The 72,089-nt window shown below is 44.8% G+C and overlaps 1 protein-coding gene across 1 annotated transcript; it reads left to right on the forward strand.

Annotated features, from left to right (window-relative positions):
• The first annotated feature begins 18,645 nt into the window (after positions 1-18,645).
• LOC138372120 (N-acetylated-alpha-linked acidic dipeptidase 2-like) lies at positions 18,646-40,136 on the forward strand. Its single transcript, XM_069337432.1, has 9 exons — positions 18,646-18,708; positions 20,153-20,336; positions 21,907-21,997; positions 31,486-31,661; positions 31,811-31,933; positions 37,526-37,672; positions 38,871-38,938; positions 39,138-39,193; positions 39,950-40,136. Exons 1-9 carry the CDS (start codon positions 18,646-18,648, stop codon positions 40,134-40,136), a joined length of 1,095 nt encoding a protein of 364 aa, XP_069193533.1.
• The last annotated feature ends 31,953 nt before the right edge of the window (positions 40,137-72,089 follow it).

A 72,089-nucleotide genomic window follows, 5' to 3' on the forward strand; every position in this document is an offset into this window, starting at 1 on the left:
TTAACAGGGACTTGATGAAATTAACGTATAAATGACCCCTCACTTGCTCTGGTGCTCTTGGGAGGTGTTGATCTTTGGGGTGTTTAAATACTCCAAAATTGCCATCTCTTTTAAGGGTCTGAGCAAGTGGTGGAGCGGGTTAAGGCGTACCTGTTATGCCAGTTGCTGGAAGGCTTCTGTGCTGGCTAGGGTTCGAGTCTCCTGGTGGGAAAGTGTTCTAAAGTTGTATACTTAACTCTCGTGTTTAGGAGAGTTGTGCCTTAAGCAGAGACACTGTGTCTTCCTATATTAACAGGGACTTGATGAAATTAACGTATAAATGACCCCTCACTTGCTCTGGTGCTCTTGGGAGGTGTTGATCTTTGGGGTGTTTAAATACTCCGAAATTACCATCTCTTTTAAGGGTCTGAGTGGGTGGTGGAGCGGGTTAAGGCGTACCTGTTATGCCAGTTGCTGGAAGGCTTCTGTGCTGGCTAGGGTTCGAGTCTCCTGGTGGGAAAGTGTTCTAAAGTTGTATACTTAACTCTCGTGTTTAGGAGAGTTGTGCCTTAAGCAGAGACACTGTGTCTTCCCATATTAACAGGGACTTGATGAAATTAACGTATAAATGACCCCTCACTTGCTCTGGTGCTCTTGGGAGGTGTTGATCTTTGGGGTGTTTAAATACTCCGAAATTACCATCTCTTTTAAGGGTCTGAGCGGGTGGTGTAGCGGGTTAAGGTGTACCTGTTATGCCAGTTGCTGGAAGGCTTCTGTGCTGGCTAGGGTTCGAGTCTCCTGGTGGGAAAGTGTTCTAAAGTTGTATACTTAACTCTCGTGTTTAGGAGAGTTGTGCCTTAAGCAGAGACACTGTGTCTTCCCATATTAACAGGGACTTGATGAAATTAACGTATAAATGACCCCTCACTTGCTCTGGTGCTCTTGGGAGGTGTTGATCTTTGGGGTGTTTAAATACTCCGAAATTACCATCTCTTTTAAGGGTCTGAGCGGGTGGTGGAGCGGGTTAAGGCGTACCTGTTATGCCAGTTGCTGGAAGGCTTCTGTGCTGGCTAGGGTACGAGTCTCCTGGTGGGAAAGTGTTCTAAAGTTGTATACTTAACTCTCGTGTTTAGGAGAGTTGTGCCTTAAGCAGAGACACTGTGTCTTCCCATATTAACAGGGACTTGATGAAATTAACGTATAAATGACCCCTCACTTGCTCTGGTGCTCTTGGGAGGTGTTGATCTTTGGGGTGTTTAAATACTCCGAAATTACCATCTCCTTTAAGGGTCTGAGCGGGTGGTGGAGCGGGTTAAGGCGTACCTGTTATGCCAGTTGCTGGAAGGCTTCTGTGCTGGCTAGGGTTCGAGTCTCCTGGTGGGAAAGTGTTCTAAAGTTGTATACTTAACTCTCGTGTTTAGGAGAGTTTTGCCTTAAGCAGAGACACTGTGTCTTCCCATACTAACAGGGACTTGATGAAATTAACGTATAAATGACCTCTCACTTGCTCTGGTGCTCTTGGGAGGTGTTGATCTTTGGGGTGTTTAAATACTCCGAAATTACCATCTCCTTTAAGGGTCTGAGCGGGTGGTGGAGCGGGTTAAGGCGTACCTGTTATGCCAGTTGCTGGAAGGCTTCTGTGCTGGCTAGGGTTCGAGTCTCCTGGTGGGAAAGTGTTCTAAAGTTGTATACTTAACTCTCGTGTTTAGGAGAGTTGTGCCTTAAGCAGAGACACTGTGTCTTCCCATATTAACAGGGACTTGATGAAATTAACGTATAAATGACCCCTCACTTGCTCTGGTGCTCTTGGGAGGTGTTGATCTTTGGGGTGTTTAAATACTCCGAAATTACCATCTCTTTTAAGGGTCTGAGTGGGTGGTGGAGCGGGTTAAGGCGTACCTGTTATGCCAGTTGCTGGAAGGCTTCTGTGCTGGCTAGGGTTCGAGTCTCCTGGTGGGAAAGTGTTCTAAAGTTGTATACTTAACTCTCGTGTTTAGGAGAGTTGTGCCTTAAGCAGAGACACTGTGTCTTCCCATATTAACAGGGACTTGATGAAATTAACGTATAAATGACCCCTCACTTGCTCTGGTGCTCTTGGGAGGTGTTGATCTTTGGGGTGTTTAAATACTCCGAAATTACCATCTCTTTTAAGGGTCTGAGCGGGTTAAGGCGTACCTGTTATGCCAGTTGCTGGAAGGCTAGCTGTGCTGGCTAGGGTACGAGTCTCCTGGTGGGAAAGTGTTCTAAAGTTGTATACTTAACTCTCGTGTTTAGGAGAGTTGTGCCTTAAGCAGAGACACTGTGTCTTCCCATATTAACAGGGACTTGATGAAATTAACGTATAAATGACCCCTCACTTGCTCTGGTGCTCTTGGGAGGTGTTGATCTTTGGGGTGTTTAAATACTCCGAAATTACCATCTCTTTTAAGGGTCTGAGCGGGTGGTGGAGCGGGTTAAGGCGTACCTGTTATGCCAGTTGCTGGAAGGCTTCTGTGCTGGCTAGGGTTCGAGTCTCCTGGTGGGAAAGTGTTCTACAGTTGTATACTTAACTCTCGTGTTTAGGAGAGTTGTGCCTTAAGCAGAGACACTGTGTCTTCCCATATTAACAGGGACTTGATGAAATTAACGTATAAATGACCCCTCACTTGCTCTGGTGCTCTTGGGAGGTGTTGATCTTTGGGGTGTTTAAATACTCCGAAATTACCATCTCTTTTAAGGGTCTGAGCGGGTGGTGGAGCGGGTTAAGGCGTACCTGTTATGCCAGTTGCTGGAAGGCTTCTGTGCTGGCTAGGGTACGAGTCTCCTGGTGGGAAAGTATTCTAAAGTTGTATACTTAACTCTCGTGTTTAGGAGAGTTGTGCCTTAAGCAGAGACACTGTGTCTTCCCATATTAACAGGGACTTGATGAAATTAACGTATAAATGACCCCTCACTTGCTCTGGTGCTCTTGGGAGGTGTTGATCTTTGGGGTGTTTAAATACTCCGAAATTACCATCTCTTTTAAGGGTCTGAGCGGGTGGTGGAGCGGGTTAAGGCGTACCTGTTATGCCAGTTGCTGGAAGGCTTCTGTGCTGGCTAGGGTTCCAGTCTCCTGGTGGGAAAGTGTTCTAAAGTTGTATACTTAACTCTCGTGTTTAGGAGAGTTGTGCCTTAAGCAGAGACACTGTGTCTTCCCATATTAACAGGGACTTGATGAAATTAACGTATAAATGACCCCTCACTTGCTCTGGTGCTCTTGGGAGGTGTTGATCTTTGGGGTGTTTAAATACTCCGAAATTACCATCTCTTTTAATGGTCTGAGCGGGTGGTGGAGCGGGTTAAGGCGTACCTGTTATGCCAGTTGCTGGAAGGCTTCTGTGCTGGCTAGGGTTCGAGTCTCCTGGTGGGAAAGTGTTCTAAAGTTGTATACTTAACTCTCGTGTTTAGGAGAGTTGTGCCTTAAGCAGAGACACTGTGTCTTCCCATATTAACAGGGACTTGATGAAATTAACGTATAAATGACCCCTCACTTGCTCTGGTGCTCTTGGGAGGTGTTGATCTTTGGGGTGTTTAAATACTCCGAAATTACCATCTCTTTTAAGGGTCTGAGCGGGTGGTGGAGCGGGTTAAGGCGTACCTGTTATGCCAGTTGCTGGAAGGCTTCTGTGATGGCTAGGGTTCGAGTCTCCTGGTGGGAAAGTGTTCTAAAGTTGTATACTTAACTCTCGTGTTTAGGAGAGTTGTGCCTTAAGCAGAGACACTGTGTCTTCCCATATTAACAGGGACTTGATGAAATTCACATATAAATGACCCCTCACTTGCTCTGGTTCTCTTGGGAGGTGTTGATCTTTGGGGTGTTTAAATACTCCGAAATTACCATCTCTTTTAAGGGTCTGAGCGGGTTAAGGCGTACCTGTTATGCCTGTTGCTGGAAGGCTTCTGTGCTGGCTAGGGTTCGAGTCTCCTGGTGGGAAAGTGTTCTACAGTTGTATACTTAACTCTCGTGTTTAGGAGAGTTGTGCCTTAAGCAGAGACACTGTGTCTTCCCATATTAACAGGGACTTGATGAAATTTACGTATAAATGACCCCTCACTTGCTCTGGTGCTCTTGGGAGGTGTTGATCTTTGGGGTGTTTAAATACTCCGAAATTACCATCTCTTTTAAGGGTCTGAGCGGGTGGTGGAGCGGGTTAAGGCGTACCTGTTATGCCAGTTGCTGGAAGGCTTCTGTGCTGGCTAGGGTTCGAGTCTCCTGGTGGGAAAGTGTTCTAAAGTTGTATACTTAAATCTCGTGTTTAGGAGAGTTGTGCCTTAAGCAGAGACACTGTGTCTTCTCATATTAACAGGGACTTGATGAAATTAATGTATAAATGACCCCTCACTTGCTCTGGTGCTCTTGGGAGGTGTTGATCTTTGGGGTGTTTAAATACTCCGAAATTACCATCTCTTTTAAGGGTCTGAGCGGGTGGTGGAGCGGGTTAAGGCGTACCTGTTATGCCAGTTGCTGGAAGGCTTCTGTGCTGGCTAGGGTTCGAGTCTCCTGGTGGGAAAGTGTTCTAAAGTTGTATACTTAACTCTCGTGTTTAGGAGAGTTGTGCCTTAAGCAGAGACACTGTGTCATCCCATATTAACAGGGACTTGATGAAATTAACGTATAAATGACCCCTCACTTGCTCTGGTGCTCTTGGGAGGTGTTGATCTTTGGGGTGTTTAAATACTCCGAAATTACCATCTCTTTTAAGGGTCTGAGCGGGTTAAGGCGTACCTGTTATGCCAGTTGCTGGAAGGCTTCTGTGCTGGCTAGGGTTCGAGTCTCCTGGTGGGAAAGTGTTCTAAAGTTGTATACTTAACTCTCGTGTTTAGGAGAGTTGTGCCTTAAGCAGAGACACTGTGTCTTCCCATATTAACAGGGACTTGATGAAATTAACATATAAATGACCCCTCACTTGCTCTGGTGCTCTTGGGACGTGTTGATCTTTGGGGTGTTTAAATACTCCGAAATTACCATCTCTTTTAAGGGTCTGAGCGGGTGGTGGAGCGGGTTAAGGCGTACCTGTTATGCCAGTTGCTGGAAGGCTTCTGTGCTGGCTAGGGTTCGAGTCTCCTGGTGGGAAAGTGTTCTAAAGTTGTATACTTAACTCTCGTGTTTAGGAGAGTTGTGCCTTAAGCAGAGACACTGTGTCTTCCCATATTAACAGGGACTTGATGAAATTAACATATAAATGACCCCTCACTTGCTCTGGTGCTCTTGGGAGGTGTTGATCTTTGGGGTGTTTAAATACTCCGAAATTACCATCTCTTTTAAGGGTCTGAGCGGGTTAAGGCGTACCTGTTATGCCAGTTGCTGGAAGGCTTCTGTGCTGGCTAGGGTTCGAGTCTCCTGGTGGGAAAGTGTTCTACAGTTGTATACTTAACTCTCGTGTTTAGGAGAGTTGTGCCTTAAGCAGAGACACTGTGTCTTCCCATATTAACAGGGACTTGATGAAATTAACGTATAAATGACCCCTCACTTGCTCTGGTGCTCTTGGGAGGTGTTGATCTTTGGGGTGTTTAAATACTCCGAAATTACCATCTCTTTTAAGGGTCTGAGCGGGTGGTGGAGCGGGTTAAGGCGTACCTGTTATGCCAGTTGCTGGAAGGCTTCTGTGCTGACTAGGGTTCGTGTCTCCTGGTGGGAAAGTGTTCTAAAGTTGTATACTTAACTCTCGTGTTTAGGAGAGTTGTGCCTTAAGCAGAGACACTGTGTCTTCCCATATTAACAGGGACTTGATGAAATTAACGTATAAATGACCCCTCACTTGCTCTGGTGCTCTTGGGAGGTGTTGATCTTTGGGATGTTTAAATACTCCGAAATTACCATCTCTTTTAAGGGTCTGAGCGGGTGGTGGAGCGGGTTAAGGCGTACCTGTTATGCCAGTTGCTGGAAGGCTTCTGTGCTGGCTAGGGTTCGAGTCTCCTGGTGGGAAAGTGTTCTAAAGTTGTATACTTAACTCTCGTGTTTAGGAGAGTTGTGCCTTAAGCAGAGACACTGTGTCTTCCCATATTAACAGGGACTTGATGAAATTAACGTATAAATGACCCCTCACTTGCTCTGGTGCTCTTGGGAGGTTTTGATCTTTGGGGTGTTTAAATACTCCGAAATTACCATCTCTTTTAAGGGTCTGAGTGGGTGGTGGAGCGGGTTAAGGCGTACCTGTTATGCCAGTTGCTGGAAGGCTTCTGTGCTGGCTAGGGTTCGAGTCTCCTGGTGGGAAAGTGTTCTAAAGTTGTATACTTAACTCTCGTGTTTAGGAGAGTTGTGCCTTAAGCAGAGACACTGTGTCTTCCCATATTAACAGGGACTTGATGAAATTAACGTATAAATGACCCCTCACTTGCTCTGGTGCTCTTGGGAGGTGTTGATCTTTGGGGTGTTTAAATACTCCGAAATTACCATCTCTTTTAAGGGTCTGAGCGGGTGGTGGAGCGGGTTAAGGTGTACCTGTTATGCCAGTTGCTGGAAGGCTTCTGTGCTGGCTAGGGTTCGAGTCTCCTGGTGGGAAAGTGTTCTAAAGTTGTATACTTAACTCTCGTGTTTAGGAGAGTTGTGCCTTAAGCAGAGACACTGTGTCTTCCCATATTAACAGGGACTTGATGAAATTAACGTATAAATGACCCCTCACTTGCTCTGGTGCTCTTGGGAGGTGTTGATCTTTGGGGTGTTTAAATACTCCGAAATTACCATCTCTTTTAAGGGTCTGAGCGGGTTAAGGCGTACCTGTTATGCCAGTTGCTGGAAGGCTTCTGTGCTGGCTAGGGTTCGAGTCTCCTGGTGGGAAAGTGTTCTACAGTTGTATACTTAACTCTCGTGTTTAGGAGAGTTGTGCCTTAAGCAGAGACACTGTGTCTTCCCATATTAACAGGGACTTGATGAAATTTACGTATAAATGACCCCTCACTTGCTCTGGTGCTCTTGGGAGGTGTTGATCTTTGGGGTGTTTAAATACTCCGAAATTACCATCTCTTTTAAGGGTCTGAGCGGGTGGTGGAGCGGGTTAAGGCGTACCTGTTATGCCAGTTGCTGGAAGGCTTCTGTGCTGGCTAGGGTTCGAGTCTCCTGGTGGGAAAGTGTTCTAAAGTTGTATACTTAACTCTCGTGTTTAGGAGAGTTGTGCCTTAAGCAGAGACACTGTGTCATCCCGTATTAACAGGGACTTGATGAAATTAACGTATAAATGACCCCTCACTTGCTCTGGTGCTCTTGGGAGGTGTTGATCTTTGGGGTGTTTAAATACTCCGAAATTACCATCTCTTTTAAGGGTCTGAGCGGGTTAAGGCGTACCTGTTATGCCAGTTGCTGGAAGGCTTCTGTGCTGGCTAGGGTTCGAGTCTCCTGGTGGGAAAGTGTTCTAAAGTTGTATACTTAACTCTCGTGTTTAGGAGAGTTGTGCCTTAAGCAGAGACACTGTGTCTTCCCATATTAACAGGGACTTGATGAAATTAACATATAAATGACCCCTCACTTGCTCTGGTGCTCTTGGGACGTGTTGATCTTTGGGGTGTTTAAATACTCCGAAATTACCATCTCTTTTAAGGGTCTGAGCGGGTTAAGGCGTACCTGTTATGCCAGTTGCTGGAAGGCTTCTGTGCTGGCTAGGGTTCGAGTCTCCTGGTGGGAAAGTGTTCTACAGTTGTATACTTAACTCTCGTGTTTAGTAGAGTTGTGCCTTAAGCAGAGACACTGTGTCTTCCCATATTAACAGGGACTTGATGAAATTAACGTTTAAATGACCCCTCACTTGCTCTGGTGCTCTTGGGAGGTGTTGATCTTTGGGGTGTTTAAATACTCCGAAATTACCATCTCTTTTAATGGTCTGAGCGGGTGGTGGAGCGGGTTAAGGCGTACCTGTTATGCCAGTTGCTGGAAGGCTTCTGTGCTGGCTAGGGTTCGAGTCTCCTGGTGGGAAAGTGTTCTAAAGTTGTATACTTAACTCTCGTGTTTAGGAGAGTTTTGCCTTAAGCAGAGACACTGTGTCTTCCCATATTAACAGGGACTTGATGAAATTAACGTATAAATGACCCCTCACTTGCTCTGGTGCTCTTGGGAGGTGTTGATCTTTGAGGTGTTTAAATACTCCGAAATTACCATCTCTTTTAAGGGTCTGAGCGGGTTAAGGCGTACCTGTTATGCCAGTTGCTGGAAGGCTTCTGTGCTGGCTAGGGTTCGAGTCTCCTGGTGGGAAAGTGTTCTACAGTTGTATACTTAACTCTCGTGTTTAGGAGAGTTGTGCCTTAAGCAGAGACACTGTGTCTTCCCATATTAACAGGGACTTGATGAAATTAACGTATAAATGACCCCTCACTTGCTCTGTTGCTCTTGGGAGGTGTTGATCTTTGGGGTGTTTAAATACTCCGAAATTACCATCTCTTTTAAGGGTCTGAGCGGGTGGTGGAGCGGGTTAAGGCGTACCTGTTATGCCAGTTGCTGGAAGGCTTCTGTGCTGGCTAGGGTTCGAGTCTCCTGGTGGGAAAGTGTTCTAAAGTTGTATACTTAACTCTCGTGTTTAGGAGAGTTGTGCCTTAAGCAGAGACACTGTGTCTTCCCATATTAACAGGGACTTGATGAAATTAACATATAAATGACCCCTCACTTGCTCTGGTGCTCTTGGGAGGTGTTGATCTTTGGGGTGTTTAAATACTCCGAAATTACCATCTCTTTTAAGGGTCTGAGCGGGTTAAGGCGTACCTGTTATGCCAGTTGCTGGAAGGCTTCTGTGCTGGCTAGGGTTCGAGTCTCCTGGTGGGAAAGTGTTCTACAGTTGTATACTTAACTCTCGTGTTTAGGAGAGTTGTGCCTTAAGCAGAGACACTGTGTCTTCCCATATTAACAGGGACTTGATGAAATTAACGTATAAATGACCCCTCACTTGCTCTGGTGCTCTTGGGAGGTGTTGATCTTTGGGGTGTTTAAATACTCCGAAATTACCATCTCTTTTAAGGGTCTGAGCGGGTGGTGGAGCGGGTTAAGGCGTACCTGTTATGCCAGTTGCTGGAAGGCTTCTGTGCTGACTAGGGTTCGAGTCTCCTGGTGGGAAAGTGTTCTAAAGTTGTATACTTAACTCTCGTGTTTAGGAGAGTTGTGCCTTAAGCAGAGACACTGTGTCTTCCCATATTAACAGGGACTTGATGAAATTAACGTATAAATGACCCCTCACTTGCTCTGGTGCTCTTGGGAGGTGTTGATCTTTGGGATGTTTAAATACTCCGAAATTACCATCTCTTTTAAGGGTCTGAGCGGGTGGTGGAGCGGGTTAAGGCGTACCTGTTATGCCAGTTGCTGGAAGGCTTCTGTGCTGGCTAGGGTTCGAGTCTCCTGGTGGGAAAGTGTTCTAAAGTTGTATACTTAACTCTCGTGTTTAGGAGAGTTGTGCCTTAAGCAGAGACACTGTGTCTTCCCATATTAACAGGGACTTGATGAAATTAACGTATAAATGACCCCTCACTTGCTCTGGTGCTCTTGGGAGGTTTTGATCTTTGGGGTGTTTAAATACTCCGAAATTACCATCTCTTTTAAGGGTCTGAGTGGGTGGTGGAGCGGGTTAAGGCGTACCTGTTATGCCAGTTGCTGGAAGGCTTCTGTGCTGGCTAGGGTTCGAGTCTCCTGGTGGGAAAGTGTTCTAAAGTTGTATACTTAACTCTCGTGTTTAGGAGAGTTGTGCCTTAAGCAGAGACACTGTGTCTTCCCATATTAACAGGGACTTGATGAAATTAACGTATAAATGACCCCTCACTTGCTCTGGTGCTCTTGGGAGGTGTTGATCTTTGGGGTGTTTAAATACTCCGAAATTACCATCTCTTTTAAGGGTCTGAGCGGGTGGTGGAGCGGGTTAAGGTGTACCTGTTATGCCAGTTGCTGGAAGGCTTCTGTGCTGGCTAGGGTTCGAGTCTCCTGGTGGGAAAGTGTTCTAAAGTTGTATACTTAACTCTCGTGTTTAGGAGAGTTGTGCCTTAAGCAGAGACACTGTGTCTTCCCATATTAACAGGGACTTGATGAAATTAACGTATAAATGACCCCTCACTTGCTCTGGTGCTCTTGGGAGGTGTTGATCTTTGGGGTGTTTAAATACTCCGAAATTACCATCTCTTTTAAGGGTCTGAGCGGGTGGTGGAGCGGGTTAAGGCGTACCTGTTATGCCAGTTGCTGGAAGGCTTCTGTGCTGGCTAGGGTACGAGTCTCCTGGTGGGAAAGTGTTCTAAAGTTGTATACTTAACTCTCGTGTTTAGGAGAGTTGTGCCTTAAGCAGAGACACTGTGTCTTCCCATATTAACAGGGACTTGATGAAATTAACGTATAAATGACCCCTCACTTGCTCTGGTGCTCTTGGGAGGTGTTGATCTTTGGGGTGTTTAAATACTCCGAAATTACCATCTCTTTTAAGGGTCTGAGCGGGTGGTGGAGCGGGTTAAGGCGTACCTGTTATGCCAGTTGCTGGAAGGCTTCTGTGCTGGCTAGGGTTCGAGTCTCCTGGTGGGAAAGTGTTCTAAAGTTGTATACTTAACTCTCGTGTTTAGGAGAGTTGTGCCTTAAGCAGAGACACTGTGTCTTCCCATATTAACAGGGACTTGATGAAATTAACGTATAAATGACCCCTCACTTGCTCTGGTGCTCTTGGGAGGTGTTGATCTTTGGGGTGTTTAAATACTCCGAAATTACCATCTCTTTTAACGGTCTGAGCGGGTGGTGGAGCGGGTTAAGGCGTACCTGTTATGCCAGTTGCTGGAAGGCTTCTGTGCTGGCTAGGGTTCGAGTCTCCTGGTGGGAAAGTGTTCTAAAGTTGTATACTTAACTCTCGTGTTTAGGAGAGTTGTGCCTTAAGCAGAGACACTGTGTCTTCCCATATTAACAGGGACTTGATGAAATTAACGTATAAATGACCCCTCACTTGCTCTGGTGCTCTTGGGAGGTGTTGATCTTTGGGGTGTTTAAATACTCCGAAATTACCATCTCTTTTAACGGTCTGAGCGGGTGGTGGAGCGGGTTAAGGCGTACCTGTTATGCCAGTTGCTGGAAGGCTTCTGTGCTTGCTAGGGTTCGAGTCTCCTGGTGGGAAAGTGTTCTAAAGTTGTATACTTAACTCTCGTGTTTAGGAGAGTTGTGCCTTAAGCAGAGACACTGTGTCTTCCCATATTAACAGGGACTTGATGAAATTAACGTATAACATGAGATAACATCTAGGTCAGAAAGATCTGTAGAAGAAGCGAAAGTAGTAGATAAAATTGTTGGCCTCGTGGAAGGTCTTACTACCATAGAGAATGTGTGCGACTACAGGAGAATAGGCAGATATGTAAAAGGGAAAGATCGATCTTTGAGGATCACCCTAAACGGTGCCAAACAGATGGAAGAAGTATTAAGGAATGCTAGAAAGTTACAAAGTGATGAGGATGGGAAAGTGTGGTCGTTAAGATGAGATCTTTCAAAAGAAGACAGAGAGAAGCTGAAACTAAACCTCGCCGAGGCAAAACGTTTAAATGAGAGCAGAAATGAAGAAGAAATCAATTCTTTTTTCTACAAAGTGATAGGGGTAGGCAGACCAGTAAAGTGGTACATAAAGGCAAACCAACAAAATCAATAGAGAGAGGGGGAGTGAAGAATAAGGAGAGGGGGAACAAGTTCCTGAAGATTGCATACACCAACATAGATGGAGTGAGATCGAAGATACTGGAGTTAAGTGATGTAATGCAGCTGCAGACACCAGACATTGTTGCACTCACGGAGACAAAACTTGAAGATGTTATTTTAAATGAGGTCATATTCCCAAGGGGCTACTCAATTTGGAGACAGGACAGAAAAATTAGGAAACGCGGTGGCGCTGCTGTGCTGGTAAAAGAACACCTAAAGGTGAAGGAAATAATGACTGCCAATCCACAAGAAGTTGACATAATAGCACTAGAGATCTGCCATGAAGATGATAAGCTAATGATCATAGGTACATATAGTCCACCGCCAAGCAGCACATGGTCAAAGGAGGAGCTAGATAGTAAACAAGAAGGTCTTATAACAATAATGAGAGAGATTATAGCGAGAGCGGATAATGATAGATCACGACTGTTGATAATGGTGACTTCAACTTGGAGTCCATAGACTGGGAAGCATGTGAAGCTAAAACAGAAGATTTTTGGACCTGTAGATTTGGAGACCTCATCCTGGAAACATTCTTGTATCAACATGTTAAGCAAGCTACGAGGATGAGGGAAGGGGACGTTCCATCCATGCTAGATTTGATATTTACCAGGAAGGAGGAAGAAATATTTGACATTCAGTACCTTCCTCCCTTGGGTAAAAGTGACCATGTCTTTTTGGGAAAAAAGTATGCAATGCATTATAATCTGGAAGAAAATAAGGAGGTTGAAGCAGTTGAAAAATCTGACTTCTGGAGAGGACATTACGGTGACCTTAAAAATTTTTTTAGTGAGTATAATTGGATAGACTTGTTGCTAGGCAAGGAAGCGAATGTGATGTATGTCAAGTTTTGTGAAATATATGATAAAGGCACAAAATTTTTTATACTGTGACGATAATCTCTTTCAAGAGAGATTGAGCCTGCTCTTCCCTACATACTTCACGTCATTCAAGTACAAGATACTATATTGAAGATACGTCCACCAGTATCGCCAAACGTTTTGCCCAGGAAGCAAAGTGTACCTTGCACCACCAGACACACCGGCTCCCGCCCACCGTCAACGAGCAAACTACCCATTCTCCGCCTGCCTGCTCCTGATTGGCTGGTGTGTCGCCGCACCTGCACTCACGCCCACTACCTGAGTCGAAGTCTGGTCCAGCACACGCCGTACTCCTCAGAATATCTCTGTGCTCTTTGGAGTTGACATCTCTCTCTAGTAGACAAAGCTCTGGCTGTCGTGTACTAAGGGAGGTGGCAGCTTAAGCCAGTATTCTCAGCACCTGATTTATATTATTATCATTATATTGCACTTAATTTTATTTTAGAGTAAATTTTACAGCCATTAATAATACATGTTGTTTTGTTTGTTGACTTGTTTTGAATTTTACGTAAGCCAAGGGATTGTCTTTGTTCATATCTTGTTTTCTAGAGTAATTAAAATTTCATTGTTTATACTTTGTGTTTTGTGTGTCTTCCCATTACCTTACCACAGACAAACGGGCAAGCAGGGTTCTTTTTTTTCTGTAAATGTGACAAGGCATTGCCCCCTGCCATTGAAACTGCCGAACATCAACACTCCAACACTTTACCGTCACAATACCAAGACAGAGATGCAGAACTAGGAAACAGGATTGGTTCAATAGAAATTGCGAGAGGGCCAGAGACCAAAAGACACAAAAATGGAATCAATACAGGAAGAGGCCAAATCCCCAAACATACCAACGATACAAAGATGCGAGAAACAACTACACAGCAGTGAGGAGAGAGGCAGAAAGAAATTTTGAAAAAGGGATTGCAGACAAATGTAAAACAGAACCAGGTCAATTCTATAAATTCATGAACAACAAATTGCAGGTAAAGGATAATATTCAGAGGTTGAAAATGGGAAATACATTCACGAAAAATGAAAATTAAATGTGTGAAACATTAAACGAAAAGTTCCAAAGTGTGTTTGTACAAAATGAAATCTTCAGGGAACCAGACACAATAAGAATTCCAGAGAACAACAAAGAGCACATAGAAGTGTCTAGAGACAAAGTGGAAAAGATGCTCAAGGAGCTAAGTAAGAACAAAGCAGTTGGTCCAGATGGAGTTTCACCATGGGTTCTGAGAGAATGTGCGCCTGAGCTCAGCATTCCACTTCAATTAATTTTTCAGGCATCCATGTTTACAGGAGTTGTAGCTGATGTGTGAAAAAAGGCTAACAAAGTTCCAATCTACAAAAGTGGAAGCAGGGAAGACCCCCTTAATTATAGACCGGTATCATTGACAAGTGTAATAGTCAAAATATTGGAAAAAATAATTAAAACTAATTGGGGAGAACACCTGGAGAGAAATGATATAATAACAGACAGACAGTATGGTTTTCGATCTGGAGGATCCTGTGTATCGACTTTACTCACTTTCTATGATCGAGCCACAGAGATATTACAGGAAAGAGATGGTTGGGTTGACTGCATTTATCTGGACCTAAAAAAGGCTTTCGACAGAGTTCCACATAAGAGGTTGTTCTGGAAACTGGAAAATATTGGAGGGGGTGACAGGTAAGCTTCTAACATGGATGAAAAATTTTCTGACTTATAGAAAAATAAGGGCAGTGATCAGAGGCAATGTATCGGAGTGGAGAAATGTCACAAGTGTAGTACCACAGGGTTCAGTTCTTGCACCAGTAATGTTTATTGTCTACATAAATGATCTACCAGTTGGTATACAGAATTATATGAACATGTTTGCTGATGATGCTAAGATAATTGGAAGGACAAGAAACTTAGATGATTGTCATGCCATGTTATGGAATGTGGAATAGGAGAACATAGACCTCACACAACCTATATATTATGTGAGAAATCTTCAAAGAATTCTGATAAAGAAAGAGTTCTAGGGGTGGTTCTAGATAAACAACTATCACCTGAGGACCACATAAAGAATATTGTGCGAGGAGCCTATGCCACGCTTTCTAACTTCAGAATTACTTTTAAATACGTGGATGGCGATATACTAAAGAAATTGTTCACGACTTTTGTTAGGCCAAAGCTAGAATATGCAGCGGTTGTGTGGTGCCCATATCTTAAGAAGCACATCAACAAACTGGAAAAGGTGCAAAGACATGCTACTAAGTGGCTCCCAGAACTGAAGGGCAAGAGTTACGAGGAGAGGTTAGAGGCATTAAATATGCCAAAACTAGAAGACAGAAGAAAAAGAGGTGATATGATCACTACATACAAAATAGTAACAGGAATTGATAAAATCGATAGGGAAGATTTCCTGAGACCTGGAACTTCAAGAACAACAGGTCATAGATTTAAACTAGCTAAACACAGATGCCGAAGAAATATAAGAAAATCAACTTTCGCAAACAGAGTGGTAGACGGTTGGAACAAGTTAGGGGAGAAGGTGGTGGAGGCCAAGACCGTCAGTAGTTTCAAAGCGTTATATGACAAAGAGTGCTGGGAAGACGGGACACCACGAGCGTAGCTCTCATCCTATAACTACACTTAGGTAATTACACACGCACGCATTCATTCACTGAGAGGCGGGGCCCAAGAACTGAAGCTCTACCCCACGTAAGAACAATTAAGGTTACACCACACAAACACAGATGCCCAACACTGACAATCACATTTAATTAGCGTTAATAAGCAATTAAGCACTGATTAGCACACTTAATGTATGCTTCTAGCATGTTCTTCGATAACATATCTGATAACAACACCTATTACATCAGATCTGGTGCGATAACATGTGTCTCCCCCTGTCAAGTCGGGAACTACTGTAGTGGCCCCCCCCCATACCCATCCTGTGGGTGGTAGTGGGCCTCATACCCATTCTTTGGGTGGTAGTTAAACATAACTACCTCTTATTTAAACTTCATCTCTATGGAATCTTAGGCCATGCTATGAACTATATTCGATCATATCTTGATGACACTAATATGTAGTTATCAATGACATTACTTCCCTCACTCTACCATTAACCATATGAGTGCCACAGGGCAGCATCTTAGGACCTCTATTTCTTATATACATCAATGATTTGCCAAATGTCTCTAACATTCTTAACCCCTTAACTGCGTGGCCTCCAAATATGACCCCCCCCCCCCACAGTGCGCAGGAAATAAAATCTCTAGAAAAAATTATTTTCTATTTTTAAAGTGTCAAAAACCCTTCCCTGAGTAAGGGTATAGTAACAGAAGGTCGAAATTGTAAGTACTTTAGCTGCTATGGGGTCCGTAAGTTCGTGCGTGACGTCATCATTCCCTGGTCGCCCGTGGCATATGACCCCGGGGCGGGTAGGGTGCTCGGGGCATATGCCCCCGGGGCCGGTAGGGTGCTCGGGGCATATGCCCCCGGGGCCGGTAGGGCGCTCGGGGCATATGCCCCCGGGGCCGGTAGGGTGCTCGGGGCATATGCCCCCGGGGCCGGTAGGGCGCTCGGGGCATATGCCCCTGGGGCCGGTAGGGCGCTCGGGGCATATGCCCCCGGGGCGGTAGGGTGCTCGGGGCATATGCCCCCGGGGCGGTAGGGCGCTCGGGGCATATGCCCCCGGGGCGGTAGGGCGCTCGGGGCATATGCCCCCGGGGCGGTAGGGTGCTCGGGGCATATGCCCCCGGGGCCGGTAGGGCACTCGGGGCATATGCCCCCGGGGCCGGTAGGGTGCTCGGGGCATATGCCCCCGGGGCCGGTAGGGCACTCGGGGCATATGCCCCCGGGGCGGTAGGGTGCTCGGGGCATATGCCCCCGGGGCGGTAGGGTGCTCGGGGCATATGCCCCCGGGGCGGTAGGGCGCTCGGGGCATATGCCCCCGGGGCCGGTAGGGCACTCGGGGCATATGCCCCCGGGGGCCGGTAGGGCACTCGGGGCATATGCCCCCGGGGCCGGTAGGGCACTCGGGGCATATGCCCCCGGGGCCGGTAGGGCGCTCGGGGCATATGCCCCCGGGGCGGTAGGGCGCTCGGGGCATATGCCCCCGGGGCGGTAGGGCACTCGGGGCATATGCCCCCGGGGCCGGTAGGGCGCTCGGGGCATATGCCCCCGGGGCCGGTAGGGCACTCGGGGCATATGCCCCCGGGCGGGTAGGGCACTCAGGGCATATGCCCCCGGGGCCGGTAGGGCGCTCGGGGCATATGCCCCCGGGGCCGGTAGGGCACTCGGGGCATATGCCCCCGGGCGGGTAGGGCACTCGGGGCATATGCCCCCGGGCGGGTAGGGCACTCGGGGCATATGCCCCCGGGGCGGGTAGGGCACTCGGGGTATATGCCCCCGGGGCGGGTAGGGCACTCGGGGCATATGCCCCCGGGGCGGGTAGGGCACTCGGGGCATATGCCCCCGGGGCGGGTAGGGCACTCGGGGCATATGCCCCCGGGGCGGGTAGGGCACTCGGGGCATATGCCCCCGGGGCGGGTAGGGCACTCGGGGCATATGCCCCCGGGGCGGGTAGGGCACTCGGGGCATATGCCCCCGGGCGGGTAGGGCACTCGGGGCATATGCCCCCGGGGCGGGTAGGGCATTCGGGGCATATGCCCCCGGGGCGGGTAGGGCACTCGGGGCATATGCCCCGGGGCGGGTAGGGCACTCGGGGCATATGCCCCCGGGGCGGGTAGGGCACTCGGGGCATATGCCCCCGGGCGGGTAGGGCACTCGGGGCATATGCCCCCGGGTCGGGTAGGGCACTCGGGGCATATGCCCCCGGGCGGGTAGGGAACTCGGGGCATATGCCCCCGGGGCGGGTAGGGTGCTCGGGGCATATGCCCCCGGGCGGGTAGGGCACTCGGGGCAGGATGTGCGAGTTGCCGCGAGTATGTTTTTGTTCATTTTCTGCGCACAGTTCCAAATACATTTTATATACTTTTACTTGCCAATCCTATGTATAATGAACACGTACACTATACTGTTATGGTAGAACATCCGTATTGTCTGAAAATACTGTGTTACGTGCATGACACATGTGTACACATATCCGGCACATATTTTCATTGTATTATGCTAATTTATGTATATATATAGTCTATTTACACACTATACACTATCACACACTATATACATTCACCATGAACACACTCAGAACTCCGCGAGTGTCAGCTGCCTCACTCCTCCTCCAACATCCAGTCTCTCCCCTCACTCCTCCAACATCTTACTCGCCAACATTGCTCCTACCACCATACTGTTATTGTTTGTATTACACTATTTGCACAAGTTATGTATACCTATCTGCATGTTTTATTCACCAGAACTATGCAAGTAAGCCGGTATTGTGTCCAAACGTTACAATGGCCACCATACAATGCATGATAAATCTCACAGCAGCTAGCAGACGACGCTACGATTACGTCACTTCCATCACCAAAATAGCTCCTCCCAATATACTCCTGTTGCTGTTACTACACTATATACACACATTGTATATACCCATGTACAAATGTGTTCACCATAGCGAACCACTAAGCTAGTATGACGAGCAAAACAAGAGTGGCTGCCACACAGTGAGGCTACCTCGATTCTCTCCCTCGCTCCCTCGCCACAATTACTCCTCCCACAATATTACGCACAGTGCTTATTATCACCACAATCCTGCTGTATTATATCACAATACTGGTCACTGAATCCTGTAAATTCATAATTGACCACAAGTTTATTTTGTAAAGGAAGCTAAGAAGTTGTTTGAAGATTCCTAGATGGACGAAATAATGCTGTGGTGCTGTGTCTAGCGCTGTGAACATCGTGAACAGCATTAAATCACTAATATTTGAACATTGTACACAGTCATTATCACACTCAGGCTCATCTGTAATACTATCAGCGCTAAATAATACAAGTTACATATATATTTTGATATTATTAGGCGATGCTGTGGTCACAAGCGGAACAGCAGTGCTGTGAGCTCATGCTGCGTGCGCCGGCCTTGGTTGCTCACTCACTACTGAGGCTCTCACACCCGGGAATGTGAACCACGATTTTTTTTAAAGATGGCGTCTGTTTACAAGAGCCCTGAGGAAGCTGATGTGAACCCCAGGTAGCCGCGGGAGTCTTGAATGGAACGTGAAAAATACAATTACCCGGAGGTGCGTAGCGCACCCCCAGACGTGGGCGTGCAGGTGCGTTGTGCAGTTAAAGGGTTAAACCTATACTGTATGCTGACGATATATTATATGCTGACAATACTACCTTCATATATTATGACTCAGATGCGCGGACACACTAAATAATATTAAATAACGAATTAAAGAGAGTCCACTCATGGGCGTTAACAAACAAGTTTACACTACTACATTTTATTTGGAAGTAAATCATTAAACCAAATTCACCTTTAGAGAGACAATGTTAACATTAGCAATAAAAATGATGGGAAGAGACTGAACTTCAACAACCACATATGAATAGGCTTTGCAAGAATATAAGAACATCAGTGTTATGTACTCTCACAACCCAATGTAGGCTTTGCAAGAATATAAGAACATCAGTGTTATGTACTCTCACAACCCAATGTACCTTCTTGTATATAAATAAATAAAATAAATAAGTCAGTTACAGTTAATATAACATTGCACTTCTGTCATCCCACTTGTGCTGGACGATAGAGCGACGGTTTCGCTTCATGCAGGTCGGCGTTCATTCCTCGACCGTCCTCAAGTGTTGGCCACCATTCCTTTCAAATCTCAAATCCTTATCCTGACCCCCCCCCCCCTTCCCAGTGTTATATAGGCATAATGGCTTGGCGCTTTCTCCTTATAGTTCCCTTCCCTTCTGCTTACAAGATGGGGTCTCTAATAAATTAATTACACATTAGGGGCCGATTGTAAGTGTTAATGTGTGAATTCTTTCCTGTATTGCTCAACAAATGACTTTTCAATATTATATGATTTACATCATGAGTTTGAAACTAAAATATTCTTTTATGTGTAAAATCTCGTGTAAAAGAGCTTTAACAAAAGACTAAATATATATATATTTGTATAAAAAGGTACTGCAATTAGGAAGCTCTCTTCCTTGTGCATTAGGTAATGATGTTTGCTGTCATTCCCCCTCCCCCCCCTACCTGTTTAAGCTCAAATCATGCTTTTAATCTCAATTAGTTTTAAGTTTTAGTTTTTAAGTGTTTTTCCCACTTCTTGCCCGAAATGCTGTGCATATTAGTGGTTTTAGGCCTAGTATATACTAGCTCTATCTAGAAATAGATAGAGCTGTGGCTTACAACATACTGTTTGTAAACCATTTTGTATGCATGTATAAACATGATCATATACATGATTAGTCCCCATGGCGTAGTGGCACGATGCTCTCCGGGCGGTTTGCAAACGCTTTGTCCTGGGTTCATATCCTGGCCGGGGAGGATTTACTGGGCTCAAATCCTTAACTGTAGGCTCTGTTTAACCCAACAGCAAAATGGGTACTTGGTTGTTAAACGATATGGTGGGGTCATATTCCGGTGAATATCAGGATTAAGGACTTGCCCAAAACACTACACGTACTAGTGGCTGTACAAGAATGTAAGAATTCTTGTATATATAAATAAATAAATACAAAATAAATCATTATCAGGTACGAACGGCAGAGGAGCGTGGAGCCCTTGGAGTTGTAATGTACAGATTTCCAGCAGACTATGCTCCTGCAGGCCCTGACTTCGTCTACCCACACTCCTCCTACATGCCCCCATCTGCTTCCCCATTTGGGACTGTTAAACTAGGGGATGGCGACCCTCTTACTCCATTTTATCCTGCCATAGGTCAGTTGCCTTGATTGCTTCATCATTTTTTTTCAAGTTCGCGGGACCTCGTGAACCTGAGAAAATAGTGAATATGTTATACAACATCTCTGGCCTCTAAATTAATAATTTTTATAAATCCGAACTCAAGTCAATTACTAATTAAAGCTAAAGCGAATTCTATATCTAGATTTTACAGTTATTTTCATGATAAAACTCGAACTGAACATTAGGGAAATTCTAAACCAATTTTAATTCTCTTTTGTTTACAAAATTCCATATAATTAATTGGATATAATGTAGAGAATTTCAAATTGAAATTTCAATTATTTAAATATAAAGTCCTGATTTTGTAAAGTGTTTTTTTAATAATAGTATTTAAAGTTTTATGATAATCTTTTAAATAACATTTTATTATTAATTTTATTCAGGCTTATCTATTTCTTATGTAATAATGTTAAATCTTTGAAATTATAGGCATTTATGATCAGAGTTCAATTCTCAATTCTATAATGACAAATTTTAATTGACGTGTGCACCGCCTTATACATCAATTGACATGAGCACCCCCTTATACATCAATTGACATGAGCACCCCCCTTATACATCAATTGACATGAGCACCCTCTTATACATCAATTGACATGAGCACCCCCTTATACATCAATTGACATGAGCACCCCCTTATACATCAATTGACATGAGCACCCCCTTATACATCAATTGACATGAGCACCCCCTTATACATCAATTGACATGAGCACCCCCTTATACATCAATTGACATGAGCACCCCCTTATACATCAATTGACATGAGCACCCCCTTATACATCAATTGACATGAGCACCCCCTTATACATCAATTGACATGAGCACCCCCTTATACATCAATTGTGCTAGGCTGCCATCTACAGGTTAACTTTACTTAACCTTTTGTCCCAGTATTTATATATATATCCTACTATTGTTCCAAAATAAGATACTTTAGTCATGTGATTGACATAGGGTGTTCTGATTACTTTTGATACATTCACTTTCTGCTCACACTCATCTTTATTGATGTGTTGCTAATAAAGCAGTACTGATTCAGACAAGTTGATGAGACCAGTATAAGAACTTAGGTATCAACAGCCAAGCATTTCCTAGAAATAATATTGAAAAGGAAAAACAAACATATTTGTTCTGGTCGATTTGCCGCAATTCCAAACATGATTTTTCTGAAGTGTTAGTTACAATAATGACTCAAGTTTTCAAATTATTGTAATTGCTTTGGAAATTTATGAAAAATTACCGAGCCTCGTAACTTTGCCCACTAAAGTTGAAATTTTTGTTTGTTGATGTTAGCAGTTAGTTAAGTGTTCAGCCCGTCCTGCTAATATAACGTCGTGTTTTGGCGTATAGTTTTCCTTAGGCCAAAACCTGTCGTACTAACAAACGGTAGCGGGTCGCAAAATTTACGTACTATCCTGTTTTCTATTTTGGGTCATCTGGTAGGTTAGGATAAGGGCACTTTAGTACGACAGTTTCTTGACATTGGGAAACAGCAGGAGGACGGACTGAAGTAATTAATACCTTGCTATTATCTTCCCAGAGAGTGCGTTCCGTATTCCAGAGGAAGAAGCATCCTTACCAAAGATTCCAGCACAAAGCATTAGCTACGACGATGCTTGGCAGATACTGAGGTACAGTTTACACAGGCTTATCTTGCCCAAATAATAATTGCAAACTACAGCACATTGGTTTAATCGTTGTCAGTCAAGCATAATTTGTGTAATTGGCTAATACTTAGAGCTATTACAAGACCAAACATTGACTGTTCTATTTTATTAATTAACAAACACTACAAATATACATTGTATTAATATTTTCAGGAATGTTTGTCATTGGAAGAGATATGAACATTAGAATTCTCATTTCTTTACAAGTTTAAACATTCAAGAGGAGTATTTAATACACTTCAGTTTCCTAAATATTAAAATTTTGTATGGAAAACTACTTTAAAACCAAATTTTAGAAATTAGGTTTTCATTTTATATAGTTGTATTAAAATGAAAAGCAGCCACAATCAGCAACGTTCTTGATTTTCGTCCAAAATCAACTGGAAAAACGCTACCTGCTATTGGCCCGCTACTAACCAATCAGGGGTAGGCGGCCCGCTACTAACCAATCAGGGGTAGGCCTCCACTGATCGCCTTATTTTGGCGCCAACTGTACAAGGATCAGGCCTGGGAACGCTCCTTACCAGGCATTTCTACTGACATCTCTTCGCCAATTCCAGCCCCATATAGTCAACTGTCATTGAAGGGGGTTGGTATTCGGCTCTTTGGTCCAGGCTCTCGACTATTAATCAAATGCTATTTAGATGCCTTAGGTCATTGTGCTCAGTAATCTCATTTACAAAGTCAGTCATCCTAAAATGATTGACTATCCAATACTTACAATATTGGATAGTATTTGATCGAAAGTACCAGCATGTAGTGATGGACCACCAAACTGTTTACTTTTTATGTTTTGAATTAACCCAAACGACATTGTCTTAAATATAAAAATGAATCTAAAAACCTACCTTAACCTGCCCTAGCAATTCTAGGCTTAATACATGCTATCTTAGGTCTAATATAGTACATATGTGTTATAGTAGGCCTAGGAATGTTAAAGTTTGATGTTAGCTTAATTTTTTCTTGGACCCTATAAAATTAAAATTACGAAATGTAAAGGTTTTGGTGGTCTGACAATATATTGGTACTTTGAGTTACTATAAATAATCAAATTTTAGGAGGATGGGCTGTATCTACATTTGAAACTGTATGGAATCCTCCTCTCCCTCCACACTTTATAGTGCATTCCATTTGTTCATTTGTATGGCATGGAAACTAATATTTTCTAATGTCTCTGTGGCTCATTTGAGTACTAAGTTTTCATGTGTGTTCGCTTGTTCGTGTTCTCATTTGCTAAATAATGTCATCCTCTTCTGTCTTCCAGGTTAGCAAGGTTTTATTCCTGTAGCATTTCCCTGTAACTCGTACCTATCAATTCTAGAACTAATCTGGTAGAGTACTTCTGAACTTTCTCAAACTTTGCCTTCTGTTTGACTAGATATGGATCCCCTCGCTGGAGCCACACATTCCAATATTGGCTTGTCATATTTGTTTATTTATTTATTTTTATATACAATAGTTCTTACATTCTTGTAAAGCCACTAGCACGCATAGAGTTTCGGGCAGGTCCTTAATCCTATGTTCCCCAGAATATGACCAGCCGAATCGTTTAAACAACAGGCACCCATTTTACTGTTGGGTGAACAGAGGCTACAGTTAAGCATTGGCGCCCAGTAAACCGGTCGGGGAGCCGGTCGGCCGAGCGGACAGCACGCTGGACCTGTGATCCTGTGGTCCTGGGTTCGATCCCAGGCGCCGGCGAGAAACAATGGGCAGAGTTTCTTTCACCCTATGCCCCTGTTACCTAGCAGTAAAATAGGTACCTGGGTGTTAGTCAGCTGTCACGGGCTGCTTCCTGGGGGTGGAGGCCTGGTCGAAGACCGGGCCGCGGGGACACTAAAAAGCCCCGAAATCATCTCAAGATAACCTCAAGAAGGCATATTAATAAGGTGCCTAATATCATAACACTCAAGAAACCCTCCCCGGCCAGGATACGAACCTAGGCCAAAGCGCTCGCGAAGCGCCGGGTGAGTGTTTTACCACTACGACTGCTAATATATGTTATATATAAGGAACACAAATTTCTGAAGATAGTTACGTTACCAATTGGGAAGATTGGTTACGTTACAGCAGAATATGCTGCAGATGACTACAGCATTTTGATGTGGTCTTCAAGAAATGTTTTGTGTGTGATATCAATTTCCAAATCTTTCGCTCTACCTGATTTGTGAAGGAGTTCAGTTTTTTGCAGTCTCCGTGGTGTAGTGGTAAGACACTCGCCTGGCGTTCCGCGAGCGCTATGTCATGGGTTCGTATCCTGGCCGGGGAGGATTTACTGGGCGCAATTCCTTAACTGTAGCCTCTGTTTAACGCAACAGTAAAATGTGTACTTGGATGAAAAAACGATTCTTCGCGGCAGGGGATTGTATTCCAGGGACCATAGGATTAAGGACTTGCCCGAAACGCTACTCGTACTAGTGGCTGTACAAGAATGTAACAACTCTTGTATATATCTCAAAAAAAAAAAAAAAAATGATACATTGTGTTTGGTCTCCTGATCCCTACACCTATTTTGCACTTATTTGAGTTAAACATTTGGTAGCCATTTGTTGTCAAATTTGTAGCGAGTAGATTATCCCAATAATATACTCGCTCCAAATGCATTGTTAATATTCCTGTCAACCTTTGGAAATGAATGAGGTGAGGCGTTGCCCGGGCAACACGGTGAGGTGTTGCCCGAGCATATAAGCAGCAGAATAGCAAACATTAACTAGTCTACTTTCAAGTGTGGTCTAGAGCAGACACTTGCGAAATACTGTACCGACGCTCAGTGCGCTCAACTCACACCAAAGTATCACCTGTGTACTTCTGTATATTCGACCAAATATATATATAGTATCTTAGTGTCTGTGTTTATTTGTCACCATACTTTACGTAACAATAGAACCGTTACATTGGTGACCCAGTGAGTGAAAAAGAACATCTAGTCACAAACTAGATCTTCGTCATGGATTTATCTACCAGGTTTCCAGCATACAACGAAGATGAGCCAGAATTTTGGTTCATGCAGATGGAGGCTATTTTCGACCTTCACGAAATTTCGACTGAGAAAGCCCGATATGCCTGTACCCTGCCAACACTTACCTCGGAGGCTATGCACACTGCCTCCGCTGTCATCACCGCACCATCACCGGACACCAGGACGTACACTGCATTGAAAGCCGCTCTTCTACAGGCAGCAATGAAACGCCGCATTCAACAAAGGGACCAACTCCTCACTGACAAAAGATTAGCAGACAAAACACCAGCTCAGCTTCTGCGGCATATTCAGTATGTGATGCATACTGCAACTGGCCCAGCCCCCAGCGAGATTGTGAGATCACTATGGATACAACTCTGTCCAAAACACATTCAACCGGCCCTATTCAGTATGGCTGACGACACCCCATTAGCCCAGCTGGCTACACTGGCAGACCGGCTTCATACGACGTCTGATAATGCTACGCTGTCCCACCTCAGTGATACACAGCAGACTACAGACACCCAACAACTCAACGTCCTCCAGAACCGGCGTTTCTTCCACCCAGGGAGGACGTACCATGCGAATCCAGTATTAGTCTCTAGGCGACAGCAAGAACATCGGGGAGAGCTTTGTTCTTACCACCAGAAGTTCAGACACCAAGCCCGCAACTGTAGGGCTCCTTGTTCCTGGTCGGGAAACTACTTCGACGGGGACTGTTAACAGCCAGTGACCCCGCCATTTCAAACACTACACTGCTCTACATATCTGACATCATAACCAAACGCCGTTTCCTCGTTGACACAGGTGCAGCAGCTAGTGTGTTGCCTCCCCCACTGGTCAAACCAACCCGTACTCCTGGTTTGGACTTACGAGCCGCCAATGGTACGTCCGTCCGTACATATGGGACCCGCGCCCTGGTTCTCGAGTTCGCCTCTCTGGGTCGCTTTACGTGGACTTTCCTCATAGCGGATGTGGAACAACCCATTCTTGGATGGGATTTCCTGCAACACCATCGACTTATTGTGGATCCCGCAGGTGCAGTTCTTCGAGCCTCTCCTAGTACCTCTACACAAGTTAACATCGTCACCCCAGTCGCATCTACGGAACTTCAAGCACTCCTGGATGAATTCAAAGATGTGACCCAACCCGCCAGCCCTCGACCAGAGGTGCAACATACGATTACGCATCACATTACTACAACGGGAGCACCTACCTTCGCCAGACCACGCCGCCTGGCACCGGAACGACTGGCGGTAGCACGTGCTGAATTCAATAAGCTACAGGAGGCAGGAATAATCCGCCTTTCGAACAGTCCATGGGCTTCACCTCTCCATATGGTCCCGAAAACAGCCCCAGGGGAATGGCGCCCTTGAGGAGACTACAGGGCTCTCAACGTTCGTACTCTGCCGGATTGCTACCCAATACCACACATCCAGGATTTCTCACAGGGATTGAGCAACGCAACCGTTTTTTCGAGAATTGACCTTGTGCAGGCATTTCACCAGATCCCTATGGAACCGGCAGACATTCCGAAAACAGCGATCACAACACCTTTTGGACTGTTTGAATTCGTCCGGATGCCTTTTGGTCTACGGAATGCAGCCCAGACATTCCAACGCTTCATCGACCAAGTAGTTAAGGACCTTCCTTTTTGCTACGCCTACATTGATGATCTGCTGGTGGCCAGTACATCACCAACAGAACATCTGCTACACCTCCGACTCCTCACCCGTCTGCGCAACTTCGGCTTGCAGCTCAACTCCGAGAAGTGTATTTTCCATGTTCCAGAGCTGGATTTCTTGGGACACCGTGTGTCAGCAGCAGGGGTCCAACCACTAGAGAAGAAAATCGAGGCAATCAAGGAATTCCCGCGCCCATCCACTCCAAAGAAGTTGCAAGAATTTCTTGGTGTAGTGAATGTTTATCATCGATTCATCCCACATTGTTCGGACATCTTGTGACACTTATACGACCTCTTACGTGGTCGGAAACTCACGTCCCATCTTCCGTTGGAGTGGACTCCCCAGGCAGAGACAGCATTCACCGACATAAAACAAAAGCTGGCGGAACTCACCTTGCTCGCACACCCAGTGTCTGACGCTCCCACCAATCTCTCTACCGACGCTTCAAACACAGCAATTGGTGCTGTACTACAACAGCTCGTTGAAGGAGAATGGCGCCCAATTGCATTCTTTTCAGCGCGCCTGTCACCCACTGAAGAGAAGTACAGCACTTTTGATAGGGAACTGCTCGCCATCTATTCAGCCATACAACATTTCCGGCACTTTCTCGAGGGGCGGAACTTCCACTTCCTCACAGACCACAAACCTCTCACTTATGCGCTGGCGGCCAAGGGTGATGCTCACTCTCCTCGAGTAGCCAACCACCTGGGATTTATTTCCCAATTTACCTCGGATATCCGTCATGTCAAAGGAACTAATAATGTCATAGCCGATGCACTGTCTCGACCCACCATAAACCACGTCGTGACAAACCCAGCTCAGGTGGACTATTGTGTAATCAGTAAGGCCCAACGGGAAGACCCTGATCTGCAGTGATTACGAACATCTGACACAGCTCTCCGGTTCATCGAGATTCCCATGGAAGGTGGCGGAAGTATAATCTGTGACACCTCACGGACGGGAGCACTTAGGCCCTACATTCCTGCCCAGTTTCGCTGGAAAACGTTCTCAGTATTTCACTCCCTAGCACACCCAGGTTATCTTGAGGTTATCTTGAGATGATTTCGGGGCTTTAGTGTCCCCGCGGCCCGGTCCTCGACCAGGCCTCCACCCCCAGGAAGCAGCCCGTGACAGCTGACTAACTCCAAGGTACCTATTTACTGCTAGGTAACAGGGGCATTCAGGGTGAAAGAAACTTTGCCCATTTGTTTCTGCCTCGTGCGGGAATCGAACCCGCGCCACAGAATCACGAGTCCTGCGCGCTATCCACCAGGCTACGAGGACCCCAGGAGTACGTGCTTCCCAGAAACTATTAACGGAGCGTGTTGTATGGCCAGGAATCAATGCCGATGTTCGACGATGGACTCGCTCATGTCTCCAGTGCCAGCGAGCGAAAACACATCGTCACACAAAGAGCCCTCTTCAACAGTTTCCGTTACCTTCTGACCGTTTCGAGGTGGTGCATGTAGACATCGTTGGACCATTACCGTCGGCAAGAGGATATTCTTATCTACTCACCTGCATCGATCGATTCTCCAGATGGCCGGAAGCAATCCCATTAATCAACATCTCAGCTGAGTCAGTGGTCCAGGCTTTCCTCTCTGGATGGGTCGCCCGTTTTGGCAGCCCCTCTGTCATCATCACCGACCAAGGACGACAGTTCGAATCATATCTATGGAAGGAACTTATGGAATTCCTCGGCACCACACATAACCGAACCACAGCATACCACCCTGAGTCGAACGGAATGGTAGAACGCTTTCATAGACAACTAAAAGCTGCCCTAAGAGCTCAAGCACGCCCTGATGATTGGATCGACAACCTTCCATTAGTCTTGCTTGGCATCCGTTCGGCCACGAAGGAGGGCAGTGGGTTCTCGGCAGCAGACTTAGTATACAGATCTAGCCTGCGGCTTCCGGGCGAATTCTTAACCCCAACGCCACTTATCACACCCCCAGACCCCACTTTTGTCCAGAAATTACGGGCGGCCATGACAAACATTCGGCCTACACCACCACGCCAACCGACAACTCGTGCTACATATGTGCCTCATGAGCTCCACACAACTGAACACGTGTTTGTAAGAGTCGACGCTGTTCGACGCCCTCTACAGACACCTTACGAAGGACCATTTAAAGTGGTTTCTCGAACACCGAAGTTCTTCACCATTGAACGCCGAGGACAGCGGGTAAACATCTCCATCGATCGCCTTAAACCAGCACACTGTGACGCTGCCCCAGACATCCCTCCAGAGACACATCCGCCGACTACGCAGTTCACTTTTCGACCACAGTTACCAGCAGCACCGCCACCTACGACAACGGACGATCCTGTACGACCTCCCACCCTACAACCCCAGTTACCAGCCGCACTACAACCTGATCCTGCGACGACGGACGATCCTGTGCGACCTCCCACCCTACGACCCCAGTTAGATGACATCAGCGAAGAGGAGGAAGTTAACTTTGATGGTTATGTAACGCGAGCAGGGCGTACAATTCACCGACCAGATAAGTTCCTTGATCAAGTATTTTTCCTTTCATCCCCTGGGAGGGGGAGTTCTGTAGCGAGTAGATTATCCCAATAATATACTCGCTCCAAATGCATTGTTAATATTCCTGTCAACCTTTGGAGATGAATGAGGTGAGGCGTTGCCCAGGCAACACGGTGAGGTGTTGCCCAAGCATATAAGCAGCAGAATAGCAAACATTAACTAGTCTACTTTCAAGTGTGGTCTAGAGCAGACACTTGCGAGATACTGTACCGACGCTCAGTGCGCTCAACTCACACCAAAGTATCACCGGTGTACTTCTGTATATTCGACCAAATATATATATAGTATCTTAGTGTCTGTGTTTATTGTCACCATACTTTACGTAACAATAGAACCGTTACAAATTCTTTGTTTGTCCAGGTCATCTTGTTATCTTCCTTTGTCTTAATCTTCCTCATATAGCGTCCCACTAGTATAGTCAGGTTCGTTCTCGACACGCAATCAAGAATTCCGGGTTCGAATCCCAGACAGGACAGAAATAGTTGGGCGCATTTTCTATCATTTTTTTTTTAATTCCTATCAATGGGAATTTCCAATTCCTTTGTTCACCTAGCAGTGAGTAGGTACTCAGGAGTTAGTCAGCTTGTTGTGGGGTTGCATCCTGGGCGGGGTCAGTAATTCCACCTTGGAGAAAGGGGACTAGATATTAATTATTAAGTTATCCTTCATGGATTACAACAGAAAAAAAAAACTGTAGTGTACACATGCTTAGATTACAATTTAGATTGTATTCAGACTTGGCAGACTTCCTGTCAATCGTGTTAGATGGCGAACAGGAAATATCTGAAAGTTAACAGCAATTCCATGAACCGTAGGGGCCTCGTAGCCTGGTGGATAGCGCGCAGGACTCGTAATTCTGTGGCGCGGGTTCGATTCCCGCACGAGGCAGAAACAAATGGGCAAAGTTTCTTTCACCCTGAATGCCCCTGTTACCTAGCAGTAAATAGGTACCTGGGAGTTAGTCAGCTGTCACGGGCTGCTTCCTGGGGGTGGAGGCCTGGTCGAGGACCGGGCCGCGGGGACACTAAAAGCCCCGAAATCATCTCAAGATAACCTTTGCTTTCACGACTGCAATGCGTACGTCGCCAATGTACATGTGACAGACGCTTCACGAAACTGTCGGAATTAGCAGAATAGAAAATACGAGAGCAACCGTACAGGGCCTGGGAGCAAGGTCGGGTTAGAGTCCTTGAGGGTCTCTTCTCAGACTAGCCTCACCTGGTCCTGCTCCACGTTGATCGTTGGAATCTCCTCAATGATTTAACACTTTAAGGGACTCCTAGGGTCTTCCTCACATTTATAGTTTAGTGATTATAGGCAACTCGGTGTTGAAGACACCTAGAGCTGAAGGCTTGTGTAATATTGGCAGTATTCAGAAGTGGTTCAACGGAAACACCGCATAAAGCTTAACAGTAGTTTATTTACTAACTTAACCACTAATACAAAGGGTGTTTGATTTACTTTAGACTGGCGTCAGAAAGGCTATGGTTGTATTAGCGAGACTCTTGAAGTCTGGCTAAACGACTCGGATCCACTCGTGGAGAAACACCTAACTTAACACAGTTGACAGCCAATCATTAACACGGCAACCTAACTGCCGGTATGCAAAGGGATCACAAGAGTTCCAACCGGATACTCGGTAATGGTGATATGCAATAAATCACAAGTACACTACTGTCGCTTTGCAGGCGTTCCCTCTCCTCTCTCACGCTCCGCACCGGCCAATGTACCCACTGACCCTTGGTGGCCAGTAAGCTTAACTCCCTGTATCTACTTCCTGCCTGGACATACGGCGGCCTCCGTATTATTAAAGTGTTCCAGGTTAAGTGGGCATTCTGGAGATACCCAACATGCCACGTCACTATCCAGGGGTAACAGAAATAGGACCTTGTGCACAAGATCAGTGCACTGTGCACTGCAATGAGCCATACCAGTCAACTGTGGGAGAATCTTGAGAAACCATATTCTCACATTCACAAAGCAGTAATGAACCTGTACATTTTTTTCAATCCTTGTCGGCTTTGTTAAGAATTATTAAACAGTTAATGAGCTCCGAAGCACCAGGAGGCTATTTATAACAATAACAGCAGTTGATTGGGATGTTTTCATGCTTGTAAATTGTTTAATAAATGTAACCAAAACCGTCAAAGATTGAAGAAAGATGTACAGGTTCGTAAGTGCTTGCATAACTGCTTCGTGAATCTGGCCCCTGGTCTTCACAGGCCTATAACCTTTTCAATATGTGTGCTTGCAGCCGTATGGGAGGTGCTGTTGCTCCAGCGAGCTGGCAGGGTAATCTGAACAATACTTACCACACTGGACCTGGCCTCGCACACCCAGGCTGGAAAGTCAACGTGGATGTGAACAACAACAACACTCAAACTATCACTTACAATGTTGTGGGAGTCATCACAGGTCACGAAGAACCCGGTTAGTAGGGGTATGCGTCAATATAAATCGAACCAGGGATGTTGACATTAAGTGTTGCTATAAATCTCAATATATATTATTAGAAGTTTGCATCCATGGCACAAAAGCATTTCCATTTGTGTAGCTCCGTTTAAATACTTCGCTTTTAGACAGATACGTTATTCTCGGCAACCACCTGGATGCTTGGCTCTTCGGTGGCCTGGACCCCAACTCCGGCACGGCCGCCATGCTCGAACTGTCACGGGTCTTCGTCCATCTACGTAACGAAACGGGTGAGTGACATTCAACAGGATGTTAGTCATTTGTGTTATTTGTAAAAGGTGTTGCGTTCTTGTTCTTCATCTGCCTTTTCACCCAGTAAACAAATGGTGGTTGCAAATGACAGAAAAGATGATTTTTTTTTGTTAATTGTGTAAAATGTGAAGACTGAAATCAATCCTATTTTCCAATTTCCAATCTTATGGTCACATGTTAGTGAAACACTTCTCAATAACGACCAGTAGTCAGCGCAACCGGTTAACGAACATTCTTGGTTCGATTCCCAATAGAGAGATGTTTTTGGAGGTTTCCTTCCACCTAATTGCTCTGTTCACCTAGCAGCAAATAAATGCTCATGACGCAGACAGCTGTTATGAGTTGCATCCTAGGGAGCTTCTTGAGATTATCTTGAGATGATTTCGGGGCTTAGCGTCCCCTCGGCCCAGTCCTCGACCAGGTCTCCTTTTTTGGATGCTCAGTCATTAGTCATGGGCAAGCATGGTGAATCTTTTTTTCTTTTTTTGAGGGCGTGTTTTTGAGGGCGTGTTTAAGAGGGCGTGTTTTTGAATTGGCGATAATGGTAAAAAAGTCCGCTGGGAGTGCCAGTGGTTATCTTGAGAGGATTTCGGGGCTTTAGTGTCCCCGCGGCCCGGTCCTCGACCAGGCCTCCATCCCCAGGAAGCAGCCCGTGACAGCTGACTAACACCCAGGTACCTATTTTACTGCAAAGTAACAGGGGCATAGGGTGAAAGAAACTCTGCCCATTGTTTCTCTCCGGCGCCTGGGATCGAACCCAGGACCACAGGATCACAAGTCCAGCGTGCTGTCCGCTCGGCCGATCGGTGGGGGTGAAAATGCTTGAAATGATTCTTAAAAAACTTTGTTTAGGTGACCAGTAAGTTTTTTTATATATTATTATTACAATTTTCTACCACAGACGTGGCCACACGTCTCGGTTTTGAACCGAGGGAGTCGGTCGGCCGAGCGGACAGCACGCTGGACTTGTGATCCTGTGGTCCTGGGTTCGATCCCAGGCGCCGGCGAGAAACAATGGGCAGAGTTTCTTTCATCCTATGCCCCTGTTACCTAGCAGTAAAATAGGTACCTGGGTGTTAGTCAGCTGTCACGGGCTGCTTCCTGGGGATGGAGGCCTGGTCGAGGACCGGGCCGCGGGGACACTAAAGCCCCGAAATCCTCTCAAGATAACCTCAAGATAGAAGATGTATACGATCGCAATGTGACGTTCTGTGTAAGAGGTTGTACCAGCATGGAGCAGGTGTAATGGGTACCAGCATGGAGCAGGTGTAATGGGTACCAGCATGGAGCAGGTGTAATGGGTACCAGCATGGAGCAGGTGTAATGGGTACCAGCATGGAGCAGGTGTAATGGGTGCCAGCATGGAGCAGGTGTAATGGGTGCCAGCATGGAGCAGGAGTAATGGGTACCAGCATGGAGCAGGTGTAATGGGTGCCAGCATGGAGCAGGTGTAATGGGTGCCAGCATGGAGCAGGTGTAATGGGTGCCAGCATGGAGCAGGAGTAATGGGTGCCAGCATGGAGCAGGTGTAATGGGTGCCAGCATTGAGCAGGTGTAATGGGTGCCAGCATGGAGCAGGTGTAATGGGTACCAGCATGGAGCAGGTGTAATGGGTGCCAGCATGGAGCAGGTGTAATGGGTACCAGCATGGAGCAGGTGTAATGGGTACCAGCATGGAGCAGGTGTAATGGGTACCAGCATGGAGCAGGTGTAATGGGTACCAGCATGGAGCAGGTGTAATGGGTACCAGCATGGAGCAGGTGTAATGGGTACCAGCATGGAGCAGGTGTAATGGGTACCAGCATTTAGCAGGTGTAATGGGTACCAGCATGGAGCAGGTGTAATGGGTACCAGCATGGAGCAGGTGTAATGGGTACCAGCATGGAGCAGGTGTAATGGGTACCAGCATGGAGCAGGTGTAATGGGTACCAGCATGGAGCAGGTGTAATGGGTACCAGCATGGAGCAGGTGTAATGGGTACCAGCATGGAGCAGGTGTAATGGGTACCAGCATGGAGCAGGTGTAATGGGTACCAGCATGGAGCAGGTGTAATGGGTACCAGCATGGAGCAGGTGTAATGGGTACCAGCATGGAGCAGGTGTAATGGGTACCAGCATGGAGCAGGTGTAATGGGTACCAGCATGGAGCAGGTGTAATGGGTACCAGCATGGAGCAGGTGTAATGGGTACCAGCATGGAGCAGGTGTAATGGGTACCAGCATGGAGCAGGTGTAATGGGTACCAGCATGGAGCAGTTGTAATGGGTACCAGCATGGAGCAGGTGTAATGGGTACCAGCATGGAGCAGGTGTAATGGGTACCAGCCTTAAACCTCTCTTAGCTGGTGTTTAACTGGTCATTATTTAACGGTTCTTTGGTTCAGCGTTTATTCCTTACTGTAACGTCAGTCGAGTGATGCCTTGTAACCTTGGTGGTTCATCACCAAGGTCCCACAAAACAAGGATACTATACCTATCACCAACAAACTCACTAAAGAGACCTTAAACACTGCCACCACTTATCCTGAGAGTTTCTGTAATTACGGTAATTGATTTCGGAAAAGGAACAGTCAGTCGCCAACCCGTCCTCTTAAAAATAACGTCACTTTTGGCTCGTATGCGCGCTATGGCCAAATTTGGACGTAATTTGAAATGAAATCGACTCACAAAAGTGACGTATTTTTCCGTTTTCTGTTTGAGTCGTCCGGCTTACTCGGCAAGCTTTGAAGAGGAAACTTTCCATTAACAATTTTCATAACGTTTTGTAACTTTATGAGAATTTCCGGCCCACCTAACCTATCAGAGGACCCTTAACTTACTGTCGCCGAAAAAAATCTTAAATTTATTTTCACTTTTTTTTCATTTTCAAATTACGTCCATATTCGGACATACGGACAAACGGCCAAAAGCGACGTTCTTTTTAAGAGGACAGGTTGCAGTCGCAACATAAATCAAGAATGTGGATCTCCAATTATTGCCGTCCAAAACCACACAGATCTCAGCTGTCCTCAAAACCTGTGAGGCTGACCTTGGTTGCCAAACTAATTTAAAGATAATTAACAAAGCTAAACATATGCACTTGGTCACTTTAGGTGACCGGTTTCTTATTCAAAATGATGTTAATTATATAGGTACTTGAACCAGATCAATTATTAAATACAATATTGCATAATGACATGAATTTCTCTAATAGAAATGAATTATTAAACAAGGTGGTAGATAGCAATTTACCACTGCAGAGGCCTCAAGCGTCTACCAGGCAGGGTTGCCAGATTGGGCTACAAGTAGCGAATTGGGCTACTTTTGAGAGCCCCGCGCTCCCAAATTTTTAATTTCGCTACTTGCGACTTTTTGGGCTAGTTTAAATGCAAGTTGGGCTACTTTCCGCTTTTAATATTAAGAAACTCAATGACGATTATTTATGTTTTAACAATATAATGTGTACAAATCACAGCCGCGTCCAACAGCCTGACTGACTAGATCACTTATCCCAGGAGGCCTGGTCCCTGACCGGCCCCCTGGGGACATTGATCCTAGGAACCTTCGAAAGAAAAAGTAACCGCAAGGCAAGGTAACCCTCCCCAGGGGGCTATAGATTTCCCACCTTAATTGTCATTAATACGTCATCCCAAAAGCTACATCTGGTTAAACAGATCTTCATTAAGGGGAGAAAGTTATCTAGAAATTTCCAGATTGATAAATGATGGGAAAGATCCCTTACAGTTAATACCTTTGTCAGGAAGACGATGGTTGGCAGGAAGCGGTAGTGTAAAGCGGCTGTTAGATCAGTGGGATTCTCTAACAACTCATTACCAAATAGCTTTTTTCCTCTTGTGATAAATATGTTGCAAGGCAACTGTTTTCAATGTACGCTGATCCCTCCAATAAGCTATATTTCACATGTCTCAAACCAATCCTAAATGATTTTGAAAGGATGAATTGACTTTATCAAAAAGATGAAGCAGATCAGTGTAGCCTTCACACTGTCTTAGAAAACTTCACTCTTGGAATACTCAGAAGAATCGTTCATCCTCAGGATGCAAAGCTTCATGTTAATTTGGAAATCAATTCTGTATATCTGCCCCTGGAGAAAGTTGATTTTGGTTACGAATTTTCAACACTTCGGGCTACAAACAGACAAAACAATTTTATAACCCAGGAAAAGTTTCAAAATATTCAAGAAAAATGCGATATTTTTTTAATGAAAACTTGCAAATAGCTTCTTTCTCGTATTCTAAGTAATGTTGAAACTTTAAAAAAGGTGAAAAATCTGTCACCTATCATGTGCCTTAACCACACATGGCCACCATTCTCAGAACTTCCATTAGTATTAGCTGACCAATCTAAGCTTAGTGAAATTGAAAGTCAGTGGCGCCTTCCGTTAACTATTGACTGATACAACATTTGTGAGGGACAAATTCCTACATCTGAATCGTTATTTTAGATCAAGACAATAACTGTCAAGAACGCTGCTGGCGATCCCATACTGATTGACCTCGCTGAGTTTGCATTGAAAATATACAGCTTGCTAATCAGTAATGCCCTGGTTGAACGGATATTTTCGAGAGGAACGTCTGTGAAAACTAAACTGAGAAATCGAATGGGACTTAAGCTTTTGACATCAATCTTGACAATCAAAACATATCTTGAAGAAAATGTAACTTGTTGCTCGTCATTTGAACCACTCATGTCAATGCTTAAATATGAGTCTGCAATATACAAGAACGAGGTTGAGGATTCAGATCAAGATCTTGGTAATCTAAAACTGTAAAGACGTGGAAGGACTCCACACCCATTAGGCTTCATACAGTAAACATTGATAAGTTATCATATCATATTGGTTAAATATATATATGCATAGATAGTATTAATAAAACAATTAAAATCGTTTAATGTACTCTATCTATCAAATTAGATTACTTTGAAACCCGTATCAGTCACTAAACAAAAAAATTGGGCTACTCTTATTACATATTCGCTACTTTTAGACCGTCAGCTCGCTACTTTTAGCAATTTGGATCTGGCAACCCTGCTACCAGTACAAACTAGTTCTCATGCTGACTGAATCATATGCCTATATACAAGTAAGAGTGGTTGACTTTTACTCAAAATTATGTAATTACATAGGTCACTTAGCAAGGTTGATTATTAAATACAGTACTGTATTGAGTTGTAACAGGGATTTATCTAATTTAATGGATTACTCAGAGGAAGGATGTGACAATCTTGCATGGATTACTACCCCGCTAATCCCTAGGGATTAACCCTTCCCAGCTTTCCAGGTAGAAACTACACTGACTGCAGAAACTAGATTACCCATGATACAATACAATACATTCAATGCAAGATATACAAGCTTCTTTATAAGTAGCTAAACTGTTACACAGGGAAGATGAGCCCTACAATAATAAATAAAATAAATAAATAAATGTTTATTTAGGTAAGGTACATACATTCAAGAAATTTTTACACAGATTGGTGGACTTATAGGTAGGGCTAGTACATACAATGCCTAAAGCCACTATTACGCAAAGCGTTTCGGGCATGAGAAGTAATGACTGATGACCTTACAGGTTGGCGACCCAGGCGGTCCCTGGTGTTCTGCGGATGGGGCGCCGAGGAGTACATGGCGGTGGGCTCAAAGGAGTGGACACAACAGTTCGCTAAACAGCTGTCTGACAGAGCTGTGGCTTACCTCAATGTTGACATGGCACTGGAAGGTGAGTCTCATAGCATCAAGAACTTTAACAGATCTCTCTCTCTCTTTGCCCCCCCCCACTCACACAGTCTCATAGCATCAAGCACTTTAACAGATCTCTCTCTCTCTTTGCCCCCCCCCACTCACACAGTCTCATAGCATCAAGCACTTTAACAGATCTCTCTCTCTCTTTGCCCCCCCCCCACTCACACAGTCTCATAGCATCAAGCACTTTAACAGATCTCTCTCTCTCTTTGCCCCCCCCCCCACTCACACAGTCTCATAGCATCAAGCACTTTAACAGATCTCTCTCTCTCTTTGCCCCCCCCCCCACTCACACAGTCTCATAGCATCAAGCACTTTAACAGATCTCTCTCTCTCTTTGACCCCCCCCCCACTCACACAGTCTCATAGCATCAAGCACTTTAACAGATCTCTCTCTCTTTGACCCCCCCCCACTCACACAGTCTCATAGCATCAAGCACTTTAACAGATCTCTCTCTCTTTGACCCCCCCCCCCCCACTCACACAGTCTCATAGCATCAAGCACTTTAACACATCTCTCTCTCTCTTTGCCCCCCTCCACTCACACAGTCTCATAGCATCAAGCACTTTAACAGATCTCTCTCTCTCTTTGACCCCCCCCCCTCACACAGTCTCATAGCATCAAGCACTTTAACAGATCTCTCTCTCTTTGACCCCCCCCACTCACACAGTCTCATAGCATCAAGCACTTTAACAGATCTCTCTCTCTTTGACCCCCCCCCCACACACACACACAGTCTCATAGCATCAAGCACTTTAACAGATCTCTCTCTCTTTGACCCCCCCCCCCCCACACACACAGTCTCATAGCATCAAGCACTTTAACAGATCTCTCTCTCTTTGACCCCCCCCCCCCCACTCACACACACATATGTACTTCTCTCACTTATATATAAATATATCTCATGATATATTAATCTATCGTGAGATATATCTGATATATTATATATATAATATGGGACCTTGATATAATCTAACGTGTATCAATACACTCTGGCTTCCTGTCCTCCAACATAATGAATTATTATTATTATTATTATTAATATTATTATTTAGAAAATCCATAGGAGCCATGATGCGGGTTCGAACCTGGGTGCTGGGTATTCCCACGCACACGCTCCAGAAAATCTCTGATTATTATTATTATTATTATTATATAAACACTCAATTTCCAGGTAACTACACACTGCGCACGATGTCCTCACCTCTTCTCACTGACGCGGTGTTCGAGAGTGCAAAAAAGGTGATGTTTTATTCGCTTTTATTGATTCTCGTTATATGCACATATTTAGTATGTGCATATTATTATCATACACGTACACTATTGTTCTCAATATATGCATATAATCAGCATGCATGAGTAATGATGTATGCTTGAATTCAATTTACTTGGTGATTTCAGGTAATTTAAATTACCTGATTCAAATTCAATTTAATTTCAGGTAAATGTTTATGCTGTACATTCACCGCCGAGTAGTGTATATGCAGTTCTCGATGTGTATATATATACAGAGAGTTTACATCATTCTTGCCCAGCAAACACACAATGTAACGGTCCCTATGTTTCCCTAGTTACATCTTGTAATAAAGTTGTTACATCTTGTTAAAACGTTTTTATGACTTATTAGAATGTTGTTACATCTTGTTATAACATTTTTTATGACATATTAGAAAGTTGTTACAACTTACTAGGTGTTAAAATTTGTTTTAATGTTGTAGCAACGTTGTAGTTTCGTCATGTGTTAAGTGGGCGGGCTCAGGACTCGACTAATACTTGCTAGATGACCAGTTTCACATTTTATATGAGACTGATGAGACTCTTGTATGGAATAGGCCTTAAACCCAACACCGAACCAAGCTGTTGGTATTGTTGTAATTATTCAGTGAACAGCAGCCTGTGTTCCCCTTTATGCCTATTACTACACAGTTTTATACAATTACAATTAATAAAGGATACTACAGCGCTTTATAAATGGTTGATTACGTGCGCATACTTGGCTCTTAATTCTTTTCAAACATATTTGAAGTGGAAACAGATAAATATTACGATCTCATATTTACCTGAATTTACCTTAAGGCCACTAACACTTCGACGAGGTTTCGACGAGGACAGGAAGCCGGTGGCATGTCAGTCCCCTTCACTTTATGGACTCCTGGAGCGTCCATATGGACTTCTGGAGTGTCCATAGGTACGCCTGGAGCGTCCATAGGTACGCCTGGAGCGTCCATACGGAATCTTTGAGTGTCCATACAGTTTCCTGGAGCGACCATTACGGACTCCTAGAGTGTCCATACGTACGCCTGGAGCGTCCATAGGTACGCCTGGAGCGTCCAGACGGACTCCTGGAGCGACCATATGGACTCCTGGAGCGTCCTTACGGACTCAGGTGGCAGCAGCAGCATCTGAGGAAGTCAACATTGCCGACAAACTATGGAGATGAGACTTTGCTATTTTTACAATTCTTATTACATAGCTTTCTAACCTCTCCGAAGAAAAAATAAATCGTGTGTATGTGTATATGCATATATATATGCATATATATATGCATATATATATATATATATATATATATATATATATATATATATATATATATATATATATATATATATATATATATATATACACACACATATTCATACATGCATATGCGTACCTATGGATGCACTTCTCGGCCTACTGTGCAAGGCCCGATTTGCCAAATAAGGCAAGTTTTCCTGAATTCATATATTTCTCTAAAAAAAAATTATGAAATGATAAAGCTATCCATTTCACTATGTATGAGTTCATTTTTTTAAATTTGAGTCAAAACTAACGAAGATATATGACCGAACCTAACCCCTACCTAACCTAACCTAAACTAACATAACGAAGTCAATTATTTATGTTCCTAATATAATATATTAATCATATTTAAAATAAACCAATAGGAAACAATTTATTGAAAACAAAGAAAATCACTCGGCCTATTAGGCAAATCGGGCCTTGCATAGTAGACCGAGAAGTGCGTTCTGGCTACTAGTTACATTATTTAATATATATATATATATATATATATATATATATATATATATATATATATATATATATATATATATATATATATATATATATATATATATATATATATATATATATATATATATATATATATATTAGCTGGCTGAAAATCTCCACTATTACACAGAGCATATACTAGATTGATGTATCAGCCTTGAGAGCACTGAATATTCTAAATCCAACGGCTCGTGCACGCTTAATCATCGGCTATGCAGATGGCGCTGAAGTCGAGTGGAGTCGCCGATTCACCAATGGGACGCGTGCTGGCTGGAAGTGGTAGTTTGGTGATCGACGAGGGTGGCGTGGCGACAGCGAGGAGGGGGAGGTGGAGAGCGAGTGAGTTGCGTGGTGACCACCGGCCAGGTCGGACGCTCCTGAGGTCTCTCCGCACTGGCTAGTGTTTACGTTGGGTGATTGCTTGTTTGCCCTGCTGGTGGTGGTTTGCCACTGACAGGGTGACGTTTGCCTTCGCCATGGGGTCATCTCGCCCTCCAGTGCAGAGGACATTGTCGGCTGGTCTAGCGTTTACGGTGCCGGTGGACCATCCATTGGTTGGTGTCGCCCTGGTGGACGTGCTTCATGTGCAGCTGTCGGACCTGGTGGGCGTCCAGCTGCTTCAGGGCAACCGTGCTGTGGTAAAGTTCCGCCTCCAGGCTGCCTTTCAGGTGTTTCTCGAGCGTTGTGAGGGGCGTGTTTACCCACTCCCTGATTCAGCTGGCTCAGTTAAGGTGGTGAATCTTAGTGTCACCTTGACGTCTGTGGCGGCGCATGGTGCCCCCTTCGAATTTCAGGACGACTTTTTAACCTCCTGTTTTGAGCGATTTGGGACCGTGTTAAGTGTTCGTTGGAACAAGGTCGTTGCCGGGCACTGTGTTGGTATGCTTGACGGCTCCCGCACCCTGACGATGTCGCTGAAGTGTAGTGTACCGTCGTCGATGTCCGTGTTGGGTTACACGCTCCGCTGCTTGTACCGGGGTCAACCGCGCACCTGTTATCGGTGTGGTCACGAGGGTCACCTGGCTGCGGCGTGCGACGTGGGTGCAACTGGTAGGGTGCATGTTTTTCGTGCAGAGGATTTCCCGCCCTTGTTACGTTCGGACGGTTCTGAGGATGGAGTAGGTGCTGTGCCTGAGGCGCCTGATTGCCTGTCTGCTGCTCCGCCTGTTGGGGCGAGTTCTACGGCGACACGTCAGGTGACTGCTATGGCCCCTGGGGTTGTTGAGCCGGTGTGTGTGGGTGTCGGGCCGTCGCCTGAGCTGCGTGTAGTGCAGGATGTCTCGGTGGAGGTCCATGTCCCGCCCCCGCCTGTGGATGTGATACCGGCTCCCGGGGACGCGGGTTCTGCTGTTTTAGAGGGGGTGCTTCGGCAGGGGGAGGTGCCTGCCGTGTCTGTGTGTGTTGGTGAGTGTAGTTCTGCTCTTTCCGTCCCTTTGCAGAAGCGTGCGCGTCGGTGTTCTGAGGCTGTTTCCCTGGATGATGTGGACAGTGTGGGTGATGTGGCCTCTGTGGACTCTTCGGACGGTGCGGGTGTGGCCTGTGTGGATGTAAAGATGGTGGCCGTGCCTGCGGCGGGGCCTGCTGGGCGTGGTGTGGTGAGGCCTGTCTCGAAGCGTTCACGGCGGGCTCGGAGTGTGTCTCCCCTTCGTGGTGTGCCTTGGGAGGAGGTGGGGGAGTATGGTAATCTGGCGCCCCCCGCCGAGAATGGTGGTGCTGTGAGGGGCTCCGACGTTGCTACCTGTGCCTCTCCTCCTGCGTCTCCTGCTGTTGGATCTCCGCAGTGGGGGGTTGTCCCTGCTGATCGGGACCTCGTCGTGATGTTGCGGAAAGATGTGCGCCAGAGGGCCTCGGCTCCTGTGCCCGGTGGTGGGGTCGGTGCCGCGCCTGCGTCCCCTGCTGTATCCCCTCCTTCCTTGCTCCAGTCTGGGGATTGCCTAGTCCCGTCTGCTGGGGTCGTGCCCTGTGAGGGTCCGGAGTTGGGCCCTTATCGGGATGCCCGGGTGCTTCCGATCCCGTGGTGCTCGTCCACTGTCTGGGTGTCGCGGGTGAAGGAGTTTGTGTATAGGGTGCCGGATAGGATGTCTCAGCCGAGGGCGCCGCCTGATGGCCGGATGCCCGCTGACCTGCGGGTGATATGGGAAGCGTACTGCTTGCGCTTTCCGATACACAAGTTTCCGGAGAAGTATTAGTTCCCGTCTTGCGCACGCTGCTAAGCCGTGCATGGATCAGCTGCCACCGTGATCACGACGCCCCGCCCCCCGGTGCGGGGAGTCTCCCTCTAACGTTCGCCTCTGTTTTCGTCGCCACTCCTCTCTCTACGGCCCATCACATCTACCGCTTTTGACTTTCTTCTCCTCCTGACCGTCAACGCGTCTCCTTACATCTGTCCTGGTGCAGTCATCGGGAGGGTTACCCCTTCATGCAAACTGCGCCTATTCTCAAGAAGAAGAGGAGAGCGAGTGTAGGGTATGTATACCCCCTGTAGCAACATATTCTACTAAATATGTACTACTCTTGATTGTAGTATCTAGATGTTGTAGATGTACTGAAGTAACATGATGATAGGAAAGAGCAGGCCAAATCTCTCTTGAAGGAGATTATCGACATAGCTCTCCCCCGAAGCCTGCTCTTATGGGTTACGTTACTGCAGTAGATGGTAGAGAGGTAGGAGTAGCTGTCTCTACCTTGTAGACTCTGGAGAGGGCGTAGGCTATGATGTTGTACGACCCCTTGATGAAGAAGATCTCCAGATTAAAATTCTGCAGGTACAGAGCCCAGCGTAAAAGATGTGGGAAATTTTTACCCACCATATCTAATAATCATCTAAGAAATGTATAATTTCTATATCATATCTAAATCATATCAAAATCATATCTAAATTGTATCAAAATCATATTAGAATCATTAAAGATTCATTATAGCTTGATCCTGGATGACAATGGCACCATGAACACGTACGCAACAGGGGCCCTTTTGATGCCTACGTGACTTTGTACATGATTTCTCAAGGATCCAGAAGCTTCTAGAAGGACTTCTTAATTAAAAAACTATTGGAACATTTATTCAACATCCGGTAGGGATAATATCGAATCCTTATTAAGAATCAGTGGTACTTTCAAATACTACTTATAATCTTTAAATCTTATATCTAATTATATTATAATCACATCTTATCTTAATCATAAGTCTAGACTGTAAAAATAATCAATCAATATTCATTGAAAGTTACCTCTCAAGGGAGAGGGAGGGGCATCTCGGGGGGCGAGAAGCGCCCACGACGATGCCTCGCGGCACTCCGCGTTTGTTTACAAATGAGTGAACAAGTGACTGATCCTTAGCGAACATTACCAGCTCAAGGACACCTTATCTAATATTTTTTATCGCCAGTGAATACTCTCTAGAACTGGGGGAGTACCTGGACAATATCTACAAGGAAAATCCTAGAACATTCACATAAAATAGAGTGTATAGTGGAGATCACGGTGACACGGTTTCCTCCACCTTCATTCTTTATCTTTATCATATCATTCTTCTGCAACGCAGTTAAAGAAAAATCACGTAGCAACGCTACCAGATCATCATACAGCAACGCTGTAGCAAAATATCGTGCCTAAACTCGACAAGAGAGTTAATCAGTCTGGCAAACTTGTCAGACAGGCACCCCGACTGGCAGAGAAGTATATTGAAGGTTATTTGGTATATGATTGGCCAATTGTATGCTTGTGTAGCTTTAATATCCTATAAATCTGTCTGTTGGTTAAAAAGCGAGGCAAAGCCTCATTCATCGGTACGTTTATTAAAATTGTAGTGTAGCTGTGAATCTTATCCAAGCACTGAACCTCATGAGTGTCCATTCTGTCAGAAAAGAATTCAGCCTCAATAAGTAAAAACCTCACAAGTGTCCACAGTCTTGGAAGAGATTCAGTCAAGCTAACTGTATCATATAAGTGAATATGTCTGCATATATATTTGAATATATAAATTAAGTTATCAATTGCTTGCTTAGTTATTTTTAAGTTATCATATAAGTTCATTTAATTGAATATAATTTCTAGTACTAAGTTAATAGTATTAAGACTACATTTAAGGTCATTTATTTATACTTTTACAATTTAATTTGTTGTTTATAGTATAAGTACATATTGGCTGTTAAGTTATGGTGCTAGGTTAGACTATGTATGTTTAAATCCCTGATTTAAACAGAGCCAGTGTTCAGTCATATAACTGAATTTATCAAATCTTATCCTTGTATAAAATACAAGCTGATGTGAGATCCCTGTCTACAGGTGGATTGGAACTTCTATCAACAAGTCATTCACCCCACCTGTCCCTTACAGCCCACAGTTTGTCATTAGGAAAAGAGGATCTAGGAATTACAACCCTAGCTAGAGATTTTAGTTGAATTAATTAGCAGACAGTGAATTTTTAATTTAGTTCAGTAAAAGTCCCTGGTAGTTTCCTCTTATATCAATCCCAGCAGGTTTTTCCCACATTAATGGTCCTTCGAACCTAGATAATAATGGTCTTTTGTACCTAGATATTTATGATCATTCATTTACCGAATATTTCAATGCCAAATACATAAGAAACTTCTTGATTTTGCATTGGAATAATTCTTACATATTCTAGCCTAGCCTAGCTATCAGCCAATATTTATCATAGCTATATATCTAAGTAAGCAAATAGTTTGCAGTGGCTTAAGCCACCATATCCATTATCTAGTAAGCATTCATAGCATACTGATATTGTTTTGTGTTAAGAAACAACAGTACTTAAGTATATCAGTGTCAAAGACACTGCACTGCATCTTAATCATAAAATATCATTATCTACCTCATTGTGGTAACATTACATATATATTTAAGTGTATTATCTAGCATTATCTCTAATCTACTGATTTTCAGAGCTGCTCATTACATAATATTCTTTAAAAAAGTGTTATCATCACTGTAAGAGCATTCCTTACAATCTAACCATAATCAACTATATCATACCCTATTCCAGGTAAAACCAGTAGACATTCTACTGTATTTTATCTAACAACTATTAGGGTAACAGATTTTGTAATAACTTTGCAAAAATAGTGCCATTTACTATTTTTAAAAAATTATTACAGGATTTACCAACTTGGTGCATTCGGGTCACAAATCAAATTATTACAGTACTTTTGATAATTGAACACCTGCTACAACCAGATTCCAGGGAGGAAATGAAGGACGATCTTTGGAATCATTACCTAAGTAGACAGGAAAGCTCATTTATCAAAATACATTAACATCATACATATTTATCAGAAAAAAGAGAAAAATCTCGGAATCTCCGAAACTCGGAAAAGGTCAAAATGGCTGACAGTATTCCACCAGCAACTGAAACAGAAAAGAAAAGGACACAAAGTGTCTAAAAAATCACTTGAATCTACAGCCTACAGACCATTTAAATCAGGTGATAGACAAATGTCATCATCACTTGGCTACAATAGTCTACAATTGGGGATTAAGACCAATCTTAATCTCACATCGCAATCTGAAAGGCTAACAGCCCATTGACAATGTCAATACAAATATTATCATCCATCTAAGATAACTATCTTAATCCAAGAAGAAAGTCTTGATCACTTAATTTCATGCTTTCACTGGAGTGAAAGCAGCCTCAGAAAATCTGAAGTTCATCAAGCATCTCAAAGAGACTTACTTAATAGAAAAGGCAAAGCCGAGAAAAAAGAAAAAGCAAAATGCTTCATCACATCATGAATAATGTAGATACACATTATTACAGATACAATTCATCCTTTAAGGAAATCCTTGGAGGAGTACAAGTGTTACATGCTTGTATGACCTACTTGCATGTAATTACTTACCTACAAGTTTTACATACTTGTAACAACATCTTATCACAAAGCCAAATCTTTGATGGACTTCGAGCTTACGTACAAAGATTACGAAGCCGAGGAAAACTTAGATCTCAAGAAAAAATCCCCAAAAGTGAATCCACGGACAAAAGCAAAAATGTCCAGAATGGCAGTCAAAAATCAAGGCAACAAAACTCCTCTTCTGCAAAGTGGAAACAGAATAATGTTGGCTCTTATGCTATATCCCCCACAGTTAACAGAACTGTAGGAAACCAAGCTCCTAAGACAGATAAGACAAAAGGAGCTACAAGTGCCCCAAAATGTTTATTCTGTCAAGAAGCACATACCATTTATCAATGCACAGTTTATGTAGGCCGTGCCAGTCGAATCGATCGACTGAAATCTCTGAACAGGTGCATCCGTTGTCTACGGAAGCACGATACAAGTGAGTGTATCACTCAATTGCAGAACTGCCAATATTGTCATAAAAGTGTACATCACACAGCACTCTGTAGTGATATTAGCACTCAATCCAGATCACAGACTTCCAATAATCAACCTGCATCTCAGGCAAAGCCCAAAGATGATAATACCACAACAGCCGTACAATTCTGTACAGTAATGAGCAATGTCAACGACTTGGATACAGAAATTGTTACAGCAGCCATATTGCCTACTGCACAGCTAGAACTATGCAATCAAGGAATTTGTATTCCAACTAGAGGCTTTTTTGATCAAGGGTCACAGAAAACCTTTATCAGTAAAAAGATGGCAAAAGATTTACAACTTAAATCTTCAAAGCAAGTATCTACATCCATATCAGGGTTTTTTACTAATTCTGGTCGTAGAACCTTTCCAGTAGTAAAACTCAATGTCTGTCTAGGTACATCCCAAAGGACAGTAGAAGCCATAGTAGTTGATAAAATTCCTACTGAAATGGAAGTGACTGGTCTGACAGCCACAATTAAATTCCTAAAAGAAAAAGGAATCCAATTAGCAGATCCTCTACTTGATTCTGACTACATAGGGGATATCGGAATCCTGATTGGAGCTGACTACTATCATCGATTCATTCTGGGATCAGAAGAATCTATGGGTATGAATATACTCAAATCAGCAGGAGGCATATTGATGACAGGACCTATACTAGATCTTGAACCTTCAACTCCTGAAAAATCACATCATACAGAAACTGTAATAGTGGCATGACTAGGCAAAGAACAGTCACCACTTAAAATCCCCCACATGATTGATGATGGATTAGAATCTGTACCTCAATTGTGGGAACTTGATGCCATAGGAATAATTCCTGAACAACCAAGTCCTGATGATGTCTGTGCATATAATCAATACTTAGAAACTGTACAGTACTATGATGGACAGTACTGGGTAAGGCTACCATGGAAAATCAACCATAAAACCTTACCTACCAATTATCACATGGCTTATAGTCAATTTAAATCGCAACTAGCAAAGCTAAGAAAAAGGCCTGAGCATTTAAAACTCTATCATGAGATTATTGCTCAACAATTAAGAATAAATTCATCGAAGTCGTGAAACATGACAATAAGCAAACAGGCCATTTTTTACCACACATGGCTGTAAAGAGAGAATCAAAAACAACTCCTTTACGGATAGTTTTTAATTGTAGCTCTAAATCTGGACCCCAAGGAACCAGTCTAAATGATTGTTTGCAAACAGGTCCAAGTCTAACTCAGAAATTGTATGACATACTGTTGAAGTTTAGACTTAACAAATATGCGTATTCAGCAGATATAAGTAAGGCCTTTCTAAGAGTTGGCTTACAAGAAGAAGATAGAGACTTCACTAAGTTTCTATGGGTAGAGAACCCAGAAGATGTCAATAGTCCTGTAGTGACTTTCAGATTCTCTTCAGTTCTTTTCGGCGCGACAAGCAGTCCATTTCTATTGCAAGCAACTCTAGATACTCATCTGAAGAAATCATCAAGTCCCTGTAAGACTGAAATCAGTCAAAATCTATATGTAGATAATTTTCAAGGGACAGTTAACAGTACTACTGAACTGTTACAATTATATCAAGAGGCTAACAAGGAGCTACAAGGTGCCAACATGCCACTACAATCTTGGGCCTCTAATAATGCAACATTGAATAATCAAATAGCAAGAGATTACCCTGAATATCACGTACCAGAATCACAAAAGGTGTTAGGTATGGATTGGGATTTAATCTCGGACACAATATCGATCAAATCTGTGCCAGTAAATTACAACATCACTACAAAAAGGGATTTGCTTTCACAAGTTAGCAAAGTATTCGACCCACTTGGTCTACTAAATCCTTTGACTATCAAGTGGCGTTTATTGGTGCAACAAGCATGGAAAGCTAAGGTTGGTTGGGATGATCCACTACCAATCCAGTTAGAAAAAGCTTGGATGGAAGTGGCTCAAGAACAAACTTTAGTTGAAAAGATAATCTTTCCGAGACACATAGTCGAGGAAAATGAAGAAGTATCACTACATGTATTCGCAGACTCGTCAGCCAAAGCTTTTGGAGCTTGTGCTTACTTAGTGACTTCTAATCAATCATATCTTATCACCTCTAAGGCCAGAGTCGCTCCATTAAAAAAGAGGACTTTGCCTCAGATGGAACTAACAGCACTGCTAACTGGAACACGCTTAGCAGTGCATATCAAACAAGTCTTGTCTACCATGAACATCAAAGATGTCATTATATGGTCTGACAATGAAGCTGTCTTACAATGGGTACGAAACGACAACTGTCCAACTCCATATGTAAAAAATCGCGTCTCGGAAATTAAAGAAATTTCCGCAGGCTTTCAATTGTTGCATGTACCAACAAAGGATAATCCAGCTGATCTCTTATCAAGAGGTATGACATTTAAACAGTTTGCAAAGGCAGATATTTGGTTTTATGGGCCTCGATGGTTAGTGAATGGTAGTTGGCCTGAACAAAAGCCACACGTCATTACGACACAAACCATAACTACCACCAGGCAGCAAGCTCAAATATCAGTCTTGGATTGTACTCGTTACTCCTCGCTCATCAAATTAATCAATGTAACACAGAACGTGTTTCAATATCTCAGGAAAAAAGGTATAAAATACACTTTTCCTGATGCACTTACCTATTGGGTAAGACAAGCCCAGAGAGAAACTTATGGGAATAACTATGAAAATCTTCCGCATAAGTTAAAACACAATCTCGGTCTGTGGATAGACCAAGAAAATCACAACATTCTGCGTTGTGGAGGGAGACTTAAACACGCAGATATCAATCTAGATACAGTGCATCCATGGTTTTTACCAAAAAATCATTGGATCACCAGGTTGATTGTGTTACATACACATCAACAAATCATCAAACATGGAGGAGTGTTAGACACACTCGCACAAATCAGACAGCAGTACTGGATTCCTCAGGGAAGACAGTCAGTCAAATCAATCTTGAAGAATTGCATGATATGCCGAAGGTACGATGCAAGAACTTGCTCTTATCCAGGGCCACCACCCCTACCAAAGGAACGAGTGGTCCATCTACAACCTTTTGAAACGACAGGAGTAGATTATACAGGAGCAATATATCTAACAGGGACTGCAGATAAGCAACCTATCAAGGCATACATCTGTCTGTTCACCTGTGCTACCACCAGGGCAGTACATCTAGAGGTAACACCCGATATGACTGCTCAATCATTTATTCAAGCTTTCCGCAGATTCGCAGCACGCCGATCATGCCCTAAGCTGATGATTTCAGATAACGGAGCAAACTTGGTAGCTGGAGAAGCATGTCTACGGGAAATCTGTTCCCATCCTGCAGTTACTTCCACACTGGAACAGCGTCATTGCAGATGGAAATTTATCCCTCCGAGAGCCCCATGGCACGGAGGATTTTATGAACGGTTAATAGGAACTGTAAAAAGATCCTTGAGAAAATCTCTACACCGTCAGAAAATCAATCTTCAAGAACTCCAGACAGTAATCACGGAAATAGAATCAAGGGTGAATAACCGGCCGTTGACTTACTTGTCTGAGGATCCTACTCAAAATGAGCCATTAAGTCCTGCCCACCTAATGTATGGAAGACTTCTGACTCCAGTACCATCTCTAGTGGATGATGAGATCAGAGATCCCTCATATGTGGGTCAGAGCGAGTTGGTTCAGGGGTATAAACATCTGTCCAGCATAATCCAAAAATGGAATGATGTTTGGACAAAAGAATATCTTACATCTCTACGAGAACATCACTATGGGGCCAATGTCCCACATAATATATCTAATCTCCAATCTGGCGATATTGTCTTGGTAGACAGTGATGGCCCTAGGCCTGACTGGCCATTAGGTAAAGTTGTCTCAGTCCATCCAGATAGTCAGGGGATTTTGAGAATAGTCAAAATCCTGTCCGAAGGAACAACTTCCCTGAAGACATTGGACAAACTCATCCACATGGAATCAGTGAGCCAGCTGCAGTTAGATCCTGAGAGACCTCAAGACACTCTAACTCCACAAGACCCACTGACTCCTAACAGACACAATCGTCCACAACGGACAGCAGCAGAAAAGTGCAAGCAAAATCTGCATTTGTATTATCAATCCAATGGAGAGTAAATAAATACATATGGTTACTATTGTCCTAAGTATTGGACTCTGTGCCAGTTCTCTCCCTCTGGAAGATGTGGGAAATTTTTACCCACCATATCTAATAATCATCTAAGAAATGTATAATTTCTATATCATATCTAAATCATATCAAAATCATATCTAAATTGTATCAAAATCATATTAGAATCATTAAAGATTCATTATAGCTTGATCCTGGATGACAATGGCACCATGAACACGTACGCAACAGGGGCCCTTTTGATGCCTACGTGACTTTGTACATGATTTCTCAAGGATCCAGAAGCTTCTAGAAGGACTTCTTAATTAAAAAACTATTGGAACATTTATTCAACATCCGGTAGGGATAATATCGAATCCTTATTAAGAATCAGTGGTACTTTCAAATACTACTTATAATCTTTAAATCTTATATCTAATTATATTATAATCACGTCTTATCTTAATCATAAGTCTAGACTGTAAAAATAATCAATCAATATTCATTGAAAGTTACCTCTCAAGGGAGAGGGAGGGGCATCTCGGGGGGCGAGAAGCGCCCACGACGATGCCTCGCGGCACTCCGCGTTTGTTTACAAATGAGTGAACAAGTGACTGATCCTTAGCGAACATTACCAGCTCAAGGACACCTTATCTAATATTTTTTATCGCCAGTGAATACTCTCTAGAACTGGGGGAGTACCTGGACAATATCTACAAGGAAAATCCTAGAACATTCACATAAAATAGAGTGTATAGTGGAGATCACGGTGACACGGTTTCCTCCACCTTCATTCTTTATCTTTATCATATCATTCTTCTGCAACGCAGTTAAAGAAAAATCACGTAGCAACGCTACCAGATCATCATACAGCAACGCTGTAGCAAAATATCGTGCCTAAACTCGACAAGAGAGTTAATCAGTCTGGCAAACTTGTCAGACAGGCACCCCGACTGGCAGAGAAGTATATTGAAGGTTATTTGGTATATGATTGGCCAATTGTATGCTTGTGTAGCTTTAATATCCTATAAATCTGTCTGTTGGTTAAAAAGCGAGGCAAAGCCTCATTCATCGGTACGTTTATTAAAATTGTAGTGTAGCTGTGAATCTTATCCAAGCACTGAACCTCATGAGTGTCCATTCTGTCAGAAAAGAATTCAGCCTCAATAAGTAAAAACCTCACAAGTGTCCACAGTCTTGGAAGAGATTCAGTCAAGCTAACTGTATCATATAAGTGAATATGTCTGCATATATATTTGAATATATAAATTAAGTTATCAATTGCTTGCTTAGTTATTTTTAAGTTATCATATAAGTTCATTTAATTGAATATAATTTCTAGTACTAAGTTAATAGTATTAAGACTACATTTAAGGTCATTTATTTATACTTTTACAATTTAATTTGTTGTTTATAGTATAAGTACATATTGGCTGTTAAGTTATGGTGCTAGGTTAGACTATGTATGTTTAAATCCCTGATTTAAACAGAGCCAGTGTTCAGTCATATAACTGAATTTATCAAATCTTATCCTTGTATAAAATACAAGCTGATGTGAGATCCCTGTCTACAGGTGGATTGGAACTTCTATCAACAAGTCATTCACCCCACCTGTCCCTTACAGCCCACAGTTTGTCATTAGGAAAAGAGGATCTAGGAATTACAACCCTAGCTAGAGATTTTAGTTGAATTAATTAGCAGACAGTGAATTTTTAATTTAGTTCAGTAAAAGTCCCTGGTAGTTTCCTCTTATATCAATCCCAGCAGGTTTTTCCCACAAAAGACGTTGATTGTTGAATTGGGCCTGTTGCAGGAACCGTAGGGGGTTGTGGTCTGAGAAGATGGTAATAGACCGATTCCCCTGTAGGTAAGGTTCGAAATGTTGCAGGTTCAGGACGATGGAGAGGAGTTCCTTTTCTATGGTGCTGTAGTTCTTTTGATGGGGCTTGAACTTGTAGCTGTAGTAGCTGACAGGAAGAACCTCTTCGCAACGTTGTTGCATCAGGACGCCCCCGATGCCGGTGCCACTTGCGTCGACATTGATGATAAAGGGCTTCCTAATATCTGGAGAGGCGAGAATGGGATCAGAACATAGCAGAGATTTTAGTTGTTCAAAGGCAACAGTCTGTTGAATGGTCCAATGATACCGTTGCTTGGGGCTGGTCAGATTAATCAATGGCGTCGCTACCATACTAAAATTTTTCACAAACCTACGATAGTAAGATGCCAGGCCAAGGAAGCGCAGGAGCTGCTTCTTGGTTGTAGGTAATGCTGAATGGCTTGAGTGTGAATGGTTAAAGGAGCTATGCTGCCATTCCCAATCACATGACCAAGATAACGCACTTTACCTTTAGCAAAGGTGGACTTGCCCAAGTTGATGGTGAGGCCGGCTGTCAGGAGCTTGGAGAACAATCGTTGCAGCTGGAGCAGATGTTTGCTCCAGGTGTTGGTTGCCACAACGAGGTCATCCAAGTAGGCGTAGGTGTGATCAAGGCCGTAGATGACACGGTTGACAGCTCGCTGGAAGGAGGCCGGGGCGTTACACAGTCCAAAAGGAAGGTGTTCATATCTGTACAGGCCAAAAGGAGTGGTGAATGCGGATATTTCCTTAGCTCGCTCTGTCAGGCTTATTTGGCAAAATGTCCCAAATTAATTTGGGACAAATAATTAGCATTACCTACTGCGTCAAGGATATCATCTATACGAGGTAAAGGGTAAGCATCCTTGACGGTCACAAGGTTTAGTTTCCTATAGTCGGTACATAGTCGAACTTTACCGTGCGGTTTCAGCACCAAGATGCAGAGTGAGGCACAAGGGGTGGCCAGCCCATGTTCCAGAAGGTATTGTACTTCAGCACGCATAACTTCCTTTTTGTTCGGGCTGATACGGTAGAAGTGTTGACGAATCGGCCGGGTGTTAGGAAGCAGCTGAATGTCGTGCTGAACCACATTACACTCTTGGGGATCATCGCTGAACAGCTTCTGATGTTCTTGAAGAACTTTGATGAGAGGAGCACTATTACAGTCTTGTAAATATTAAGGAAGATCAGTAAGGATTTCCGAGTTGGAAGGCACTGACTCAGAGTTAGTGCTTTCAGGAGGAGAAGCAGGGAAGGTCTCACTGTGGAGGTATGGATCTTTATAAGTGGAGAGAGATATTAGCACAGTGGGGGGAATACCTTTATATGCCTTCAAAAGATTGACGTGGCACAACTGGGTCCTCCGCTGCCTATCAGGAGTCTCAAGAACGTAGTTGTGGTTGTTTCTGCACTCCTTGATGCGGTAAGGTCCTGAAAACTTATTTTGCAATGGAGAACCAGGGATCAGAAAATTGGACAACACGAAGTCTCCTGTTTTAAATTTCCTGATTTTGCTGCGTTGGTCAAAATGAGTCTTCATCCTATCTTGAGCTTTCAATAAATTATCATTGGCAAATTTACGTACTCTCTCTAGAATGTGCTTTAAGTTTTGAGGAAACTGAGGCACATACGTTGAGGACTAACACAGTCTATGATGAGTCTGTGAAAAGGTTCCGAAGGCACCGGGATAGGAATCAAAGGAGCCTTGGGAATCGGGATGTTAGGTTTTCCTGCCATCTGACATGTATGACACTGTTGTACATAAGTTTTTATATCTTTAATCATACCTGGTCAGTAGTAGTCTTGTCTGATTCCGTGATAGGTTTTTTAAAACCATAGTGAGAAAGTGCTCCATGGGCCAGGTGTAGAATATCAGGCCGAAGGCTGGTGGGAACTACTAGTTGATCAACATTAGCCCAATCTGTTATACTCAAATTCTATGTCAGTTGAAATATAACCAATCACAGGCAAGTAGGCCTCTGACGTCATGCCAGACAGAGGAGCATCAGCCATGCTCCCAGCAGCCTCAGTTCTCCTCACAGACTCAGAGTAGGTGGACCTCGGCTGGCCAGATATATACCTTGTTGTCTCGGTCAATAAATATATACAGAAGCGACTACTGTGTCTACATTCAACCCGAAGAAGGCAAACGAATACTGGTAGCAGCAGTGGGACCCAGATATTTTTTTCTGGAAACGAAAACTTCAAGTACCCAGCATCGCCTTGTGTTTCACAGTACAGTCGCCACCGCCATCAGCCGCCTCCATAAGCCACCATCCTGCCACCCACGCATCAAATATTGTGCCAGACCGGGGTCCTGCCATCAACCACTACTCCAGGCCAACGTCTCAGCAGTAAGGGTCAATAATTTCCTGTTTGAACGTTAATTCATCAGTGAGGAGGAAGGAAGCTTCCGCGCCAGCCATTTTTGAATCTCGCGCCACCACGTGGGAACCTGCATCACCACCACCACCACCGCCCAAGCTGACAGTATCTAAGCTTTGTGAGTGTTCAAGCTACTGAAATCGTCGTCAGCCATCGTCGCAAGTATCAACTGATTATTGTGGGTGTTGTACAGTTATTCAAGAAGAATTGGTGAAAAAAAAAGAAGACTACAATTGTTTGACTAAGTGTCGCCACTTTGCCTCCCTCCCAAGCTCACACACCTCGCCACCTCTCATCATCTCCACCAGCCCCTGCTACATCATTTTGTGTGAACTCCTGTCTCCCTATCGTGTTCCTCCACCGCCATCGTCGCAATATCGTCATCATCCGAATTTATCTTCGCACTCCCAACATCAACAGTGTTGGGCCCCCCTGAGTTTCGCGCCACCACCGCCAGGAGCGCTGCCATCGCACCAGTTTGTAAACACACCTCACATGGGCCTCTTCACACGTCTGGTTACCGTTTTTCGTTTTGGCCACTGTTATATTGCAAATCCTGCAGCCCTGAGTTAAGTAATTATGAGCTAAGATATCGTGTGCTATGATTTAATGAGGTTTAACGTAAATATATCCATAATATCCTGTGAATTAACCATTCAGTGACTTGTTAAATATTGGAGCTGGTTCAGTACTCCATTCCCACAGTTTCTCTGAGTCATTTCAATATTCCCTGCATTGATTCCATTATTCATTAATTGTTACTAGTGTCATTAGTGAATTCAAAGGTGAGAGAAGTAAGAAATAATTGTTTCTAGCAGTTTATTTTGCATAATAGAAATTTGTTTTTGAGATTTCCATAGACAATAGAACAGAAATTTTTTTATATTTCTCCAGACCTAACTTGAAATTTATCCTTTAAGCATTTTATTTTAAACTTTTACATAGCAGTTATATACATTCCTGTGTCCAGTTTATGTGCTATATCAATATTTCTTGCATTGCCACTTGTTGTGTTGAATCTTTTTAATGAAATTTTGCAATTGCATTTTCCAGTTTTTATATTCTAAATTGCTGTGCTTAGTCTGGGTTTAATTAATTTGCATGCTTCTAATCCCAGCCATATTCATACCAGATTGCTAATTTAATGCACAATTTTGCATGTTCTTAATTATTTGTTGCCTAGCCCAATTTAATAATTTTATTTGTGCCATTTTTTTTTAGTTTAGCCAAGTTGATATTTTTTTGTGTGTTTATTTTTGTGTATACTATTTCTGATGTCAGGTGCACTTAATTATAATCTGCGTTCTAATATTCCTTCCACGGCTGTGACAATGCCTACCACTGTTGAAACTCCTTCAGAATCAACAGGAACAGTTGCTCGTCCCAATGGCCAGAGATCAGCTCAGGAAATGGCTATTCCTCTTTTTGCTGGTGAATTCCGCTTATGGTTTAGTAAGGTTGAAGCGAAAACAGTTGCACGTTTTTCTAAGCCTACTGATGCCGAATACTTAGCAATTGCACGGTCAGCCGTGGACACAACCAAAGGTGATGCACGTTTTGTTGTTGATGAGAAAGCCATTGTTAGCCTCCAGTCTTGGCCCGAGGTACACAGCGTTATAGACGGGAAGATCAATATGACACTACTGGAAATTTTTTAGAGGAAGGCAGAAACAGAGTAGTAAATATAAGAGAGAGGAACAGTCAGATGGAACCACTACAGGATTACAGAGGGGAACGGAGATACCCACAAGACTGGAATTCAAATTACCAACAAGCACACAGGTACTACACCAGACAACACCCGTCCTACTACCAAAACTGGACGAATCACTTCCAAAACGACACACCCTAGACGCAAACACAGTGGCCTCCTTACCAGAGCCTCAGATATTAACACCAAGTAAGGCTTCCAGCACTTCCACTAACACGATAACATCATTTATATTTGCCAACATCCAGGGTATAAAAACACGGAAAACCAACAAAGTTCAATTTATAGATGATCTCCTTCATGAGGCAAATGCAGTGTTTGCAGCCCTAACAGAAACCCACACAAAGGACTACCATGATGGTGAAATATGGATCTCAGAGTACAATCTTTTCAGATGTGATAGGAAACACCGGCTTCAGGGTGGGGTCAGCCTCTACATCAAAGACACACTCATCTGTACTGAGCTGCTAAACACCTCAAATGATATGGTGGAAGTGCTGATAATCAAAATAGAGATTTTAAATGTAGTTATTGTCCTTGTATATAAGTCACTGGAGGCAAACCCCCAGCAGTTTAAAGACCAACTAATGAAAATAGAACACTGCTTGGAAAACCTCACAAATCCAGCTCCGAACATCATCCTGCTTGGGGACTTCAACCTACGGCACCTGAAATGGAAGCACCTGGCTAATACAGTAATATCAGAAAGAATACCAGGAAGTAGCCTAAATGAACAGGCACATGCAAATGACCTGCTACGGATGAGCGACAGGTTTGCCTTAAACCAGCAAATAGTAGAACCAACTAGGAAGGAGAACACGCTGGACCTCATTTTCACTAATAATGATGAATTGATCAGGAACATAATGAATACAAATACCTGTTACTCAGATCACAACTTAATTGAAGTTATGACAACCATGGGGAGTAGATCTTCAAAACCAGTCCAGATTCCCGGTGGAGGAGATTTCAGCAAATTCAACTTCAATAATAAACAGATAAACTGGGAGCAAATAAACCAGGACTTCACAGAAATAAACTGGGAAGAACAGCTAGAAAATGCAAACCTGAACCAGTGCCTGGAAAAAATAAGCTCAGTGGCACTAGAAATATGTTCAAACCGCATACCCCTAAGAAAAAAGAGGAAGAGATGCAGATTGGAACGGGAACGTCGTTCCCTATATAGGCGAAGAAAACGAATCGCGGAACAACTTGAGAGTCGCACCCTATCTCAAGAACGGCGAAGAAGGTTAGGTAGAGAAATAGAAACAATTGAACTCAAGCTACAAGAATCATACAAAACCCAGGAGAGGCAAAGAGAGCAAAAGGCCATCAGTGAAATAGAAAGAAATCCGAAATATTTTTTCTCCTATGCAAAATCAAGATCAAAAACCACATCTAATATCGGGCCCCTGCGAAAGGGAGATGGAACTTTCACCGATGACAACAAAGAAATGACGAGCTACTGAGGACGCAGTACGACTCTGTTTTCAGCGAGCCATTAAACACACTAAAGATTGATAACCCAAATGAATTTTTCATGGATACGATACCAACATCAAATCATATATCAGACGTCACCCTATCCCCACTGGATTTTGAAGAAGCCATAAACAGTATGCCTATGCACTCTGCACCAGGCCCGGATTCTTGGAACTCCATATTCATAAAGAACTGTAAAAAACACTATCGCAGGCCCTCCACATTCTGTGGAGACAAAGCCAAGATACTGGCGTTATTCCTGATATACTAAAAACAGCAGAGATAGCACCACTTCATAAAGCAGGAAATAAGGCAGAGGCAAAAAATTACAGACCGATAGCACTAACATCGCACATCATAAAAATTTTTGAGAGAGTGCTAAGAAGTAAAATCACAAAATACATGGAATCACAGCAACTCCATAACCCCGGACAACATGGTTTCAGAACAGGGCGCTCTTGCCTGTCGCAGTTGCTGGACCACTATGATATGGTATTAGATGCTATGGAAGACAAACATAACGCGGATGTAATTTACACAGACTTCGCAAAAGCTTTTGATAAATGTGACCATGGTGTTATTGCACACAAAATGCGTTCAAAAGGAATTACCGGAAAAATAGGCAGATGGATCTACAATTTCCTGACCAACAGAACCCAGTGTGTAATAGTCAACAAAATAAAATCCAGCCCATCAACCGTGAAGAGCTCAGTCCCCGAGGGTACTGTGCTTGCTCCAGTACTTTTTCTCATCCTCATTTCGGACATAGACAAGAACACAACCTATAGCACTGTATCATCCTTTGCAGATGACACTAGGATCTTCATGAGAGTAGACAACATAGAGGACACGGCGAACCTCCAGTCAGATGTAGATCAGGTCTTTCTATGGGCTACAGAAAATAATATGGTGTTTAACGAAGATAAGTTCCAGCTCATGCGCTATGGAAAAAATGAAAATATAAAAACGGAAACCACGTACAAAACTCAGGCAAATCATAACATAGAACGAAAAGGCAATGTAAAGGATCTGGGTGTACTCATGTCGGAAGACATTACCTTTAAAGAACACAATAAAGTAGCCGTCACAACTGCAAGAAAAATGACAGGTTGGATAACAAGAACTTTTCACACTAGAGATGCTATACCGATGATGACACTTTTCAAAACGCTTGTGCTTTCTAGAGTAGAGTACTGCTGCACAATGACAGCACCTTTCAAAGCTGGAGAAATTGCTGACCTGGAGAGCGTGCAGAGATCCTTTACTGCTAGAATCCACTCAGTAAAACACCTAAACTATTGGGACCGACTAAAGAGCCTAAAACTGTACTCCCTTGAGCGCAGGCGGGGGAGGTACATAATAATTTACACGTGGAAAATATTAGAGGGGCTGGTCCCAAACCTGCACACAGAAATAACATCACATGAGTCCAGAAGACATGGCAGGATGTGCAGAATACCCCCGTTGAAAAACAGAGGTGCAACTGGTACTCTGAGAGAGAACTCTATCAACATCAGAGGTCCGAGACTGTTCAACACGCTTCCACTACACATAAGGGGCATAACTGGCCGACCCCTCACAGTGTTCAAGAGAGAACTGGATAAGCACCTCCAAAGAATACCTGATCAACCAGGCTGTGACTCATACGTCAGGCTGCGAGCAGCCGCGTCCAACAGCCTGGTTGATCAGTCCGGCAACCAGGAGGCCTGGTCGACGACTGGGCCGCGGGGACGCTAAGCCCCGGAAGCACCTCAAGGTAACCTCAAGGTAACCTCTCCTCGTAGCTCTTACCCTTCAGTTCTGGGAGCCACTTAGTAGCATGTCGTTGCACCTTTTCCAGTTTGTTGATGTGCTTCTTAAGATATGGGCACCACACAACTGCTGCATATTCTAGCTTTGGCCTAACAAAAGTCGTGAACAATTTCTTTAGTATATCGCCATCTAAAAATATATCGTGTGTGTGTGTGTGTGTTTATGTGTCTGTGTTGTAAGAAAAAAAAAGTAGTTAGTAAAACAGTTGATTGACAGTTGAGAGGCAGGCCGAAAGAGCAAAGCTCAACCCCCGCAAACACAATTAGGTGAATACACACACACACACACACATACACATTTATATATATATAACTGAAAACTCACACCCAGAAGTGACTCAAACCCATACTGCCAGAAGCAATGCATCTGATGTACAGGATCCCTTAACCACTCGACCAACATGACCGGACAAAAGAGGATGATAGCCGAGGCTAATTCCCCATCCCCCCACCGGCACTCTGTTGTTAGTCTCCGAGCCGATCGAAACAAATCTGTAGCAGTGTGCCAGACCTCTGTATTTAATCATTTTTTGCGATTCCTTGAAAGAAGCAGCACCACTGCTTTCACGTGTGCTGTAGTGGAGGTAGGTACTGGCCAGTGTGGTAGCGCACATGTAGTCCCACACCACTTGCTTACCATCCTTCCAGGGAAACAAGGTGACCCCATCTGGGTGCTTCTGAGGGTCGTTAGGTCTGAATAAGTGTGGTTCTCTTTGTGCCGGGCAGCGGGGTGTGGCATGGCTCCTCTTGATGATGTCGTTGACTTCTTCATGTCTTGCAATCTTATATGTATATATATATATATATATATATATATATATATATATATATATATATATATATATATATATATATATATATATATATATATATTGTGACGGTGTTCCCCCCCTTATATTTCTCCCACGCCTGCTGTAAGAGTCATGTCTACTTTTCCCAAGCGTTCTCTACGTAGCAGGCATCAATTTGATATATGGGAGAGAGTGGAGTGTTCTTGGAGAGCCGAGAAATTTGTGAAATAGTAATATTTTGGCCTGTGGTATAGGCCCTTTAAGAAGCCAAGATGGCGCTGGCTTTCCTGATTCCCCGCCAAAACTGTGTGACGTCAGTGGCACCGGATTGGTCACCGACAGCAATGTGGCACCGGGAGCCAATGAAAACCTCCCGTGGCGAAAGTGACGTCACGAAGGGGATCCGGGCAACGCGCCGCGCTGGCGCCAGCAGTCAGACACGACACGTCAAGGAGGTTGGAAGTGCGACGCTTGGTCCTGTCAGTTTGACCGTTGTTTCCCGCTCCCGTGGATTTACGCGTCACCTGAAGTCTGCCAGTACTCTGAGAGGTCTTCCCTAGTTCATGTGTTGAACCAGAGAGGGAATCGACGGTTATTGAGCAACAAGTGCTCCAGTCAGGTACTGTGCAAGTAGCAGTGAAGCCGTGCAGTGACGTATGTGACGTCTGTGGCAGTTCACCAGTTCGTGACGGCGTAGTGGCTGACAGAGCCACTGGGTAGCTGAGGAAGGAGAGGACTATTGGGGATTCCGGACGACTGCAGCTGAGACGTAGGCGGCAGCCGTTGTTGGGAGAAGTCGACGGCCAGGAGACCGACTCCAACTCTACCAGAAGTCGAGAAGGAGCACGGACCTGCAGAGAAGAGGGCACGGAGACGACGCGCTAAACGGTGGGACGACGAGTGGTTCCGGTAGGACACGACGACGTGTGTGTGGGGGCGTTCCCGACACGAGGACCAGGAGCTACATCTCGACTCTCATCGGAGGATAGGTTGAAGTAGGTGTTTCTAGTTTCCCTCCCCATTCACCTTTAGTTAGCTATGTTAGTCGGCTATATTATCTAGCCTGAGGATTATATATGTCGTGAGCAAGTCTCACCCGTGTCACGGTAAGGCACCAGTTTGCCGTGTAGTACTATCAAGAGTACTTATAATACTTATGTTGATTGTTGGTGTGTACAGGCACCCGGAACAAGTGATAAATTTACTGTGTTTTGTATATCTTCCTACAGATTTTGATGTGAACATATAGTGATAAATTATATACAATATTATGCCAGTATTTGGAAGTTAGGCTACGTGCCCAGAAACTATTTATTTTCCATGTATCGATGTTTGATTTATATACATTATATATGTCTATGTTCATGCAGTGATTAATCATTTGTGAGTACAGTGAATTATTGCGTTATCGCCCACGAGAGATAGTACTGAAAACTCCAGTGTTAATATTTCATAATATATCGTTGAATGAAGGGCAATGTAAAACCATTACAGTGAGACATTGTAGCATTGATTGTAGAAACGACTGTTTGAGCCCGAGTATAGTGTAACTAAGTAATACGTGCTATTTGTGCCAATATCGGGTGTGCGAGTTTCTAGTAATATTGGAGAACTTAAAGAAACAGTGCGCATGAATCTAGAAAACAAGCAATAAGCTTTCGCGCGGGGCCAGGCGATCAGCTGTTCTTGACACTTGACGAGGAGGGGAGGTGTTGCCACTTAGTGAGTGCATACTATTCGTGGGAACTACCGGCCACAGCCAGGATCAGTTGATTTATTTATTTATTATTGTTTGGCTTTGTGACATCTTTCATGCATTTTAAGTAAAATACAAAATTATCTTTGTGTTTATATCATCCCCTCCATTGATCTTGTGGCTATATTATACTGAAAGCATAGAGTGATAAAAGTACATACCTGCCTGAACTCCTGATCTATTGAGTGTGACCTTGCCAAGGCTACTACTAATTCAACCAGTCCACTGAGGTGTTACTGGCCACCTAAAACACCAGTTGGCGACCTTGTGGTTAACCGTAGAGCCCGATTGTTGGGGAGGGCACATGGCAGACAAGTGAACGAGTCGTGTTCCCACTCCTTCTCAATCAGAGGCCGGTTGAGATTGACTGGGAGACTCTCCTGGCGTGCAGTGGCGGCGTGAGGATAGAGTGAAGACCCGCAGGGCTACGGTGAGTGACCTTGAGCATAACTATTGTTCACCGAGTAAAGGGATAAGAGTAAGTGTAAACCCCAACAATATATATATATACATATATATATATATATATATATATATATATATATATATATATATATATATATATATATATATATATATATATATATATATAGATGCTTCTATATTGGAGCGGAGTCTTGAGGTGGGTAGAATATAGTTGTGCATTAATTGACTGTTGATTGCTGGTGTTGACTTCTTAATGTGCAGTGCCTCGCAAACGTCAAGCCGTCTGCTATCGCTGTATCTATTGATGATTTCTGTGTTGTTTACTAGGATTTCTCTGGCGATGGTTTGGTTGTGGGAAGAGATTATATGTTCCTTAATGGAGCCCTGTTGCTTATGCATCGTTAAACGCCTAGAAAGAGATGTTGTTGTCTTGCCTATATACTGGGTTTTTTTTTTGGAGCTTACAGTCCCCAAGTGGGCATTTGAAGTCATAGACGACGTTGGTCTCTTTTAAAGCGTTCTGCTTTGTGTCTGGAGTGTTTCTCATGAGTAGGCTGGCCGTTTTTCTGGTTTTATAGTAAATCGTCAGTTGTATCCTCTGATTTTTGTCTGTAGGGATAACGTTTCTATTAACAATATCTTTCAGGACCCTTTCCTCCGTTTTATGAGCTGTGGAAAAGAAGTTCCTGTAAAATAGTCTAATAGGGGGTATAGGTGTTGTGTTAGTTGTCTCTTCAGAGGTTGCATGGCGTTTCACTTTCCTTCTTATGATGTCTTCGACGAAACCATTGGAGAAGCCGTTGTTGACTAGGACCTGCCTTACCCTACAGAGTTCTTCGTCGACTTGCTTCCATTCTGAGCTGTGGCTGAGAGCACGGTCGACATATGCGTTAAACACACTCCTCTTGTACCTGTCTGAGCAGTCGCTGTTGGCATTTAGGCACATTCCTATGTTCGTTTCCTTAGTGTAGACTGCAGTGTGGAAACCTCCGCTCTTTTCCATGACTGTTACATCAAGAAAGGGCAGCTTCCCATCCTTGTCCATCTCGTAAGTGAAACGCAGCACAGAACTCTGCTCAAATGCCTCCTTCAGCTCCTGCAGATGTCTGACATCAGGTACCTGTGTAAAAATGTCGTCAACATACCTGCAGTATATGGCCGGTTTCAAGTTCATGTCGACTAAGACTTTTTGCTCGATGGTACCCATGTAGAAGTTTGCAAACAGGACACCTAGGGGAGAACCCATGGCGACCCCATCTACTTGCTTATACATGTGCCCATCCGGGCTCAAGAAGGGTGCCTCTTTAGTACAAGCTTGGAGTAGTTTCCTCAGAATATTTTCTGGTATGTCAAGAGGAGTACAGGCTGGATCACGATACACTCTGTCGGCTATCATCCCGATTGTCTCGTCCACAGGTACGTTGGTAAACAGCGATTCTACGTCCAACGAGGCTCTTATTCCTGTGGCCCGTGTGCCCCGCAGTAAGTCAACAAATTCCTTTGGAGATTTCAGGCTGAAGGCGCCAGGAACATAAGGAGTCAGCAGGCCGTTGAGTCGCTTCACCAGTCTGTACGTGGGTGTGCGTATCTGGCTAATGATTGGCCGAGGTGGGTTTCCAGGCTTGTGTGTCTTGACATTTCCATACGCATATCCGGGTTTATATTCCCCAATAATCTTTGGCAGGTGGGGTCCGGATTTCTTGGCGTTCACAGTTTCGATCAGTTTGTTGACCTTTGCTTTCAATTCGGCTGTAGTGTCCTTCGTTACCCTTTGGAACTTAGTTTGGTCAGAGAGTATGATGTTCATTTTCGCCAGATATTCGTCTTTTTTAAGAATGACATATATGAAGTCTGCAAAGGAATTTGTAACTGTAACTCACTTGGGGACTGTAAGCTCAAAAAAAAAACAGTATATAGGCAAGACAACAACATCTCTTTCTAGGCGTTTAACGATGCATAAGCAACAGGGCTCCATTAAGGAACATATAATCTCTTCCCACAACCAAACCATCGCCAGAGAAATCCTAGTAAACAACACAGAAATCATCGATAGATACAGCGATAGCAGACGGCTTGACGTTTGCGAGGCACTGCACATTAAGAAGTCAACACCAGCAATCAACAGTCAATTAATGCACAACTATATTCTACCCACCTCAAGACTCCGCTCCAATATAGAAGCATCAAGAAATATGGACCAATAGGCTTTCTACAATCACTTCCATTTCAATACCCATTGTTTCGTGTTCTGTCTTGTGTTGATGAAATTAATACCCTATTAAATACCACCTCACCCCATCCACCTCACTCAAATGTAGATATAAACAAATCGGAGATATGTAAGTTCTATTCAGTTGTGTATGTGTAAAGTCTTTGAAAATGTAATAAGTTTTACGAAACGCGCTCAAGTGTCGCGTCAGACTAGAAATAAAAATGAATTTTGGAGAATTGATTTTTGAATTACCTCCAACAGTGAAAAGAAATGTACGAAAGATTGAGAAAATTCGTGTTAGAATTATTAATCTTACTTTTTCGGTCATATATAATAATATATATATATATATATATATATATATATATATATATATATATATATATATATATATATATATATATATATATATTATATATATATATATATATATATATTATATATATATATATATAGAGCCGGTCGGCCGAGCGGACAGCACGCTGGACTTGTGGTCCTGTGGTCCTGGGTTCGATCCCAGGCGCCGGCGAGAAACAATGGGCAGAGTTTCTTTCACCCTGATTCAGCCCCTGTTACCTAGCAGTAAATAGGTACCTGGGAGTTAGTCAGCCGTCACAGCTGCTTCCTGGGAATGGAGGCCTGGTCGAGGACCGGGCCGTGGGGACACTAAAACCCCGAAATCATCTCAAGATAACCTCAAGATGTATGTAGAACACAAAGCATGAGACAGACAGGGGCAGAGTAAGACAGACAGGAACAATATAGAGACACAGAGCGACACATTAGACCTAGACAGATAGACATACAGAATGAGAGAGAGACAAATGGACAGACGGATAGAATAAGACACTCACAAAGAATCAGACACAGAAATGAGGAGAGAGAGAGAGGGAGGGGGGGGGGGGCAGAGGGAGAGACAGAGGAAAATAAGCAGAGAGAGGTTGTGGAGGCAGACTCCATGCACAGTTTATCAAACAAAGGATTTTGACAAACTGTTTACTTGCAAATGTGCTGCATCAGATTAAGCAAAAAATACAACAAAAAAAGAAATCTCCTCCGAGGCAACAGCCCCCATAATTGCAACAAGAGGCGGAAACCGAATATAATTAAAATAAATAAAACTAAGACACAACCTGCAGATCTGAGAATAATAGAAGTGAAGACGTTTCGGTCCACTGTTCATCAGTATTAAGTCCATATGAACCCATCCCTGCCCTTGTGTGGCAGTGCACAGTAGAAAGTTGTTTTTACATATTCAGACATTAAAACATTGATTGTAACCATGATATATATGTGCTTCAGCCTACAGTTTAAACCTATTGTCTTGTGTATGACCCTATATCCTGTGTGACAGTGAATACCAGCATTATTACTTTAATACGACTTAATTGAAATCCTTAGATTAGGCAAAAATTTTAATTAATTTTGTCAATAAAGACGTTAATAATAATAAATATTTAGTACTTGATAATGATTCAGGATGGACCTAAAATTTGTCAATTCCGTAATTTTCAGAGTTGTGCATTGATGTTGAATTTTTAGGCACGGTATTGTGCTCTTTTTGTCTGCATAATAACAATATTTTTTTATTTTCTTGTGTTTGAATGGTTTATTAACCAAACAGACGCCATGACTAACGGTTTTGGCGGGAAAAAAGGCCGCCTACGTCATGTGAAGCTCTTGAACCGTTATATTCTAATATTTAGTTTTTACTCTACATTTTCCACTGACGATTAAAATACTGCAGAGCAAGAAGAATAACTGAATTGTATGAAGTGTAGTGAAGTTCTTAAATTAGAAACTTTTGATGTATAACTTTAATCTAAAAATAGTTAAGTATGTGTTAGTGGCTTTGCAACAATGTAAGAACACCAATGTTGTGTACTCTCACAAACCCAATATACTTATAAATATTCGTACAGAGTACCATTGGAGAACCCATGTACCACACACTGTATGAAACCTTCGCTGTGGTGGATGAAATATATGACAAAGGCTTCCACTTCCACTCTGCTGTGGCAGCCATGTGGGGGGACCTCGCTGTGGTGCTCTCGGAGTCTAAGGTATGCCTTAAAACCTTTTGTACGATTTTCTTTACAGTCTTATGATTATAATACAGATTTAATTTGAAATTATAATATATGATAATTTCTCATTACTCAAGGCTATGTGAACGTTCTCTTCTTGGACACCTCAGGTGCTCCCGTTTTCTTTGGTCTCATACGCGGCCTTTATCAAGAGAGCCCAGGACCATATCGCCCAGCGCTATGGGGATCTTATCCGTTCGCAAAATATTACGCTAAATATGGAAATGAAGTTATTTGTCCAACTCGTCCTCTTAAAAATAACGTCGCTTTTCACTCATATGTGCGCAATGGCCAAAAATGGACGTAATTTGAAATGAAATCGGTTCACGCAAGTGATGTACTGTCCCTTTTTCTGTTTGTCCTCGGGCTTACTGGGAAAAGTTAGGAGAGGAAACATTCAATTAATTTTTTTCATAACGTTTTGAAAGTTTAGGAGAATTTCCTAAATTTCCTCCTAACTTACCAGAGGACCCTAAACATACTGTTTTGGAAAAAATAATCCCAAATTCATTTTCATTTTTTTCATTTTAAAATTATGAAATTTTCGGCCATATGGGTAAATGGCCAAATTCAGACATAATTTGTAAGAGGACAGGTTGTTGTGTTTGTTTATGTTTCGCATCTTAAGCATCACTTTAACATGCAAGGGTGAAGAACCTTTTCTGTTAGTTTCATTAAACTGTGTATACTCTTTCTTGCTGATGTTCTTTGTTCAGTCAGGTGTGGGTGGTGATCTTGATGGGGGTCAGGTGTGGGTGGTGGTCTTGACGGGGGTCAGGTGTGGGTGGTGGTCTTGATGGGAGTCAGGTGTGGGTGGTGGTCTTGACGGGGGTCAGGTGTGGGTGGTGGTCTTGATGGGAGTCAGGTGTGGGTGGTGGTCTTGATGGGGGTCAGGTGTGGGTGGTGGTCTTGATGGGGGTCAGGTGTGGGTGGTGGTCTTGATGGGGGTCAGGTGTGGGTGGTGGTGTTGACGGGGGTCAGGTGTGGGTGGTGGTGTTGACGGGGGTCAGGTGTGGGTGGTGGTGTTGACGGGGGTCAGGTGTGAGTGGTGGTGTTGACGGGGGTCAGGTGTGGGTGGTGGTGTTGACGGGGGTCAGGTGTGGGTGGTGGTGTTGACGGGGGTCAGGTGTGGGTGGTGGTGTTGACGGGGGTCAGGATGTGGGTGGTGGTGTTGACGGGGGTCAGGTGTGGGTGGTGGTGTTGACGGGGGTCAGGTGTGGGTGGTGGTGTTGACGGGGGTCAGGTGTGGGTGGTGGTGTTGACGGGGGTCAGGTGTGGGTGGTGGTGTTGACGGGGGTCAGGTGTGGGTGGTGGTCTAGACGGGGGTCAGGTGTGGGTGGTGGTGTTGACGGGGTGAGGTGTGGGTGGTGGTGTTGACGGGGGTCAGGTGTGGGTGGTGGTGTTGACGGGGGTCATGTGTGGGTGGTGGTCTTGATAGGGGTCAGGTGTGGGTGGTGGTGTTGACGGGGGTCAGGTGTGGGTGGTGGTGTGGACGGGGGGTCAGGTGTGAGTGGTGGTGTTGACGGGGGGTCAGGTGTGGGTGGTGGTGTTGACGGGGGGTCAGGTGTGGGTGGTGGTGTTGACGGGGGTCAGGTGTGGGTGGTGGTGTTGACGGGGGTCAGGTGTGGGTGGTGGTGTTGACGGGGGTCAGGTGTGGGTGGTGGTGTTGACGGGGGTCAGGTGTGAGTGGTGGTGTTGACGGGGGTCAGGTGTGGGTGGTGGTGTTGACGGGGGTCAGGTGTGGGTGGTGGTGTTGACGGGGGTCAGGTGTGGGTGGTGGTGTTGACGGGGGTCAGGTGTGGGTGGTGGTGTTGACGGGGGTCAGGTGTGGGTGGTGGTGTTGACGGGGGTCAGGTGTGGGTGGTGGTGTTGACGGGGGTCAGGTGTGGGTGGTGGTGTTGACGGGGGTCAGGTGTGGGTGGTGGTGTTGACGGGGGTCAGGTGTGGGTGGTGGTCTAGACGGGGGTCAGGTGTGGGTGGTGGTGTTGACGGGGTGAGGTGTGGGTGGTGGTGTTGACGGGGGTCAGGTGTGGGTGGTGGTGTTGACGGGGGGTCAGGTGTGGGTGGTGGTCTTGATAGGGGTCAGGTGTGGGTGGTGGTGTTGACGGGGGTCAGGTGTGGGTGGTGGTGTGGACGGGGGGTCAGGTGTGAGTGGTGGTGTTGACGGGGGGTCAGGTGTGGGTGGTGGTGTTGACGGGGGGTCAGGTGTGGGTGGTGGTGTTGACGGGGGGTCAGGTGTGGGTGGTAGTGTTGACGGGGGTCAGGTGTGGGTGGTGGTGTTGACTGGGGTCAGGTGTGGGTGGTGGTGTTGACGGGGGTCAGGTGTGGGTGGTGGTGTTGACGGGGGTCAGGTGTGGGTGGTGGTGTGGACGGGGGGGTCAGGTGTAGGTGGTGGTGTTGACGGGGGTCAGGTGTGGGTGGTGGTGTTGACGGGGGTCAGGTGTGGGTGGTGGTGTTGACGGGGGTCAGGTGTGGGTGGTGGTCTTGATAGGGGTCAGGTGTGGGTGGTGGTGTTGACGGGGGTCAGGTGTGGGTGGTGGTGTGGACGGGGGGTCAGGTGTGAGTGGTGGTGTTGACGGGGGTCAGGTGTGGGTGGTGGTGTTGACGGGGGGTCAGGTGTGGGTGGTGGTGTTGACGGGGGTCAGGTGTGGGTGGTGGTGTTGACGGGGGTCAGGTGTGGGTGGTGGTGTTGACGGGGGTCAGGTGTGGGTGGTGGTGTTGACGGGGGTCAGGTGTGAGTGGTGGTGTTGACGGGGGTCAGGTGTGGGTGGTGGTGTTGACGGGGGTCAGGTGTGGGTGGTGGTGTTGACGGGGGTCAGGTGTGGGTGGTGGTGTTGACGGGGGTCAGGTGTGGGTGGTGGTGTTGACGGGGGTCAGGTGTGGGTGGTGGTGTTGACGGGGGTCAGGTGTGGGTGGTGGTGTTGACGGGGGTCAGGTGTGGGTGGTGGTGTTGACGGGGGTCAGGTGTGGGTGGTGGTGTTGACGGGGGTCAGGTGTGGGTGGTGGTCTAGACGGGGGTCAGGTGTGGGTGGTGGTGTTGACGGGGTGAGGTGTGGGTGGTGGTGTTGACGGGGGTCAGGTGTGGGTGGTGGTGTTGACGGGGGGTCAGGTGTGGGTGGTGGTCTTGATAGGGGTCAGGTGTGGGTGGTGGTGTTGACGGGGGTCAGGTGTGGGTGGTGGTGTGGACGGGGGGTCAGGTGTGAGTGGTGGTGTTGACGGGGGGTCAGGTGTGGGTGGTGGTGTTGACGGGGGGTCAGGTGTGGGTGGTGGTGTTGACGGGGGGTCAGGTGTGGGTGGTAGTGTTGACGGGGGTCAGGTGTGGGTGGTGGTGTTGACTGGGGTCAGGTGTGGGTGGTGGTGTTGACGGGGGTCAGGTGTGGGTGGTGGTGTTGACGGGGGTCAGGTGTGGGTGGTGGTGTGGACGGGGGGGTCAGGTGTAGGTGGTGGTGTTGACGGGGGTCAGGTGTGGGTGGTGGTGTTGACGGGGGTCAGGTGTGGGTGGTGGTGTTGACGGGGGTCAGGTGTGGGTGGTGGTGTTGACGGGGGTCAGGTGTGTGTGGTGGTGTTGACGGGGGTCAGGTGTGGGTGGTGGTGTTGACGGGGGTCAGGTGTGGGTGGTGGTGTTGACGGGGGTCAGGTGTGGGTGGTGGTCTTGACGGGGGTCAGGTGTGGGTGGTGGTGTTGACGGGGTCAGGTGTGGGTGGTGGTGTTGACGGGGGTCAGGTGTGGGTGGTGGTGTTGACGGGGGGTCAGGTGTGGGTGGTGGTCTTGACGGGGGTCAGGTGTGGGTGGTCTTGACGGGGGTCAGGTGTGGGTGGTGGTGTTGACGGGGGTCAGGTGTGGGTGGTGGTGTTGACGGGGGGGGTCAGGTGTAGGTGGTGGTGTTGACGGGGGTCAGGTGTGGGTGGTGGTGTTGACGGGGGGTCAGGTGTAGGTGGTGGTGTTGACGGGGGTCAGGTGTGGGTGGTGGTGTTGACGGGGGTCAGGTGTGGGTGGTGGTGTTGACGGGGGTCAGGTGTGGGTGGTGGTGTTGACGGGGGTCAGGTGTGGGTGGTGTTGACGGGGGTCAGGTGTGGGTGGTGGTCTTGACGGGGGTCAGGTGTGGGTGGTGGTGTTGACGGGGTCAGGTGTGGGTGGTGGTGTTGACGGGGGGTCAGGTGTGGGTGGTGGTCTTGACGGGGGTCAGGTGTGGGTGGTGGTGTTGACGGGGGTCAGGTGTGGGTGGTGGTGTTGACGGGGGTCAGGTGTGGGTGGTGGTGTTGACGGGGGTCAGGTGTGGGTGGTGGTCTTGACGGGGGTCAGGTGTGGGTGGTGGTGTTGACGAGGGTCAGGTGTGGGTGGTGGTGTTGACGGGGGTCAGGTGTGGGTGG

The sequence above is a fragment of the Procambarus clarkii genome, chromosome 37 (genome assembly GCF_040958095.1).
Source record: "Procambarus clarkii isolate CNS0578487 chromosome 37, FALCON_Pclarkii_2.0, whole genome shotgun sequence".
In the NCBI taxonomy this organism is placed as follows: Eukaryota; Metazoa; Arthropoda; class Malacostraca; order Decapoda; family Cambaridae; genus Procambarus; species Procambarus clarkii.

Coding starts and splice junctions, on each gene's coding strand:
- LOC138372120 (XM_069337432.1), top strand. CDS start 18,646: ATGGAACGTGAAAAATACAATTACCCGGAGGTGCGTAGCGCACCCCCA. Junction 21,998..31,485: donor GATGCTTGGCAGATACTGAG/GTACAGTTTACA, acceptor GTGTGCTTGCAG/CCGTATGGGAGGTGCTGTTG. Junction 37,673..38,870: donor TGTTGACATGGCACTGGAAG/GTGAGTCTCATA, acceptor CTCAATTTCCAG/GTAACTACACACTGCGCACG.